This window comes from Pleurodeles waltl, chromosome 4_2 (assembly GCF_031143425.1).
Source record: "Pleurodeles waltl isolate 20211129_DDA chromosome 4_2, aPleWal1.hap1.20221129, whole genome shotgun sequence".
Taxonomy (NCBI): domain Eukaryota; kingdom Metazoa; phylum Chordata; class Amphibia; order Caudata; family Salamandridae; genus Pleurodeles; species Pleurodeles waltl.
The window spans coordinates 498,730,812-498,802,900 of NC_090443.1; the positions used below are offsets into that span (position 1 = coordinate 498,730,812).

A 72,089-nucleotide genomic window follows, 5' to 3' on the forward strand; every position below is an offset into this window, starting at 1 on the left:
ATGGCCCTGGAGGGCGAGACAATGCAGTCTGAAGCCACCAGTGGGACGGAGGGCGAGGGGAGCTCCACGGCAGGGACAGGAGGTGACATCAGCAACAGCAACTCCTCCTCTGATGGGAGCTCCCTTGCAGTGGCGGGCCCCTCAGTGCCCCCCGCATCAACAGGTACAGCCGCCACCCCCCCAACAGCACCGCCCTCCCAGCAGCCCCTCAGCGTGTGTCCCGTGGCCGCTCACCCAGTAGGGTGGGCATCTCCTTCGCCCCAGGCACCTCAGGCCCTGCCTCAGTCAGCCATGTTGCCCTCAGTGACGAGGCTATTGACCTCCAGATATCCCTCACTGTTGGGCAGTCTACCATTCTGAATGCCATCCAGGGTGTAGAGAGGCCGTTGCAACAAACAAATGCATACCTGGAGGGCATTTATTCTGGCCAGGCAGCCCAACAGTGAGCATTTCAGGCTCTGGCCTCTGCACTGATGGCAGCCATTGTCCCTGTGTCCAGCTTCCTCCCTCAAACTTCCTCCACCCAGACCCAATCCCCTGTACCTCAGCCTATCCCAAGCACACCATCAGACCAGCATGCACACACATCAACACACAAGGGTGGCTCAGGCAAACATAAGCACCACACATCCCACAGGCACTCACACAAGCATCATACCCATGCACACATACCAACATCCACTGCCTCCTCTGTGCCCCCCTCCTCCACGTCTCCCTCCCTGTCTCGTCTCCACTCACACCTGCATGCACTACATCTTCAGCCACTACCTCCATCACCAGCACGTCTATCACCACACACCACTCATGGGCACTCACCACCCCCACTACCATTCACACATCCGCAGTGTCCTCTACCAGTGTGTCTATGAGCCCTCCTCCCAAAGTACACAAACGCAGCCACACACCCACCCAACAGCCATCCAGCTCACAACAGCCTCCAGCCCATGCACCTTCACCCAAAGTCAGCAAACGTACACCTCCTACATCCACTACCTCTTCCTCCACTCCCAAACTCCCTCCATCTACCGGTCCCAGTGTGTCTAAAAAGCATTTCCTATCAAATGTTGACCTCTTCCCTACACCTCCCCCGTCCGTCCGTCCCCTAGGACCTGCCTTTCCAGGTCCCAACCCAGCACCTCAGCCACCATATCACTGGGCACAGTGGGATTTTGGAGTGCAACAGGGCTGCCAGTGTCCCACGGAGCGAGGGCAAGGACATTCCGCCACCTCCAAAAGTCAATAAGTTGCCCACATCCCGGAGGGAGAAGGCGAAAACACCTGCCACCAAGGAATCAGGCAAAACAAAAGTGGAAAGTGACATGACAACTGCGCCACCATCCAAGGTGGGGAAGGGCCAGAAAATCAAGGGCAGGTCCACATCGACACCAACCTGCACGGCAGACAAGACCGCCACCAGCACCGCCACCAGCACCGCCACCTGCACTGCCGCCAGCACCGCAGACACTGAGGCCGCCACCTGCACCACAGTCACTGAGCCCGCCACCAGCACTGCAGTCACTGAGCCCGCCACCAGCAACGCAGTCACTGAGCCTGCCACTAGTACCGCCGCCACAAAATCCACCACCAGCATCGCCGCCACAAAGACCGCCGCCAGCACTGATTCCACAGAGACCGCCGCCAGCACAGATTCCACAGAGGCCACCGCCAGCACCGATGCCACAGAGCCCGCCGCCAGCACCGATGCTACAGAGCCCGCCGCCAGCACCGATGCCACAGAGTCCGCCGCAAGAACCGCCGCTACTGACACCGCCGCCAGAACCGATGCCACTGAGCCGGTGGCACCACCGCAGACATGGCTGCCATCCCCAGTGGTCAGTCGTCCGAGACTGGTGGTCAGTTCCAGGAGCCTGGGCAGCTTGCATGTTACACCAGCATCAGTGGAGTGTCACGTCCACTACCTCAGTCCTTGGCAGGATGAAGCACTCTGGGCACAAAGCCCCCTCCAGAACCAGTGGAGAAAGGCATCCTCTACCTCAGTCCTTGGCAGGATGAAGCACTCTGGACACAAAGTCCCCTCCAGAACCAGTGGAGACTATTATCGACTTGAGAGACTGTGGCTTTGCACTCCCCAGGATAAAGCAGTGGGCAAACCACCCACTGGAGAGACTTGAGAGACTGTGGCTTTGCACTCCCCAGGATAAAGCAGTGGGCAAACCACGCACTGGAGAGACTTGAGAGACTGTGGCTTTGCACTCCCCAGGATGCAGCAGTGGGCAACCCACCCACTGGAGAGACTTGAGAGACTGTGGCTTTGCACTCCCCAGGATGCAGCAGTGGGCAAACCACCCACTGGAGAGACTTGAGAGACTGTGGCTTTGCACTCCCCAGGATACATCAAAGGGCATGGAGCCATGTCGTGGAGCTGGCGTCGTGCACTCATCCGGCTGAGGTGCCCCCTCCTTCCCTTCCCCCTGAGGTGCCTGTTTCATTTTGATCTGATGCCCCAGCAGTGTTCTCTCTGTTTGGAGTCTGGTATTGAGTGTGGGCCTCGCCCATGCATTTTGGGCCCAGTGGTCCACGGGCTATGAATGGTGCACTATCCGGACTTGTAGATTTGGTGTACATAATTGTTTATGCTGTATTTCAAGTTTTGACTAATGGATTTTTATTGATTACAATCGTTCAACTCATTTCCTTTTGTCATTGCGTTCTTCCAGGGGGGGTTGGGGAGTGTAAATGTAATGTTGCAGCATGTATTAGTGTGTATGTTGTTGTGGGTGAGGGTGGGGGTGGGGGTGTTGTGTGTTGCGTGTGTGTGTCACTCTCTTTTCCCTCCCCCCTCCCCTGTGTTGTAGGTGCAGTACTCACCGTGGTCGTCACCATCGTTCGTGCTCCTGGTAGAGGAGCAGGAATACTATCGCAGGGAGGATTTGGAGTTCTGGCTCCATGGCATCCTGGTTCCTCGTGGGTTGTGTAGAGGTGAGTGTTTTCCCTTCCAAGTCCTGTTTCCACCGTGTTTTTGTTCACGTTGGTTCCGCCCAGGAAAACGTGGCGGATTGGCCTCTCATATTAGTGTGGGAGGTACATTGTCTTCCGCCTGTCTGTTGGCGGTGACCGCCATGCTGTTTGTTTGTACCGCCATGGCGGTCGGAGTGTTAAAGTGACTGTCTATGTTGGCGGTTTCCGTCATGGTCGTGATTCCATTTTTTTTTTCGCTGGCCTGTTGGCGGTCTTACCGCCGCTTTAACACCGACCGCCAGGGTTGTAATGAGGGCCTTAATTTTATATTGTTGTTGTTAATTAGCATTTGGACATATTTTACCACTAATCTGTCACTGCAGAGGATTTTGATCATTTCTGAACCAACAACTCTAAATTCTATGAACCAGCAGCATCAACCATTTTAATGTTAATGTATGAGCAGATTGGGGAACTCTGTTGGAAGACGGTATCTTGCGAGATAAGTTGCTCTTGTGAAAGGTGGCAGCCTTTCCAGAAGAGTTACTGTGTTGTACAGTGGTGCACTGCATCCTGGATTGCCCTGTGAAAACAGGCCCACGTACGAAATTTGTCACAGTTGAGGAAGGTGATGTATCTGTGCATGGGCCATTGTGCAGGAATATGACCTCACAGCATGGGCTCCTGTGGTGGAAAGCATCATTTCTGCAACATGGTAGCTCTGGGTAAAGTGGCACCTACATAGAAATCTCTAGAAGTTGGTGTCCACTGTGGTGTGGCTGTTGAGGGTAGAAGGGTAACATGAGGCAGGAAGATCCACTTTTTTGCTGCCTTAGCAAAGGGGGTCTGTCTGCCATATTACAATTTCATTATAGCCTTTGTGACGTCTAATACGGCAGACGGGATAGCCATCATGTTTATGACTGAATAACCCCTCTGTCAAACTCTAAATTAGGTCCTTTGTCTCTCACTCTTGCATGTCCAGGGTGCCAGTCAGGCTCGGATCTTTCTGATCTGTGACTCAACTAGGGTTCGCCTGCTTAGAGGAGCTCGAGAGGGACTTGGGGCACAAACGTCAAATCAAAATTGTGTATTCCTTTCGTCTAGTTGGAGTAGGTGTAATCTGGGCCACTTAAATATTGTGTAGTTTATGCTCAGGATACCAGCTTTGATTGTTCTTTCACTGCCTTCTTCGTCCATTGGGTGTGGTTAGCAGTAAGCATTAACCTTGACTTTAAAAAAGTGGATGACTGCCGCTCAGGTCACCAATTCCAATTTGGCATCCTTTCATTCATTCTACATCAGCTCTGGCTTGTATATGTTGCACATAATGAGTAGCCTACTGCCTTTATGGCCTGGCTGGAGCTGTGTAGCTGCCTATATATTTTAGTCTTCATAAAAATTATAACTTGCTCTGTCACTCACATACCCTCCCCCATACCAGCACTACATGCTGCGCCCCATAATATGATAACCACACCTAAATGACCACTGCACACAAAATCACACCTCAAGGATCATAGCACACTACATGAAAATATTTCCCACGCAGGCCCAAACAAAACACCCTTCCAACTACACACTGCAAAATGCTGTTTGCTGTCTCTGTGTGTGTAAGCTCTTCACTGCCCCACATAGGGGTAGACAGAATTGTAGTCAAGCTGCAGTACAACAGAGTACTCCTAAAGGAATTGCTATCTCTGAGACCCACTCAGGTGACAGAAAGTTACAGCCTCCGAAGATGTGGTCAGCTGAGAAAAGATGGTGCACCCTGTACCTTAGATCATTTTAGTATTTGTTGGCTCCTGAGGGAAGGGGGCTCTCTTGTGTGTGGCAAAATTCAATTAAGCCCTCTTTTTACCATTTGTCTTGTAGAATGCTAATTTATTAACAATTACTCTTCCACCTCCCAAAGTCAAATATTGGCTCTCATTATAGTCTGGCGGCCTTAAGACCACCAAACTCGCAGTGGCAGTCTGACCGCCTCATTACGACCGTGGATTACGAGTCCCCTTTCCTTCAGACTTTGCATGGCGGTAGCCCCACCAGGCAAAGGCTGGCATAAAGATGGTGCTGGGGGCCCCATGTGGGCCCCTGCACTACCCATTCACTTGGCACGGGCCCCTATGGACAACTCTGTCGCGCTTTCCACTGACCGAATTACAGGCAGTGGAAATCGCAACGGGTGCTGCTGCACCCGCCGCACCGCCACACTGCCACCTGCTCAATTACAAGCTGGCATTAATGTTAAGGCCCTGTTCACAGCACCACAATGAGGGCCATTGTGTTAAATACATAGAAAGTGTTATTCATCAGAAAAGAAGCCAACATGACCACACAGCTTCTGATAAAAAAAGATGCACCTCAAATTTGGTGCATTTCAGGTATGTTTTACAATAAATCAAATCACTAATGAGTATATTTTGCCTTTGCAGAGATTTGCCTCACAAGACACCTTGCCAATATAGAAAAAAGGCAAAATTAGTTTTCTTTTGTTAGATCCTCACCCACTCCAGTAGTGGAATACTTCATCATTGGAGCTCAACCTAGTCCCTAAAAACCAAGATGGACTTGATCATAAATAAGGGAGCACTTTGAATATTTTTCATAGCCGGGGTATCTAAGAAGATAAATATACCTCAAACCAACCTTGGTATCCCTTTATTAACGGCTGTTTGGAAAGAATTACAAGAAAGTTACAACTTGGGTGTAAGGCTATTAAGGTTCTATTACCCTAACAACTGGTCGCCATATTTCTGTCCTTTATCTATGGCCACTAGGGTACAGGGCTTTCATCAGCATTTATACCATTCAAAACATGCACTCTCATGCATGCAAGGTGAAATATTAATCATCTATAAATAGCTGTAATAGGTCTTGATTCCTGTGGTAGAAACTTGCAATAGCAATGTTGTTCCTCTTGAACATTCTTCCATTTCTTTTTCCTACTTGTGCTCAAACTTGGACTTGATTGGCTGTTCTGCTACTTTGTTCTCAGATTTGAAAAAAAGGAAGGCACCTGACAACTCGCCTAAACAATTAATTTGCCTTGTTCTAAGTAATTTATTGGTCAAAATGGTCTATATATTGTAATTATCACAGATGTACCTTGATCCTCAAACTTCAGCAGATATCTAGTCAACCCGAATCTTGATTTCAACGTTCCACTTAGAGGTGGAGAACCACTTCCCTTCTCATGCAGAGCTTCAAGAAACTCCACTGTCAGAACCACTTCCCAGAACCAATCCTACTGCAGAGAATGACATAAGACGTGCCTATCCATTTAAGTCCGCCTTCAGAAGGCACCCTTGACAAATTCAATTTGAGAGCCCGCCATGTGCAACACAGCTTTCCAGGGAGTGAGAAAGACGCAATGTTTTTTCAAAGACAGCCCCCACTTCGAATATTTGGCGTTTTAAATTTAAAAATGCGGTCTGGTGCTCAATGCCATGGTGGGCCGACGATCATTCCCTTTTATTTAAAAAATATCCCCACCATTCTTGCTATAGCACTTTTTTGCAAAAATTGGCCATCAGTCAATCAGGGAAACCTAAATAAGATGGGCCGCTCGTGGCTGGGATAGCAGAGGCAGTGCTTCTGCTGCTTGGCACTCAGCCCACTAAGCACTTGAAGCATATGGTTAGTCTTTTAAAACCTGTGTAGTGCATATGTTATGTTTAATTTAGAGGTCACAGAACATGGGGTATTGCAGATCTTACCTTGCTTACATCGCTGTATGGTTCCATGTTCCAAGTTTGAAACTATTCTGCTCAATGCTCTGGCTAGCAACATGCTTTTCAGATGCTCATTACTACTTCAGCTGTATGGTTTTCTCCAGTTGTGGGCTTTAGACCTGGCAATAAATCCTTCTGAAATCAACTATGTTACTTCTGTTTCAGTTCACAACATTTCGAGCCCACTGACCCTCATGTCTTTTGGAGGGCAAGGGGCTGTGCGTTCTAAAGACAAGCGTTAACCTCAGTCAGTGGATTTCTTCATCACCAGTTAACGCAGCATAGGACTCAGGTACAGTCCATACCAAGAAAAAGACTGAAGCAAGCTGAATTGAATTATCTGTGGCAATTTGAGTCCTCAAACACTTCTTGTGCTGCCACTGCATCAGCTTGTGAGCAGTTTCAAGTGGGATTTAGTATGCGCACATCACATGCCAGATCAGCACAAGATTTGGTGCAACAGTATCTTCAAAAGAGTTTCTCCAACACTGTCTGTGCTTTTATCTTCACAAACTGGCACATGCAAATGCCCCCATGTTGGCTGCCCTTTAGCTCTCCTGTTACTATGGATATGTAATTACATTACGAACTGCGATCACATCTTTATGAAAAGGATAAAGTATTTCTTCAATTCAGTTGATTTTTTTGTTCTCTTCAGTCCAGAGGTGAGACGTTTTTCATCTCATTTGATTCACTCGAGGCACTAACATATTCTTCTTTTATTAAAATATATTTTCTATTTAAAACTTTAAGATTACAACAGTCAACAAATTATTCAGCCTCCTTGCAATATCCAAGTAAACCTTCCTTGAATTGGAAAAATTGGCCTCACTTTTTTCAAAATCTTCTAGTAGCTACTGATGCTATCAAACATAATACATGCAGAACTGTTGCCATTTTGTTCAATTACTTGGGGCATGTTGCATAACACGTTTTTTATAGCGCCCACAACGACAATTTGGTGAATGGAATGAATATGTTAAAGCAATTATCAGATTAAAATAAAAATCAGTGTTCCGAGAAACCAATCATTACGATAGAGAAACAATTGCTAAGAGGAAACAAAATCCTGAGGAGACTTTAGAAGAATACTTAGCAGCTTTGAAGATTCTTGCATTGGCATGTGACTTTGACAATTGTGTTGACATGTATATCAGAGATCAGTATGTTTTCAATTGTGCCTCCAAGAAAATACAACAGTGTTTGCTACGTTGAAGGAGCTCAACTCTTGTTGAAGTCATAGACATGCCAAAGAGTATCAAACACTCCATTCTGTCAAGTAAAGTAAGGGCCAATGGTATCCATCCAGTTAACCATATATATGATCCTGAGTCAGTTTGTGAGTTGTCTTATAGAGATAAATCTGTTAAAAATGTTGTCAGAAGAATTCATAATATTTGCTATACATGTGGATCAAAACTCACCTGGGTAATTATGTATTTTGTCCATCCCAAGGCAAAAAAATCAATATCTATAAAATAATTAGCCATTTTTGGTGTGAAGAATCAGCAAATCTCCAGTAAAAATGAGCACTCTTGATGTCACACGATTGTAGTATGAGTCTAACCAAGCTTGTTCTGACTGTTGAGACTGACTGGTTTGTAACAAAAGCCAAAGAACACTCATGCTATTTGTGTGTGGAGTATGTGAAGTTGCAAATGACAGCTAATTTAGGATCTCCTATTACAATAATTTCACACCTTACCTTTTATCAATTAGAGGATAAACAAGATTAATTGAGCATGACTGGTGTGCACACCAAGACCTATGTTGAACAGTAAATGGTATGTTATGTTTTTTCACAGATTCCTTGCCATGCCTGTGCAGAACTATAACAAAAAATATATGTTGTAGTAAAAGGTGGAAATATTATAGCCTTAGAACCAGCCATAGTGGGAGAGGGCCTTTAATAGCCGGTAGAGCCTGCTACGGCAGGTTCTAAGGCTATTAGAAAATGTTGCCATTAGAGGGCAGAATGTTCTCATAAATAAAAAAAAGGCTTCACGGAACCGGAGGGGATTAAAATCCCCTCAGGCTCTGTGAGGCAAGAAGATTGGATTGTTGGCGCTCTGGGCTTTTACCGGCCAGTTAAAGCCCAGAGCACTCCATTGTCTCCAATGGAGTGCAAACATTCCAATGTCCTAATATAAGATGGTGAGACAAGGCAAAAATAGGTCTGCTAATGAAGCTTGGATCAGACAATCCTGTCATTTTGTCTACTATCAGTGTTTGTACCTTAGACGATATGGATACATGCATGAATGAGACTGTGGACAAAAGTGTAAGTAAATTTCTGGACATTTTTCAGGAACAAGTAGAATTTATACGTCGATTTGAGCATCTCATTAGACTTAAACCTCAATTTAAGCCTCTTATTCATAAAGATCAGTTCCTGACAGTGTGAGGGGTAAACTTAAAATATTTTTATATTGCACGCACTCTGAAGGCATTATTGAAGCAAGTGACTAGTCAGAATGGGGTAGTTCAGAAGTGATAGTGCCAAAAAACAGACAAGATTTGCCTGTGTGCAGACCAACACCCCCTAAACACGAATATATTATACTCATTATGATCTTGGCGGTTAAAACCCGCGGACCATCAGCGCGACTAGCACCCCCCCCCCTATAATGTTTTGCCCACCGGCCCAATGGGGAAAGGGGCCATAACATTGACAGCGGCTCCAAATGGAGCCACTGCCAATGTTGGTGTGAGGCGGGTGCGTAAATCGGGCAGTGACCTGCACAATGGGGCACTGTGTAGGGGCCCCCATGGGGCCCCCAAATTGCCCCAAGATAACCATGCCGCCAGCCTTTCCCTTGCGGTGTGAACCGCTGGGAAAAGGCTGGCGAAATGGGTATAATTATCTGGAGGGCAGCACAGCGCTGCCCTGTCGGATTGGAATACACCGCCCCCGACAGCGTTTTCGCTGGCGGTGGCGGTGTATCCCGCCGTGGGGTTTAGGGCGGATCATAATATGGCAGTCTGGGCTGCCATGCCGGATGGCAATATTTACCGCCACTGCTGGCATGGCAGCCCAGACCACCAGGATCATAATGAGGGCCCATGTTTCTTTGAAGATCTTTAACCCACAAACATAAGTAACCATGTAAAGGCTGTAAAAAGACTTTAGCAGTTACTTCAAGCTCATTTTTTAAAAATATGCTCTTAAAGGTAACATAAAATCATTTTGGGGTTGAGAAAGCGGCACTCCCCCGTCTCAAGTGAGTTGTGGAATGGAGGGTACACCCTCAAATATTACCTACCCATCAAGAGGTTGAGACAGATGACGAGGGGTCTCTGAAAGCGAGATGTTCCAGCAAGATGCAGCAACTGCCTGCTCCATCATAAGGCTACGTTCCCAATACCGTATGGAAGTGTGGCTCCCTACGGTATTGAAAGAACTATTAACCATTACCCTTTGTCGGTAGGAATAAAACACCTTTCACGTGCAGATACTTAGTTTATTCTTCTGAAACTGCAAAAACATTTTCTATTTTTCATGTTTTTCACCTCTCTCAGTCCCTGAAATAGCTACACCTCCAAACTGGCCCAGTAGCGAGTACAGTTTTCCCTGCTCCATTCTCAATTTGTTTGCTCCCTAGTGTTGGCATAAAATAGAACCACTGTGGTGCGTCGATGGTACCCCCTCAAGATGGCTTTTTTAATCCCACTTCAAGACCCATATCACACACCCTCAGGTGCCGAACACTATCCGTTCTGCAGCACTCCCCACAAGCAGGAAAACAAAGAAGCTAACATTCGAGAGATGGAGTTTACAAATTAAATAGCGAACACCTCTGTGATATCCCTCACTGTTAGTTCGCCCACTTTAAGATGGCCGCTCTACCACTGCGGAACCTGTTCAGATGGGAACCGCCGTCCTTTTCCCACTGTAGCGTGGCGGTGCTGCTACTTCCGCCCTTTTCGATATGGCGGCGCTCACGTCCTTGAGCCGGTTCCTTCGCAATCTTCCAGCCGTCTTGCCGTCCTGTGTTGCCGGATACCACGCTCGGCCTCGGCGCCATGGTCTTGGTGGATTGCCTCCTGAGGATCCGGAATGCTCCTGGAGAACTGGTCCGCGCTTCAAAGCTCGGCTGTATGGGCATCACGGGGACGTATCGGGGGTGCGGCCTGAAGTACTGTGGCCCAGCCCGGTTCAGCTCCAGGAGCTGCAGGCAGAGGAACGCGAGTGGTTTCCTTCCTTGCAGGAGATGCAGGAACGCATCAGGGTCCGGGAGGAGCAGGAGGCCAGAGAGAGAAGGGAGAGGTATTTTGGGTTGAAGGGGGTATTTGGAGAAGGTTTGGGGGTTGCTCCAAGTTTGCTTGGACCGTACTGTCATTTAAAAGTTCTCTAGAGTTTCTCTTAGTCAGCTTAATGGATGTTCAGTTTATCGACTTCAGAAGGATGGAAGGTTGTTCTGGCTCACGTTCAAACGTGTGGCAAAGAGTTGTTAGAGACTGATGCATGGGAGAAACCACCGTTAGGCTCATATCTATACTTTTTTGCGCCGCATTTGTGTCATTTTTGACGCAAAAGCGGCGCAAACATACAAAATACAATTATATTTTGCAAGTTTGCGCCGCTTTTGCGTCCAAAAATGACACAAATGCGGCGCAAAAAAGTATAAGTACGGGCCTTAGTGGTATAGCGGGTGGCAGGTTAGGATTGGTCGTGGTGCTGAGATCACGCAGCAAAGGAGGGTGATAGAAGACGTTATTAGTGCAGGAGAAACTTATGCTAATAAAACTGAGGAGAACACTAAGGAGGTGGAGAGAAATGTTTAGAAACAACCACGAGGTTCCTTAGAAGGCCGAGAGTAGTATATAGGTGAGAAGGAAGGCGTAAAAATTGATGCTGGGGTTCGGGTCATCTAGCAAGAAGTACTAAGGAAGAAAATTGCTGAAGGGCTGGACGATGGATTGATGTTTTGGGATAAGAAAAGAGGTGTCAGAGAGGTACTGGTAACTGAACTGGAAGTCCTAATAGGGAAACGAGAAGTTCACATACTGGGACACAGAGATTGAGGAATAATTGAAAATGGGTCTAGAAAATTGCACTGGAGTTGGGTGGGTGTAGTTTTGATCTGGGAATGAGTAGTACAGAGAGGCCAATAAATGTGGACGAGGGGTCGGGATGAGCGGTGCTGAAAAGCCAAGCGATGGCAACTGAAGTCTGATGTAAGAGTCACGGGAGGTCAGGAAAGAGTGCTAAAGCTGGACCGGGGAAGTAGCCAGCCTCAAAGAGAGTACGCATAGGTGCTGATCGAGAAACGAGTCCTGGAACAAGTAGCAAGAGGTACTGCAAAGCCCCTGGAATTGGGTAGTATACATATTATGGGATCAAAGGATGGACTTTAGCTACAGTTTAGCGTCTTCTTTCCCTATGTGTCTTTCTGTACTTCACAACGGTGTTGGTGTAAGTGCACCTGTATATGTAAATGGTTAGTATAACCTTGGCGAGGGGGGCATGCTGGTGAGGTGGTTGCAGAGCAGGAACCTGTGCGTTAACTGGTGTGAAGGCTGATACTAGTACGAATGTCACCGCCCGTGATAGTGAGGTTTCGACGAAGGTTAAAATTGGATTATAACACATTCACCTTCATTTCTTCATGGCAGTTGAAAGCCCTCTGCTGCCGAACCACTTACAAACCATATTGCCCTATTTTCAGGTCTGGCTCAACTGAAAATTTGTACCAACGATTGCTTAGAATTATTTAGGATGTATATAGAGTGGGCTTTGAGCACAGTATTTCTCTCACCTAAGTATACTGGTTGTTTTGATGTATACGTCCCACCTCCTATGTAGTACTAGCATTCCAATGCATGATAAACGAATTCACTACTCAAGGACTCCTAATCATCAAACATTATTATTATTGTTATCATCATCTCAGATGCAATGTATACTTAAAGCAGTATTTTGTTTTTGAGGCAGCACGTCTATTTTTTAAAATTATTATTCTTGGTTGGGACGCATACTGGAAGCCATATTTAATAGATTTCCCAGTGCTTCTTTAAAGAGACTGACCTCATAAACCATGTGTGGTTAAGGAACCAGTTACCTCGTTTGAATATTGTTTGTTTCAACTATGTGCCGTATGTATAATATTTCCTCAAGTCAACGAAAATGGTGACAAAATTGGCAGCATCTAAACTAGCTGCATGAACACTTCAAGAAGTGACTTGGAATTAGCCCTGTCCTTTAGAGCACAGCGTGTCACCCGGCGTGGCCACAGTATGTAAGTGAGCATTTTAAGGCACTATGCATGCCTTTGGCTATGGCATGGCGTTTTTAGATTTGAAGTGCTTATGTACTTTTGTGGGGCAAAAGAGAATTTTGCCGATTTTCAAGGAGAAGGTAGACTCTACAGAGCCCTGCTAATAGATAATGGTTGTGTCTATTTGCAGTGTGTCTGGGCCACAAAGTTCAACCGGAGGAAGGGCGGGGGTGTTATTTACCCAATTCCAAAGGCTGTCTGGTTTACGGGCAGGAAGCGTTTTGGGAAGGTCCCTATTTGCCCAGCTGCCTTAACAGGTTGGTGCTGGGTTACAGGACTTAAAAAGCTTTTTACATCTTCCCCACCTAGACTAACAAGGCAGGGAGGCGGGAGCCAGTGTATGAGTTTGAATAATATCCCAGCTAGCACATGTTTCAGGTTTATAGGGCAAAAGACGAGTTCCCTTTGAACCTCTATAGCAAAAATGGTGAGTCAAAAGGGTGCCGGGAAACCTACAGATGTATATAACCTTTGACGGAGGGCCATAGAGGCCATTAGGAAACGAGGATAGCCACTAGTGGGATTACTGTCCCAGATTTGGTGCTCGGAAGGGAAAACGTGCATCAAGTGTTCCCGCAGGCTTGTGCACAGTTACCATCAAGTGAAAGACCATAGGTGTACCTCATTGGAATGCTTTTTCCACTTGACTGGGGGAGGCGTCGGTTTTGGACATTTTCTCTACTAAAAATAGCTTGGTTTCTTTATCCGACAGCCTTTGGTCTCGACTGGGGGCCAGGTGCCTGTTCAGTGAAGAAGAATAACAAGATGGTCATGATGGGGGTACATTGTCGGAGCTGTGTGCATACTTGTGCTAGAATATTAGGCAGTTCTCAGACCAAGATTTATACACACACACAGGCAGGTGTTAGACTGTCCTACTACTGAAATAGCAGGTAACGATGCTCTTCTGGGCTGAAATGTTTTAGAAGCCCACCTAAGTGGCCGTTTTAGTGTACAAAAGAGAGGTGTAGGATCCTCTGTTCAAGTGCAAAGGCAGTCTGTATTAGAAATAGTCATGGAACAGCAAGGGCTACTACTGCACGTCAAGCTAGAGGTGCGTGGTGAAGCTGTGTGGGCTGCCCGTTTCTCGAACGGCAGAGAATGCTCCTGGTTAGGATGGTGATGCAGTAGCACAGTTGTGTATGTCCATTTGGTGGAATAAGAGTTTCCGACAAACCTGTGCACTGGCGAAGCTGTGTAGGGAGTTCCCTTTGCAGGAATAATTCAGTCCTGCATTGCAGACCTGTATTTAGGTGCACTGGCAGACCCGTCTGTCGATTAGTGCACCGATAGAGCTGGGTGTTGACAGAAGTAATAACTAGGTACGATGGCTCGAGTAGAAATACTCTAGCAAAGTTGGGTGTTTGTTGTGCGGGGTGAAATAACTGGACACAATACCCAGGGCCACTGGAATAATGTGATTGTGCGGGAGCAGCGTTTTTCTCATAATTATAGATTGTCACATATCCTTGATCTGCTACATTAATCTGCATACCCGCCGCCGCCCCCCCCCCCCCCCCAAAAAAAAAATGACGTGTTGCAGCGCAGCGGAAGTCCTTTTGCAACCCATGACTTGTCACCTTTCTGTTCCTTATTGCTGTTTGCCTGTTGAATTGGTACTAAACTGGTGCAGCCAATGCACAGTGTTAAGTGTTAAAACAATAGTCCTTTTTTATCATAAAAGCTGCCGCATTACGGTGCATATTCTCTTTTTTTGCCGCATAATTTAATCCGCCCCTCCACATAATTTCCCCCCACAACCCCCGCATTGCCCTGCATAATCTCTTTTCTTGGCACATAATTTTCTCTGCCCTGCCACATAACCCCCTCCCCTCCGCATAATTTTTGTGGCCCTGACAATACCTCACGTCAGAAATTGAGTTACGAACAGGTTGCTGCGAGGTTCTAGATTTTCATTACATGTAGTCCTTTTCCTCTAAAATCCTACATAGTTTTCGTTGTTTAAGTAATAACGCGTGTCCGTGGATATGAGTGGAGTGAAAGGTGCATGCCTATGTACCCAGTGACTGTATGGTGCTGGATTCTCTTGTGCTTGGTTCTCAGAATTGCTGTCCACTGTTGGTGTATGGATGGTGACGAATTTTGCTGACATTAGTGTGCATAGGCTATTTCCCTCATCCTGGCAGAAGGCTGAAGCACATTGGTCCAGACTGGAAGAGAGCCCTCGGCAGATTCTCACCCACTGATTCCACAATACTATACTACAGAGCAGACTCTGTGCCAACCTTTCCTCTTGGTGGCACTGGCCAAACATTCGTGCCCATACTTTGGTGGAGGCATTCAGATTTACAGCATTCACACATGGTTTACCCACGAAGGCCGCCAAACCTATGGTGTCATTGGTGCAATATTGTAGCCAACGTTTCCCACCCCTAGTTAATTATTTGCCGGATCATTGAGTTACTCTACTTACGGTCACAGCACTATCTGAGAGTGCCACTATCGGCAGTGTTCGGTTATTTTTGAATGGCCCATCCTCCTGTCAACAGGTTCCCCAGCATCGCAAGGGTGTCCAGATGCTGAAATAGCTTTAGTACGAAGGGTTTCAAAGTGCTATATAAATGAATAAACCACCTCGAAATTTGCGTAGCTATACTTCTCATGGTAAACTGTCCTCCGTGAATGCTTTTCTGTCCTCGAACTGCTTAAGTAACTTGTTATTTTTTAGGGCACATCACTGAATCCCCCTTAAAAGAACCGAAAATAACTGGTGTTAAGTTGAGAAGAGGAGTCTGTTTTTTGTTGGCATTTACATTTCCGAAGTACATTCATATCTAGGGTATTTTCCTGACTTCCTCTTTGGAAAAACTTCCAGTGCATATCAACAGCTGAAAATAAATGATTTTAGAGTCAGTTTAAACAATGAGCACTCTTTATTGATTGACAGCATCACAAAAAACTTGGACTATGCCACAAAGTGGCTGGGTAGGATAAATTGAAGGACGAAGAAGCAAGAGTTGTTTTAGCATTGGTACCAGTTGAAGTAGGACCTCGTGACTGGAAGTTTGAGGAAGCAAATCTAAAATGACAAAAAAGAAAGACTCGAGTTCACCAGTTTCCACCCTGTATAGTTTGAGGAGAGTTTTCTGCGAGTAGCTAAAATCAAATACTGTCACTGATAATTAATTAAAGTTAGGTTAATAATATTGATCAGAAGAGCCCAGTAAAGGTTAGATCCACATCTGGTTTCCGTGATTCATTTTTTTCGAAAGCTGTGGTTAATTTGACCTGTACAAAATAGTGGAATCCCACCCAGAGCGCGTGCCTCGAGAATAGTCCACATCCCCTTCAGATAGCCAGTTTGGGTTTGCTATTATTTTGACCCTATCTGCTAGCCCTTTTGGATGGGGTCCTTAGAGAGGGAAGGGGGGTGGGGGGCTGTTTATGTGAACGAGGTCAGTTGAGATCAATTTGTGTAATTTATTAGGATACTACATAAAATAAATCTGCCATGGATTCAGCCTAAATGGCCCTATGTTGGGCGACAGTGACAAAAAGATATGAACATTTTTTTCCGCCCATTGCTCGCCTCATAGTAATTGTTGACTTTTAAGTAGTGTGTTGTATTTCATTTCCTGATTTTCTTCCTTTGATGCCAGGGAGGAACTAATTGCTGCCAACTTGGCCAAGATGCCCCAGATGGTGGAGGACTGGAAGCGAGAGAAGCGTGAGCGCCTGCAAAAGCAGATAGAGGAGAAAGCCCGACGCGAGAGGCTCATGGCAGAGGCCAAGGAACGCTTTGGCAGCACCATTGACCCGCGGAGCACCAAGTTCCAGGACATGGTGAAGGAAATGGAGAAGGAGGAGCGCAAACAAGAAAAGCTGCTGAAGAAGCGTCTCAGAGCTGAGAGCCGGGCTGCTACAGCCAACCCACCTACTGCTGCAAATCCTTAGTTGACTTTATGCGTGGGCTCGGATAGCCCAGCAGTGGAGCACTAGGAACATTGCTACTGGGAAAAATCAGTTGCCAAGAAATACTTAGGGGGAGTTTTTAACTCCACGCCTGCTCTTGATCGGTGCAGTTGTTCCTGTTTTGCATTAAAACTGGGGAGGAAGCCATGTAGGCTCCTGGTCTGTTTCCCTCCTGCCTGTAATGTCGGCATAAACAATATGGCCTTAAGATCCACAGATTGAACAAAAATGTGTATTTAAGGACGGGGGCGGGGCGGGGGAGTGGGATAGCGTGTGAAAAAGCTATTTGTTCTACTTATTGGAAAAGGTTTGAGTACATGGTGAGATGTTTTGATGCTATGGCAGAATCATAAAGCACATAACATGATTCCACAAAACACTTGTCCTCTGCTTCCTGGAAGGTAGTCTCTTGTCCCTGCTTGGAGACCATAGTGTTCTTTGTCATGTGGATGGATGTGCCCTTCTTTACCATTAGTTTGAGTCACAAGCAAGAAAATCTTGAGCATATATTCTCTTACCAGAAAAATACAAATCATGTGTTAGGGCTGTTCTTTTTTATTAAAAACGTAATTTTACATAGCATCCCCCCCAGTATCCAAAGTACTAAACTGTCACAATTGTTAAACTCAGTCGTACTAATGTTTTTCTGTTTTTTTAAAATCTTAGAATGATAAACGGCTGCAGTGCATGTACTTGGATTGGAAAAACTGAACTGTAGTATCACAAATTTTATTTTTAGCAGTTTACTTGGTAGGAGCACTGCATCTTCATAGGATAAGCTGCATTCATAAGACTATCCACGTTCAGTAGCAGTTGTGATTTACATGGATTAAGATGGCATAATTGTAATGATTCATGACATATCATATGTGGAACATTACTATTCAGGTAAAAAGCAGGGTGTCATGTTACTCGTGTTGAATAAAAGTGAATGACATGGTTTTCGGTCTTTCTTTTTTATAAATGTCTTTGTTTATGCATTTGCACATTAACATAAATTCATTGTGAACATAACTGTGGCTGTTATCTTTTCTTCCTGTCAGTATCCATGCATAATTATGGGGATCGTGACAATTCCTCACTGCTCTCCTCCCATTCCCCTCTTGCAGATTATCTCTTGCACCCCTTCATGATTCCCATTCAGACTGTCAGTCTCTGCTGCGTGTTTTGTTTCATGAGTTTTTAATGCCTCATGACTCCTTACAAGAAAGGTGGTGAACTGGGGTGTAGATGAAGAGCATGAAAATGCATGATAAGGCAGGTATGAATTGGAATTCTGTGCAGTTTGTTTTGCTGAGCACATTCATGTTGAAGAATGGGTGATTGGTTGTCAATTACCTTGAATACTAGTGTGGGAATCTTTAATTGTTGTGATTTGTGCTTGTTGAATATAGTAGGGAAATTGATTATGTAGAAGAGGGCACACATGGTGGTGTTGCTGACTTGTCAGAGAGTGGCTAAGTAGATTACAAGCTGTTACTGAAGTTCCATTTGGACTGATTCGGGAGGTTCATCATTGCATTTTGCTGCCTAGAAGGTGAGTGGCTCCTGTTTATGCTGAAGTGAAAGCAGACACCTGTCGCTCTGTAGGTGATGGATGGTAGGTCCATTCTGATGTTAAATGGGCTCACAGATCCACTGAGGGAGGAGAAACACAGCTGAGTGTATAAGAGGCAATAACTAGAATTTTGTTGCGATTAAAACAAGAAAATTGAGGGCCTTCCAGTGAGGTGCGTGGCTGGCTGTCAAGCAGCCTTTTTGTCTGAAGTTGAGGAAAATATCTGCAAATGTTTAGTAAAGTAATATAATATAAATGGTGGTGTGTGGAAGGGAGGTGCCAATAAGGAAGAAGGGCACCGAGGGTGCCAAAGACCTAACTTTGTTGGACGCTTCTCAGAAGAAGTGTAGGAGGTGGCCAAACACAATGTAACAAGGAGTGATTAAGGTTGTGGGTCAAGCCAGGTGTTGCTTTTCTTGAAACAGGAAAGGGTAGGGGAAAGTGTGCTTGTTTATCGAGTTGAATATTACATAAACTTAAGACAGACAACTGATACCTGTGAAGTTGTAGGACTGAATCTAACTATAGTCATCTGAGTGTGTCAGTGGAACACTAGACTTTAATGTTAGCCAATAGCAGAAGATGGGGTGGTAGTTTGTTGAATTAGCTTTGTCTGTAGTGGATGTTTTGGATATGCAGGATTACTACATGCTGAGAGTATGCAACCTTTTTAATAAAGTGGATGCATAATGATGGGACAGCGAGTGGAGTTTTAGAATGTGTGACATTGGTTGACTGTAAGGCAGTGCGAGTTTGGTAAGGACTGCTAGAACAGTGGGTGTGATGGGTAGTTTAAGGGGACTGGTAGGAGCTGCTGTATACAATGAATCAGTAATTTTGGACTGATAATTTGAGAAAAAATAATTGGCCTTAGGCTTGCACAGGGTCCTGGAATCTTTGTGGGCAGTGTAAGATTTTGAGTTGGTCAAGCACCATGATAAGGACAGAAAGTGATTGTGGATGGGCTTCCACTTTGAAGAGAAATCAGGTGTGCTTTGCGTTTGTCGCTCGAATTAGGTTTTACCTTTAAAAAACAAAAGACAAGCGGCTTTTGGCAAAACAGGATACAGTTTGTTCAATTAAACATTACAACCGGGAGAACGGTTACAGACCGGGTTCTGAGGACTTTCTCTCATAGTACATTGAATTAATGTGGGGTTTATACATGAGTGCAATAAAGTCATAAACACAAAAAAGTGAACAGTTGTCTGAGTCTTAAGTACAATTCCAGATAGTTAGCAGACCTGCCAACTCGCACAGTGCCACTGTGTGATACACAATATTGTCTCCCCTCATACCATCTCCCGGTGAGGAGGCAATATCACTCAGTGGCAGGGAAAACGAGCAGAAAACGACTGCAAACCAAGGTTTTCAACTCTTTTTCCGAGGCTTTTAACTGCTGTTGTCCTTTAATGGGTATCAGAACATCGGCAGCAATCTCAGCACGCTTTTTTTTTTTTGAGGAGGGGTTTGGGGCTGGGGTGGGGCCAAGAGTGCTTCTTAGGTGCTTCTCAGTATGAGGCCATGCCACCTCAGTGCTCCGCCCCCTCTTCACTCTGAGTTTTTGGTGACGTTGACTGGTCTGAGTTAATGCTGGTGGGCCTCAACCTGGTGTGGGCACACTATGGGCCGGTAGGTACATGTCCAGCCTGAGGGGTGCATGGTCACTGTATGTGCTGTGTTCTGATTGACTAAGTGTGCCGAAATACATGTGGCATCTAACGTTATGGACTCTTGGGAATGCACGCATTCCTCTGACCATGTGTGCTTTATTAGGGCCAGTCACCGGGGACCACTGTAGTATTTCGGCCTATCTGTGGAATCTGATATAAGTTCTCCTGTTTGTGCGTCTTGGCTGTCGCTAATTGTTATTCCACTGTACCTGACCTGTCAGTCATTAACCTTCAGGCCTGAATCGCAGATCGTCCTGACCATGTACCTACGTGCTGGGGTTGAAGGACAGTTCATGACTGGGTTATATAACAGTGGTGTTGTGACTTCTTTTATGTATGAAAATATATTGTTTGTATATAAAAATGTCTTGTTGCCAGCAATATCAACATTCCCCCCCCCCCCCCCAGTTAAATTTTCAACTACACCATCAAACAGTCACAGTGTCGGCACCTTGTTGTCCCACCTCCCTCGCCATTTGTACTCTACCCAATTTGGGAACTGCGTTTTTACAGAAAGAACCCCCCCAATTGTAGGAAACCACACCAAAACAGTAACACAATGAAAATGGACATCAATGACTTGCACAAACCGGTCAGCTTCCCAGCGATCCAGGAGAACCAGTAGGTGAACCACTCCACCTCCCTCTTCACGCATGTCCTTCTGTAGTTGGTGCACTGCTTGAATGGCAAGAGTCACAGTTCCATTGTCCATGTCATTGCTAGGCATAGAAAAGCAGCAGGATGCACCTATCTTTCCACACACACCACCCTCCATTGCGGTCAGCAAGTCCAAGATATACCGATGTTGCATTACCATGTGCGGATGGCTCTCATTTATTCCTTTATTGCATTGAGGCTAAGCTCAGTGCTGTTCATCTTTTTGAGCGTCTCCCACCAGGTTATTTGCAATCAGCAGGCATTTGCTTTTGTCTGAAAGGTGAAGAAGAGTATGGACCCTCTCGCTGATTCTTGGGCATCGGTGAAAAGTCTGAATGCCTCTGGAATGTCCTTGTACTGAGCCCAGACAAAATAATCAGCAGCTCTTCTTCAAGCCTGATGCAACAGTGTTGTTTTCTTCCTGAGCAGGTGTTGGTACAGTTCAGACAGATCTTCTCCGAGGATGACCAGGGTTAGGGTGTGTATGGTGAAGAAAGAGTAAAGGCCACGCCACCCAGGGACAAGCTTGGGTGTAAGCAAGCTCGCCGCACTGCCAGTAGGTGTCCATCAGCGTGGAGGTGCCCTATTGCATGTCCGGAATGTGGAGTATTGTGCCACAATTCTCCTTCTTGCCCAACTGAATGGTTCCTTTGCATCTGACACATAAGGAATACAACGTGAGTTTTTGTACAATTAGAGGTTGTCCCTTTCCTCCTATCCATGTGTACCTGTCTAACTCGGTGTCCCAGTTCTCCTGACAGGCGGCAACTATGCTGTTGTTTATCCCTCTCACACAAGACCCATTTCCCTTCATGTCTTCGAGGTAGATGGCCCTGCACTGAAACTCCATGTCTGGTATCTATTAGTTATTGACAAAGACAGCCCCAGACATGCTAAGGGTCACCCTGGGACTGCAAATGGAAGTGGGAGCAAATGTGTTTGTGCACTGGTTAGGTGGTTTAGCTACCTCCGAGAATCAATTATTTGGAACATTTTGGGGCCAAACAGGGTCCTCCCCTATAGTTCATCTCTGTATGTCGCCAATTAATCATTAAGAATTTCTGTGTTTTCCAGGAATTTGGTGAGGCACTAGACATTCACCCCTAATCGGGATACCTGATTTTGGAATTTTTATTTATTTTTATTAACATTTTTATTTTGAATTTTACTACAGTGAATTTTAAGATGTGCTTGAAATGTGTACTTTGTACTGGGGGTCCTGAGGCATAATGCAATGTTGGGCTCTGCGTCTGTGTGAAGGCATTGCTTTCCCGAACAGCTACCCCTTCCTGCCATGGCATAGGTCCTTGTTGGGCTGGGTTTCCAGGCTGCGGCTGCTTATGTCATGCACTGGTCCAACTACCTGCTCCCTGTTGCGGCAGTGGACTCACTTTCTTGCGTCTGAATATAAAGTGTGGTTAGGTTTGCCAGGGCTTCATTCTGTGGATGAGAGATCTGTGGGACCTGGCCTTGGCTCATTGACTTTGTTAGTTGGCACCTGTCAACATTGGAGCAAATTATATGTCAATAGCAGCACTGTATGGGGTTTGGCTACTGCCAGCCACCCTGGTTTCCATCACTGTAACCATTTTGGAACCCTTGGGGGGGAGGGGTTCCTGTGGTGGAGTGCCCTTTATAACTGGTGCCAATTGCACGCTTGCAGCCAACGTGCCCCCCTAGAGCATGGTCTTTCTCAGCTTCTGTTGGATCAACTTAGTATTGTCCCTGTGGCCTTTTCCTGCTTCTCCTTTTCCTTTTGTGTCCTCGAGTGTGAGTGCAGTATGTGCGCTTGTATTTCTCGCCAGGATTTAGTGTCTAGCCCTGCTACGCTGTCTAAACAGCTTTGTATATTAGTGGGCAACCCCTTATTGAGGATGTTGTAAAAGAAGAAAACTTGAGGGTCCGCATCTGTCCACAGCTGTATTGTCTCCTGTCCCCACTTTTCTCTCATCCTGTCAAGGAAGACTGTTATGGTCTCCCCAGGTTTAATGGCTTCCACCATCAACCCACCCACATCTGGGCAGTGGGTAATATTTCCCTCAGGGCTGTCCATATGTGCCTGTACTAATTAATGTGGCCCATCTTGCTCCGAGATGGTTAGTGTAACCGCTGGGATGTGGGCGAACATTGTGTTGGTCTGCCCACCAGTAGTGCTGCTTAGCAGACTCCTGACTGCCAATTGCTAAAGTGATCCATGCAGTATTATTCAAAATTATGAGATCCATTTCCCGAGCCTTCCAACAATGGCTGTAGGTTGGCTGTTAGCTCCTCTTTGTCCATCAGGGCGCATGGCACATAGATGGTCCCTGACGTGCCCTTCTGCAGTAGCGGGCATATCCTTGTTTTGGACCGCTCCACTGGCTTTCCTTCAACAAAGTGTTCCCATCTCCTCACACGTTCCTGCATGTAGGGTAAGTTCCACTTAGGATCTTCCCCCCTGTGCCGAATGCAGCCTTGTGCAATCTCTGTCCTCTGGTTAGAAGGATGGTATTAATCACTTCTCTTGGTCCAGCAGGCTTAACAGTGGCAAAGGGGTCGGGAAGATTTTGCCTTTGTCCTGAGCTACTATGTCCCTTGAGGTTGGTTTACATGTCCTGCATGTTCAGGGGCAGGGGGAGTAGCAAGTGTCCTCCTAGCTGCTTGCCTCGTGTGCACAAAGTGGTGCCATCTTGGTCCTTCTGTGTCTAAGCTGGGTCTGAACCAGGCTGCCTTGGTCCCTAATTTCCTGGTCAGCCCCTCTCCTTTGCTGGTGCTCGGGCGAGGCACGAACCCCAGCCAGCTCTAGTGCTGGACTGGGGTGGTGCAGGAAATGTCTGGGGATTTGGCCTGTGGGTCTGCCATGCCTAGACCTAACAGTCTATTGTTCGGGAGGGGCCCCTTGAGCTTCCTCGACTGGCAGTTTAGAGTATCCTAAGGTGGGGATAGCAAGTATCGGGGAGAGTACCTACATATGGTGGAGGTAGGTGCAGATGCCTTGCTTGCTGTTAGTGGGTCAATGCTATTGCCCTGCATTTCTTCAAAGATGGCCCATAGTTCTAGCAATGCTTCCCTTTTGCCTTCTGTATTTTGTTTGCATGTATATTCTTGTGGGTTCAATGATGTTGGTGTTGACGGTGCCCTCTTTTGGCCAGGTGAACATTATGTCTTGGTATGTGTATGTGTAACTCATGGCAGAATTTGCTAAGCTTTTTAGGCCGAGTAGGGAGTTTACTCTGCATGTGGTCTAATGGGGATTCCATGGTGAAATCTGGCTAGTCTTTTCAGAGGATATTTACTCTTCTAGGTTTACATATTTTAGGTGATTTTTAAGATGTAGACATTCTAACTTTCGATTTTTATAGGCTTTTCTTTTTTCTAAATTGTTATTTTTCCTTTTTGTTTTTATAGATTTCTAAGTTTTACTCTGGTGACAGGAAATATGTACAAGGATATTACTGGACCTACTCTGGAAGTGGGAAATATATATACACAAGGGATTACCAGATTTAATCTGGTGGGGGAGGATACACACACAGGGATTTCTAAATCTGATGAGCTCAATGTTATTCACAGATGCATCGAAATAAACATTTAACAAACAAATGTGTGGAGAATCACAATCCTAGGAAAAGTGCAATTGTTAGTTCACGATAACTTGAAATTTGGCAACAAAATAGCCAGCCTTACTTTGGCTCCAAACAACAATTTGTGTGAATTATCAATATCTTCTTTAAAACACTGATAAAACACAACATTTAAGACAGTCACATTGGTCTACCAGCATCATAATATCAAAACGACACCATTTCAGACACAGGGGAAATACTGACTAGGTCCCATAAAATAAGGGGAATGGCCTGCCTGCAATACCTTAGCCTTGCCCACTCCTATCGCTTGTTATCCTGTGATGAAGGGAAGCTCTGCGCTGGACTAGGGGAACCTGATAATCTTGTTGGTACCAGCTCAGGGGAAAAGATAGCAACAATTTACGCGGAGAAAAGGAAGGTCTTACTTTAACTACCATAGATCCTTCTTGGCAAAAACACAAGCTTTGCCTAATCTCCTGGGTCCCAATCATTCTAGTATCCCAACGTCTGAATTCCCCCTATATCACACAGATGGGTCCTGCACACCATCTGTGTCACTCCCAACAGTCCAAGCGACGCACACACCCTCACTTCTTTCAAATACCACCAGTGTTAAAAAGCAGTTGGCACTGAGTAAACCAGGATAGCCTAATAAGATTGAGATGTGGACCCTATATCAGTGGTTCCCAACCGTTTCAATTCTCTGGACCCCCTACGTTATCATTATTGAACCCAGGGACTCTCACTGAATCATAATGTGAATCCAGGGACCACCCCTCGAGTCAATACTGAAAGCTGGGGACTGATCTGTTAATATTATTTAATTTTCTAACCAGTTGTGGACCCCCTGAGGAGGCTTCATGGACCCCCAGGGATCCATGGACCTCAGTTTGGGAACTACTGCCCTATATCACATCTAGAGCCTATGCATACTGACTGCATCAAGCCCCCGGTCCAAGCAATGGCGCCCCTTAAAACTGCGAGCAGGCCCTATGTTGTACGCAGAGCCTTATGCGTACCATTTGTGTCACAACTAGCGGCCAACAACCCAAAAACACTGTATTACACCCAGGGGTCAAGCATACCAGCTGTGTTACGCCCAGCAGCCCAATCGATCACCCTTCCCAACACTGATGATCAAGAAAGTGACTTGTGCGGATTATGCTTTTTGCTAGTTTGCCACATGCCCAATACTAGGACTAAGACTCTGATGTAGTCTCTTACCCTTGTGACAGAGGCTTCAGAATGGACCTCTGCGCCACAGATTCAGCAGAACTTCCAGTCAATTGCAGCATCTTCTCACGTTTCTGTCCAGGTGATGTCCCCTTCCTTTGGTTGCAGTCAGTTCTGGAGAACCAATCGGTGCCTTGCTGGTTCGCCAAAATGTTGCTCAAATGAGATTTTACCTCAGAAAAACTAAAGACAAGAGTCATCTGGCAAACTAGGAAACTGTTTATCTAATTAAAAGTTACAGTTGGGAGAGCAGTTACAGAACTGGGGGTCTGAGGACTGCCTCTTGTACTACATTGAATAAAAGCAGGTTCATGCATTTCTCTGGTTGCAATAAAGTCCTAAATACACATAAAAATGCAAACAGTTTTCAAGGTGTTGTAAATACAATTACAGATATGGAATGCTGGTGGGCCTTGACCTGGTGTGGACACAATATGGGCAAGCAAGTATGTCTCCAGATATCTGGCCTTAGGGGCGCATGGTCAATGCACGTCCTGTGTGTGGTCTGTGCTGATTGGCTAAGTATACCTAACTACATGTGGCATCTAACTTTATGGTGTTTTGTGAACGCATGCATCCCTTTCGCCATGTGTATTTTATTGGGGCCAATCTCCGGGCACAATTGTAGTGTTCCTGCCTATCTGTGGGATCTGATCCAAGTTCTCCTGTTTGTGCATTTTGGCTGACGGCTAAATGATACCCCACCTGTGACCTGTCAGTCATTAACCTTCAGGCCTGGATGGCAGAGCCTGCCTGACCACGTACTTCCGTGCTGGGGTTTACTGAGACTTCATGACTGGGTATCTAATAGTGGTGATGTGACTTCGTGTATGAAAATGTATCATTTACGTATAGAAATGCCATTGATAATCCATTATCAACACATTCTATAGCACGCCTCGGAAAAGTCATAAAAATGTTAGTAGACCTACAGGTCCAGTGACAAATAATCAACTCGACCTAATTATAATGCTCTTGATCCCTAAACTGGTTTCAAATTATGTGATCTGGGCAAATATTTTAATTCACTGCTGCCTTTATCACATACGAGAGCAACTTCAGATACGGAAGTTTAACATGTCTCCTGTACAAAAAACTATTTTGTTTCATTTAATAGACGAAACCTTTGCTCCAAGTATAATAGAAATCTAGAACACACATGACCGCTGACTTGCCTCTTAGTTAATTAACCGAATTGCCATCAGGACGGGGGGAGGAATGTTTCTCAAATCATGTTTTAAAACTAGCGATTTATAAAAGAAGAAGGCTAAGGTACAAGAATACTGCACTCACCACATTAGTGAGTTATTGTTACTCTGAGCATTGAGGTGCTAGAGTCTTGAGGACCAGCCCTCTTAGTCTTCAGACCCAGGAAAAAAGAACCCATAAACTTAAACCAATGTCATGCAAATCTGAACATCAATGTGCACATACTTCAAAAATTTGATCAAACTGATTTTATTTTTTCTCATAATTGTTTCAAAATTGTTTCTTTTCTTCTTTGACTGCTGTAGCCTACACGTTTTGCCCAGTGGGACTTCTTCAGGGCTAAAAGACTCACACTTTTACCAAATTTTGAAATCATATACATAAAATGTTTTTCTTTTTATATACATCCAAATACAAATCATTCCAAAAAACATTGTGAAGGACAAACATATATGCTTAATAATTATATAATAAAAACCATTATGCCCTTCATTCTAAACAAGAAATAATTTCCAAAAAGACAGTGAATAACAATTTTTGCCGATGCATATACCTTCACTGCATACAATATTTGCTTATAAATAACTTAATCCAGCGTAGTTACCTGAAACTCTCATGATGAGGCTAAGAAACAAATAAACGACCTATGTGCATATGTTTAACCAAATTTTACTGTTGGTACAGGGAATATTCCCATTTCACTCAACCATATTCATATTAATTACTTGTTCATTACATCATAATATTATAACTTATGCACCTTATTTAGTCTGTATCCTTGGACCATAATGTCATATAATGGTATATCACCCCAAACTAAAGTGCATCATCATTTCTACAAGGTAATAAAACAATTTCAAAGAATACTGTAATACATCTGTAAGTCAGAGTTGAAAATAAAAGACAAAAACACTACCTTGAAATAACATGACCCAAAAGTTGTGATAGTCCAAAAATGACAATCACACAGGTTCCATGAAAATCTGACTCCTCTTGCAGAGGCCCTCCAGTGTTTATCTTTGGTTCTGTGATAACCAAGTTTATACTCTTTCAGAATGGGGCTAAACATCCTAATATCCCACTCGAAGGAAGTTACAAGCATACCAAAAACCTCAGTTAGTGTGAAAACTCAATTTTATAACCGCTGTGAAAGTCAGTATCAAGTCAGGCATTGCAACAACTGTTCCTCGTCGCTGTCCAAAACACTTGCAACCGTCGGGAAAGTTTGAACAACAATACACTCCCTTACCAATAGTGTCATCTAAAAATGTAACCTCAAAGCATTTCCTCCTTACTGAAATGCCATGAAGCATAATAACCCTGGCTTTTCACGCACAGGTTGAATTCGGTCGCAGTTCTTGTATTTACAACACTGCCATTTAAATACTCCCAGAGAATTCAAAAGATTCTCAATAAACTGAGTGTTACAAAAATAAATAAAAAATATATGATTTCAGAACAAGTTCCCTTATGGATTTAACGTTGTTCCTTCAACCATCTTAATACTCAAGTAATACAAGAATCATGATTAAAGCATGCCTAATAATTAACTTCCCCAGTAGTTTAAACTTAAGTACACCAATAGTGGCCATCTTAAGAAGGAGTTCACAGAATTGTAAGTCAACCAACACAACGTGCTGCAACATCCCCTATCATGCGTAGTGACTATGCTAGAGGAGAATGCACAGGATTCTCAACCAAGCTAGGGCTCAGATTTAGGCAAAAGTGGCACAGTGCAGTGCAGTGCAGCACCAAAAATAGCAGCGCCGCCCTGTGCCACTTTTGAAACACAGGGATGTGTCATATTTACAGGAATACAGTGCACACCTCTGTCTCCCCTCCCGCCCCCGTGCCAGTCTTGAATTAAGCTTCCTCTGCCAACTCTGGCATCCTCGCACCATAGTGCCACGGTGTCTGTAATGAGGGGATAGATTGTTTATGTACAAGAAGGTGTCTCTTCCTGCACATGAACAATCTATAATGACGATTTGGCACTTCTATGTGTGGTGCAAAATGCAGCACACATAGAAGTACCAAAGTGTCATTTCGGAATGATTGTTTATGTGCAGGAAGGGATACCTGCACAAAATCATCCATGGCATTTTGTTTCTTCTCTGTGTGCTGCAGGATGCAGCACACACAGAAAAAGCAAAAAACTAGGAGGAATAAAAGCATTTGTCCTTTTTTGGGTGGCGTTCGCTTTTGGTGCTGCCACAGATTTACGATTTCTCGTAAATATGGGGCAGCGCCAAAATCGATGGCTGTTGCGGGGGAACGTCCACAGCAACACCCTTTGCACACCCCTCTGATGCAGAAAACTGTGCCGGAGGGGCCCATAATTACAAGGAGGCATAATGCCATAAAAAGTGGCATTACACCTCCTTGTTAATATGGAGCACAGGCTACCGCCACCAGAGGGTCACGAAAAGTGACGCTTCATTGGCCCGGGTCTCTTAAATATGCCCCTAAATATTAGGGAGGCAAACCCTGCACAAGGAACCAAAACAACTTCAAAGAGAATTCCTGTGTGACATTGAATATCATTCCTTCAGTCATCTTAATGCAAGAGTAATTCAGGAAGCATGATTAAAATGTGCCTCACAATATCCCCATTCATTTAAACTTAAGTGCACCAATGGTAGCCATCTTGAAAGGGAATTCACAGAATTCCAAGTTAAACAACACGATGTACAGCAATACATCGAAAAACCAGGCTGATGGTATTCATACTCCAAAAAACAGAACCTATATTAATATTGGTATTCTCTCGATCATCTTGTTATAGGGATGTTTCAAGCTAAATACTTGAACATGCCTGGAAATTCATAACCCAGTAACCCTTTAGGCTGGAACCACCGACACAGTGCAACTGCAGTGTTCATCTAAAATGGAACTAAAAATTATTTCAGTTTAACACATTTTAAAAACATGGCTATGGTGAGCAACAATTAAGAGGAATAACATATATGATAGAGACTTCTAGCTGCAGATTCCTTACCTTAGAATTCCGTGGTGTCAGCATCGAATCCAGAATTTTTCTGCTGAGCAGTACCCTACATGCGCTGACGTACTTTTCTAATGTGTGCTCCTTTTGAGCCTTTTCATAACTGTCCTCTCCGGCTGCTCACTATCAAGACACCCTTCTTAGTGGCAATCATATCTGCCAGTAGAGTGAGTGAGATGTAGGCTTTATCACGGAAACCGCGATATATCCTGATAAGGTAGTCCTCAGAACTCATGCCTCTTTCCTCCTCAATGTGGTGACCCCTTTCCATCTGGGTCAAAATATCACCCTGCCCACCTTCTTTGCTCCACCGCATCCCTCTAAAGAAGAGGAGCATCTCCATCTTCTGGACCCAAAAAGAGCATTATCGTTCTTCCTTGACCGCACAAAAGAGTTCCGGGTTGATGACCAACTCTTTGTGGGGTGCGTTGGTGCAAAGAAGGGGCGGGCAGTCCAGAAACAAACCATTTCGCACTGGGTCATTCTCTGCATTAAAATCTGCTACACTTTGGCTTAGAAGCAGCCTCCTGAGGGCTCACTCTACAACAGGGAAAGGTGCTACCACAGCGTTAGGTCGAGGCATGCCGGTGCTAGACATCTGCCAGTCGGCAACTTGGGCTTCCTTGCACATGTTTGCAAGACACTACTGCCCTGGATAGCCAGGTGAGAAGAGAGGGGCATTTTGCTTGCTCGGTCCTGCAGGACTTCCTTTGTGAAGTATTTCTTCGCAACCCACCGCCAGGAGTTATAGCTTGGGTATCTATTTTAAGGTAAGGAATCAGCAGTTAGAAGTCTCTATCTGATTAATAAGTCACTTACCTTCGGTAATGAATTATCTGGTAGAGACTCTATCCAGATTCCTTACACCCACCCAAACCTCATCGCTCTGCGGACAAATATATATATGTATGTATATATTCTAACTTTTTTCAGATTTTTACCCTTTCTCCAATGCATTTCATTTTGCTCAGACAATGAGGAAAAAAAAATATTAGTTCTTCCATGACTCTGCGCGTCTGGCGTGGGAAGTTGTGGAAAAGTACTGAGGTATGCACGCCAGGGTGGTGCATATATAGGAAGCCGTGACGTCACAGATTACTCCAATGACGCTGACGGAGCCACGCGGAGCCGAACAACGCACAAGCAGGGTACTGCTCAGCAGAGAAATTCCAGATTCGATGCTGACGCCACGGAATTCTAAGGTAAGGAATCTGCAGCTAGATAGAGTCTCTACCAGATAATTTGTTACCGAAGGTAAGTAACTTGTTCTTCTGGCATACATCTGTATACCCTGATTAACTGTAATGAAAAGTCCCAATCGAGAAAAAAGTCAGTTCCCACCTTTAATCTATCATAAATCCTGTCCCTTCAGAACTTTCCTGAAACTTTGCAATGCAAACATTCCCGCCTGCAATTCTAAGCAATTTATGGGTTTCTCCTTCTCAAAAAATGACCACATTCCTCCAGTTTCTAAACCTACACAATGAGCTCCCCAACCGAACTGCTTGCATCTGTCTCTACTATGAAATCTGGTTTTGAACCAAAAATCGCACGACCATTCCACGCTTCCAGACTCTCCTTCCACCAAACCGATTCCCCCCAAGCTTCTTGAGATAGGGGCACCAAATCTCCGTACCATAAACCTTTCCTTAGCCCAAACATTTTAAAACTTTGTAAAACCATGTAATGTAAAGGACCTGGGAAAATAACCTGAATGGATGAAGACAGTAGCCCAATGTCATGTGCTAAATCTCTCAGTGTCCCCTGTTGCTTCTTCATCAAAGACTGAACTTCCTGTTTTATCTCCTTTCCTTTCCTTTCCTTTCTGGAAGCTGCAACTGACATAACTCTATATTCACTATAAATCCCAGAAATCCCATTTTCTTCATGGGAACCAACATAGATCTCTCCAGATGTATGATAAAACCTACATTTTCCAATAAATCCCTTACAAGGACTAAATGCTCCTTTAAATCCTCGATGTCCTGTTTCAAAATCAGTATATCGTCCGAATTAATTATCATCCTTTCATGTCTTTCTTTGAGCAAACCAACTACTGGCCTCATCACCTTCATGAAACACCACGGTGTAGAGGCAAGACCAAAAGGTAAACTCTGAAACTGAAATAACCGTTTTTTCCACCTGAACTTCAGATACCTCTGACTGCTTTTGGCTATTGGAATTGTGAAGTAGACATCCATGAGATCCAACTTCACCATCCAATCCTGCTCCTCTAATAGATCCCGTAAAAGATGAATTCCTTCCGTTTTGAAATGATGGTAAGACACAAACTGATTCAACTTCCTTAGATTTATCACTGGAAACAAAGTAGTTACAAATCCTTTGTCTTGTTCCCCCATTTTCACAATCACATTTTTCGACAGCACCTGAGTTATCTCTAATTGAAGTATTTGTTCTAACTCCCTTAATTCTCTTGGTTCTATTACTTGTACAGGTTCTCGATCGAGCTCTATTATGTATCGCCTGTAACACCCTTGCATCTTGAATGATCATTTCCCAGTTTTCCTTGAAATACCTTAATCTTCCTCCTATACCTGTAGGGATAGAATTAGGAATAATCTTCATACTCACCTTGATTCTATACATGTCCATGGTTAATACCCCTCATTCTTGCATTACAACCTCACCCTCTCCCTTGCTTGGGATAGAACTGAGAACTTCCTTGGTTTCCTCTGAGGAAACCTGTTCCTTGAATTCTGATTTTGGGCTCTAAAACTTGCTCGGCCATTAAGCCACCCCCTCCTACTGGCCCATCTGTATAAATTACTATTCGGAAAAACTCTCCTCATAGAGAAATGTGCTTTATCTAAACTTGTAAATGTACGCACATATTTTGTCAAAGCTTTGACCATCCCATATCCAAAAAGTAGGCCAGTAGCCTCTGCTCAGGACTCTTTGTTCACCATATCAGATCATTTTGGATTAATACACATCAGAACCATTTCCTTCTTTCTGCTAAAAGTCCTGCATTTGCGTTTAAAATAAAACAAATAGCTCTCTGACACCAACCATGTAACAGATGCACGTCTAAGTCCTTGCCTTTAAAAAAAGCATGTTCTACTGTACCAATGATCCTTGCCAGGGGCCCCAGCACATCAAGTAATTTATCCCGACACTGCTTCAAGGACTTTTCTAGTCCTTTCCTTGGATCTTTTACCAGCTTAAATAAATATGTAATCATTACTGGGTCTACATTTGGTGTTAAACACACCTTATCATCAATGATGGGTGTAAAACACTCCGCCCTCATCACATTCCTTTCATCTTTTTCCAATGGCTTACGTAATCTTGCTTTAATGTAATCGGCAACATGGTCCAAAGGCCACCATTCCTTCCCTCTTGGATGTCTTATATCCTTTGGGTCAAATAACTTTTCACCCAATGGGTCAGTTACACTCTCACTACTCTTAGTTCTGAGATTACCAACCAACTCCTCTTCAAGACCATCTTTATACTCCAGGTCTAGGACATATTCATCTAAATTACTGTCATCTATGACATTATCAAATTCTTTATTTATACACACTCTTTCAGCGTCAAGCTGACTTTCTTTTGTACCGCTATGGTACCTTGCCTTCTTGAACTGCATCAGACTCTAAATCTATCTGGCATCTCTTGTAAATATTTTCTTTTTGCTATACACTTTCCCCCTGGTCCCCTATGATGGTCTTCATCATCTAACAAAGAGAAAAATGTCTCCTCGTCATTTCCTTTCTTTTTCCTTAAAGCCTGTTTTACAGATTTCTGTACTACAGCTTTTAATTCCTCTGTTATGATTTGTCTAATAATATCCTTGATTCCCTTACTTATTTCAGTCATCTTCTCTTCTTTTCTCTTTCTTTTCCTTTTTTTTTTAATGCCTAATACATCTCTAAATAAACCTCAGTCTTGTCAAAATATCCCTTCCGTAACGAACCACCTCAACGGTGACTCGCTACCTAAGTAACAGACTTGTACAGTAACGCTCTGTAAATATAAAAGGAATAGCTCATAGTAAGCTCCAATTCCTCAAAATAATATGCCTAAATACTCTCCTGTTCATGTCAACGCGCTACGCCTGCCTAAACACGTCAAACTGTGCATGTCACGTCATCGAGCAATGCAACAAAGCATCCGGCCTCGCTCGCGGCACACGCGACCAAACTGCCTCTTCCTAAAGTAAGCAAGCTTTCCTGTTTTTTTTTTTTTTCTTTTTTTTTTTTTAAATGAACCAAAATTGATGGACCTATTGGCAAAACAGTCAATGTTGATGAAGAGCCCCGAATGTCCTACAAATCTGTCAAACTACACAAAAAGCAACTTCCACATCATAAACTGAACAAACAACACTCGTTAAAGAAAAAACGATCATACAATTCTTAAAAACAAAGGCGGTGATTCTAACCGCGGCGGTCGCCGCCCGCCATGCGGTTACCGCCAAATGACCGCACCGCGGTCACAAGACCGCGGCGGCCATTCTAGCTTTCCCGCTGTGCTGGCGGGCGACCGCCAAAAGGCCGCCCGCCAGCACAGCGGGAAAGACCCAGCAACGATGAAGCCGGCTCCGAATGGAGCCGGCGGAGTTGCTGGAGTGCGACGGGTGCAGTAGCACCCGTCGCAAATTTCAGTGTCTGCTAGGCAGACACTGAAATTCCTTTTGGGGCCCTCTTACGGGGGCCCCTGCAGTGCCCATGCCATTGGAATGGGCACTGCAGGGGCCCCCAGGGGCCCCGCGGCACCCCCTACCGCCATCCTGTTCCTGGCGGGAGACCCGCCAGGAACAGGATGGCGGTAGGGGGTGTCAGAATCCCCATGGCGGCGGAGCGCGCTCCGCCGCCATGGAGGATTCTCAAGGGCAGCGGAAAGTCTGCTGAACCGCCGCGGTCAGAATGCCCAGCGGTGCACCGCCAGCCTGTTGGCGGTGCTACCGCGGTCATTCGCCCTGGCGGTTTTTTCCGCCAGGGTTAGAATGACCCCCAAAGTCCCTAATAGCGCTACCCTTAAATTGGGTAATGCTTACACATTTCTAATACACATCTCCAATCCGTTAAATAATCCCAGCAATAAAAAACATATACTTATCTGTTCAGAAGCAGCAAACAAAGGAGGCAGAAAATGGAGGGGACACAGTTTATATGGAGCTGATTATTCTTTTTTTCTATTATGTTGTTAATGTTCTAATAATCACTTCTAATGAGCTTTCTGCTGAGTAAATACAAGTTAATGCATAATGCTAGTCTCCTGTCTTAACATAAAATCCTGTGCACTCTCTGCAAAGATGGTCACCCTCCATGGATGTTATACTACGTGGTTTGTGCAGGCACGACATAGGGGATATTGCAGCATGTTGTCTTGGTTGGCTTAGAATTCCATGAACTCCCTCTCAATATGGCCACCATTGGTGTACTTAAGTTTAAACAACTGGGGATGTTAATTGTCAGGCATGTTTTAATCATGCTTCTTGGATTACTCGAGTATTATGATGGTTGAGGGAATGACATTAAATCCATACCGGAACTTGTTCTGAAATTATATTTCTTTTTTTTTTTTTTTGAGTAACACTCAGTTCGATCGAAAATCTTTTGAATCCTACTCAAGGATGGCCACCACACGTGTATGTTGCGCTCTGCGGTTGAGCAGGAATTGACACAGGTGATGTCTATTATCTGGTAGTATTTAAATAGTAGTGTTGTAAGTGCAAGAACTGTGACCGAATTCAACCTGTGCGTGAAAAGCGTGGGTTATTATGCTCCATGGCTTATCGGTAAGGAGGAAATGCTTGGTGGATACATTTTTTAAATGACACTATTGGTGAGGGGGGTGTATTTTTGTTCACACTTTTCTGACAGGTGCACATGTTTTGGACAGCCACGGGAAACAGTTGTTGCATTTGTTTAATTTGCACTGCCTGGCTTGATATAGTGACTTTCACGGCAGTTATGAAAGTGGGTGTTTCACACTAATTGAGGTTTTAGGTACGATTGTAACTTCCTTTGCATGGGATATTAAGATGTGTAGCCCCAAGGGAAGGGGATGACGCTGTGTTTCACATACCTTTAGGCAGGACGTTATGATGTTTGGGTATGTTGGCACATGTGTACAGTAATTCTTAGTCTTGAGGCAGCGTCACGCACGGTCATTTTCACAACACAGGTATGTGCTGTATTAAATAGAATACGGCACACCCCTGTGTTGCCCCCTGCGGCGGCCCTGAATTTGCTGCTGTGCGCCAACGCAGCAACCCTTGCACCATTGTGCAAGGATGGCTACGTTGAGTGGGGAGATTTGTTTTTGCAGGAAGGAACAACTTCCTGAACAAAATAATCTTAAATAGTGATTTGCTTTTTCTATGTGTGCTGCAGAATGCAGATTTTGGCGCTCCCTCAGGTTTACGAAAACTCATAAATCTGGGGCAGCTCCAAAATGAAATAGGTTCTGCCATGGGACACCCAGAGCAACACCCATTGCACGTCCCTTCCACGCAAAGTGCTGCGTGTGAATGGGCTGTATTTACAAGGTAGTGTAAAGCCACAAAAAGTGGGTTAACGCCACCTTGTAAATACTGTGCAGTGCATAGTGCCACTGGAGCATCACTAAAAGTGATGCTTCAGTGGTGCTAAGAGTTCTTAAATATGCTGCTCGGTTTGTACATAATTACGATAACTTTGACTTTGTGTGAGTTTTTATGATGTCTGGGCCATATCCTTCCCTAGGGTTGTACTGTATTTGCTAGTGTGCCCTTTGATCTCATACAAATATTATTTGTAGGATTAATTGCATGGTCATCACTTCTACCTAGATAACTAGTAGCTGTCAGTGTGCTGCTGTTTTGTATTGCTCACAATTCTGATTTATTTAATCTTTTAGCAGCCTTGAGTGAGCTGCAATATGGTTTTGTGCATAATTTTGATTAATTTTTAATTCAGATTATAATAGCACTTACAGTGTGTTAACAATTTTCAAGGACGGTATATTGGGTTAGTAATCAAGTTTATGAAAAACTAGTTGAAACCTCCATCAGGTTTCTTCTTACACAAAAGTGACTTGAACTGTGTGCACAATGAAGTAAGCAATTGCCGGTAGCTCTGATAGTGGTTAGAATTATGTGAGATTGATTTGGAGTGGTTGATGTAACCATCTTTTCTCCTAGTATTAGGAAACTAATCGAAGTATTGGTGTTCATTAATACTTGATTGTATCATAGATTCTGAAAGAGTATAGAATTTGTGATAGCTGAACCGAAGATAAAAACTGGAGGACTTCTGTGAGAGAATGTCATAGTGCAAAAATGACAATGACAACTTTTGGATCATGTTATTTCAAGGTAGTGTTTTTGTCTTTCATTTTGAGCTCTTAACTTATAGATATATTATGGTATTATTTAATATTAATATTGTTTTATTACCTTGTAGAATTTACCGTGCACTTTAGTTTGGGGTGATGTACCAACATATGACATCATGGTCCAAGGATAGAGATTGAACAAGGTACATAAACCATAGATATAATATTATTATGTAATGAACAAGAAACTAATATGAGTGTCTGAGTGAAATGGGAAGTTCCCCTGTACCATCAGTAAAATCTGGTTACACGTATACACAAAGGTTGTTAATTTCTTTTTTGGCCTCATCATGAAAATTTCAGGTAACAATGCTGCATGAAGTTATTTATAAGCAAATCTTGTGTGCTGTGAATTGAAATTTAAAATAAATTTAATAGCAAAGGTTGTTATTCACAGCTTTTTTGGAAATTATTTTCTATTTAGAATGGAGGGCTTATTGGGTTTTATTGTGTAATTACTAAGCACATATCTTTGTCATAAATAATGTTTTTTGGAATAATGATTTGTATTTGGATGTATATAAAAAGAAAAACTGTTTTATGTATATGATTTTAAAATTTGGTAATATTATATGTCTTGTAGCCCTGAAGAAGTCTCTAAGAACGAAATGCGTAGGCTACAGCAAAGTCAAAGTAGAAAATAAACAATTTTGAAAGAATTATGAATAAAGAAATGATGTGATTGATTACATTTTGGGAGTCTGTGCACTATCAAGTTCAAATTTACTTGATTTTTGTGTACTAAGTGGAAATTATGTGGGTGCTGCGTCATACTGGTTTAAATATATCATGTTTTAAAGCTATCACTTTTAATAAATACATACCTGAAGCATGAAGTGATAGCACACTTATTTGCAATCAGCACATTTTCCTTTGAATTGGCCACAACATTTCCCACTGATGTGGTTTTACTGATAAAACCGTATAGTGTATAATGTTTGGAAATCGAGTTTCTGCAAATAATTGTCATTTGCACATCACCAAGTAAAGTGTAGTAGTAGATAATGCATGAAAGGCCCAATCACTATGTTTTCACAAATATTGGAATACAGAAGAATCAGTACCCATAAAGGGTTGTCAGGCAGGAGGAGCCTACCAGCTGGCCAAATAAATTAGTATAGTTAACAAATCTCCACAGGTATCACAATTGAGTGATAATCTTTAAAGGTATTTTTTATTCTCTAATGGTGTGACTAATGAGAATCCTGCCAACATGAAGCCTAAAAGAAAGTACATACCCTTTGTCTTGCTCATGGGATATTCACTCATTCCTTGATGGGTGATACTAAACTCTTAACATTCAAGCTTAAAACCGCAGGTAGGCTTATTCATACCCCGCCCCCAGTCATGTTTTACCATTTCAAGCCGTTTGGTGGATCACTAATAGACTGCATCTTATATGCTTGTCGGATATTTTCCTTTCTCTCCTGCGTGACTTTAATTTACAAGGTGTGCCCTCTATCTCACCTCTGTGTATTCTAACCGACTCCTTCTCTGTATCTCACAACTCTTCATACAGTCTTCCCAGTTATATCCTGGATCTCTGGATCTTGCATTATTTCACTTCTCACTTACCTCTTCCTTGGTCCTGCACTATTACCTCCTTCTGGTCGTATGTTCGTTTTTAGGGCCGAGCCTCCGAGTGCATGCACTAGGGCATGCATCTCGCTTGCAAGACTGTTGTGTACAGTAATGGGGTTGGAGCCCGCCTGGTGCTTACCATTTGTTGGCCTGTGTGTTGCTCTTTACAGCCTCATAATCCGTCAATCTAGGGCAAGCATCATTTCCATTCCTCTCTGTGGAGCAGGAATCAAGCATTAATTGATTAAACGTAATCAGTGTCCGTCCGCTGCTACCGACGTGATCAAAACATGCCTAGCAGGACAAATACAATTGTAAAGTTTTATTTTTTATCCCTAACTGTCTTTTTTTTTTTTTTTTGCCAAGTCATCTCTTCTCACTTTTCACTCATGTTTTCTTTTGTTTTTGCTCATGGGCGCTCTATTCAAAATAGGACTATTTTCTTGTTCTAAATATTGCAAAAACAACCTTGTACTCTTATGTGTAATTTCTAAAATGGTGCTTTAACACAGAATCGTGAGGTACACCCCGATCCACCCCACCCCACTCCAATGCGCCCCACTACAATCTAGCCCACTCCAATTCAATCCACTCCAACCCACCCTGTCTATTCTGCGCACTCCAATTTGCAACACTCTAATCCAACACAATTTGCACCACTCAAATACAATCTGCTCCACTCCGTTCCAAAACAAAATGCCCCATTCCCATCTACCTCTCTCCAATCTGCCCCACTCCAGACCAAAACAATCTGTCCCACTGCAATCTGCTGCACTCCAATCCAAAACAATCTGTCCCACTCCAATTTGCCCCACTCCAATCTCCCCTTCTCCGATCCAAAACAATACGCCCCACTCCACTCCAATACATCTCATCCCAATCCAATCCACTGTAATACAGTCTGTCCCACTCCAATACAAATCAAGCTGTGCCCCTCCAGCCTCCCCCACCCCAATCCTGAACAATCGGCCCCAATCCAGTCCGCCCCACTCCAGCCTGCCGAACTCCAATCCAAAGCAATCTGCCCCCTCCAATTTGCCCCATTTAAATTAAAAACAACCTGCCCCCCTCCACCCTGTCTCACTCCAATCCAAAATAGTGTTCCCCACTCCAATCCACCTCACCCAAATCCAATCCACCCCACTACAATTCAGTCCACCCCACACCAATCCAGCCCAGCCCAATCTACTACCCACTACAATCCCAATACACTTCACCCCCAATCCACTCCAGTCCGATCCCCTCCCGTCCGATCCACCCCACTCCAACCCACCCCAGTCCAACCCACTCCAATAAAGTTCACTGCTAATTAATCGACCTCACTCCAGTCCAATCCACCCACACCACCCCAGTCCATCCTTCTCTAAGACAATCAACATTACTCCACCCTACTCCAGCCCAATCCACCCCACTCCAAACCACCATAATCTACCCCACTCCAATCCACCCCAATCATCTCCACTCAATACACCCCACCGCAGTCCACCCTACCGCAATCCACCCCACCCCTAACTAATCCATCCCAATCCAATCTGCCACACTCAATCCACCCCAATCAACCCCACCCCAATCCCATCCACTCCACTCCACTCAATCTCATTCACTCCAGTACGATCCACCCTAATCTGATCTACTCCAGTCCGCCCCACGACAATCCTATTCACCCCATGCCACTCCAACTACCTCACCTTGGTGCAATCCATCTCACTCCAGTTCCTCACCTCAGTCCAATCCATCCCACCCCAACCCACTCCACCCCAATCTAATCCACCCCACCCCTAACTAATCCATCCCAGTCCAATCTGCCACACTCAATCCACCCCACTCCAATCAACCCCACCTCAATCCCATCCACCCCATTCAATCTTATTTACTCCAGTCCGATCCACCCCAATCCGATCCACCCTAATCCAATCTACTCCAGTCCGCCCCACGCCAATCCAATTCACCCCATGCCAATCCAATCCACCTCACCTTAGTGCAATTCTATCTCACTGCAGTTCCTCACCTCAGTCCAATCCATCCCACCCCGATCCATCCCACGCCACCCCAATCTAATCCACTGCACTCCAATCCTATCCACCCCAACCCATATCAGTCCATTCCAATCCACTCCATTCTAATCTACCCTACTCTATTTGAATCCACCCCACTCTATTCAAATCCACCCCACGCCAATCCACCACACTCTACTCCAATCCATCCCCTCTCCAATCCACCCTACTCTACCCCAATCAAATCAGCCCCACCCCATTTCAGTCCACAGCACTCCAAGCCGCCCTAATACAATTTGCCCCACTCCAATACAAAACAATCTGTGCCACTCCAATCTGCCCCACTATAATCTGCCTCATTCCAGTCCAAAAGGTTCTGCCCCACTCTAATCCAAAACAACCTGCCTCTCTCAATCCATTTCAATCTCACCCACTCAAATCCATTACAACTTGCCCTACCCTACCCACTCCAATCCCAAACTACTCACTCCAGTCCAAAACAATCTGCCCCCCTCCAATCCAATCCACCTCACCTCACCCCAATCTAATCCACCCCACTCAATCCCAATGCACCCCACTACCATGCAGCCCACCCTACAACAATCCAGTCCAACCCACTACAATCCAGTCCACCCCATCTCACTCTGGTCTAGCTCACCCTACTCCAATCCAATCCAGCCCACCCCACTACAATCCAATCCAACACACCACACTCCAGTCAAGCCCACCACTACCCAGTTCACCTCACTCCAGTCCAATCCACCCAGTCCATCCCATTCCAATGCAAAACACTTTAATCCACCCCCACTCCAGTCCACATTAATCCACCTTACTCCAGTCCAATCCACCCTACACCAAACCACCTTAATGTACCCCACTTCAATCCAGTCCACCTCTCTACAAACCCAGTCCACCCCACTCAGTATAATCCACCTCAATCTAATCTACCCTACTCCAGTCCAATCCATCCTACTCAATCCCACTCCACCCCACGCCAGTCCAGGTCACCCCACTCCAACCTACCCGAGCTCAGTCCATTCCACCCCACTCTAGTCCACCCCACCACACTTCGATCTACTCCAATCCACCCTGCTCTACCCCAATCAACCCTGCTCCAATTCACTCCACCCCACCCCAGTTTAGTCCACCACGCTCCAATCAAATCCACTCTACCCCACCATAATCCACCCCAATCCAGTTCAGACCCCCCAAGTTCAGTCCACCCCACTCCAATACAATCCATCCACCCCACCACACTCCAGTGCACCCCAGTCCAATCCACCACACCCCACCCCACTCCTGTCCACCCTCTTCAGTCCACAACACCCAATCCACCCCACCACATTTCAGTCTGCTCCACCCCACTTCAATCCACCCCACCCCATTTGAATTCAGCCCACCCCAATCCAGACCATCCAACTGCAGCCCACCAGACCCTAATCCAGTCTACCCCTCTCCAATCCACCCCACTCCAATACAGTCCACCCACTGTGTCCCAATCCAGTCCATCCCATCCCAGTCCACCCTACTCCAATCCATCTAGCCCACCCCCTCTAATGCACCCCTGTCTAATCTTCCTCCTAATCCTATCCACCCCACTCTAATCCTATCCACTCCACTCTAATCCAGCCCACTCTAATCCTATTAACTGTACTCCAGTCCTATCCAATGGACTCCATTCCAGTCCACTCCAGTCCCATTACTCCAATCCAAACGACCCACCGCAGTCCAATCAACCCCCTATCCCATCCAACTCTCTCCATTTCAATCCACTTCACTCTAATCCACCCCACTCTACCCCACGCCATACAACCCCATTCTGTTCCAATCCAGTCCACCTCACTACTTCAGTCCCCTCCAACCCACTCCACCCTATTCCACTCCACTCTGCGACAGTCTCTGCCACCGGAGCACTGAAATCTACTCAACCCTCTACTCCTCCTACTCGACTCTTTGACATTCCAGCAAATCCACGCTATGACACTCTTCTTCCCCACTCTTCTCTGACACCCCACGCAACTAACTTTAACCATGCTGAACAGCAGCCACACTGGTGTACAACATGGCAAAACATTGCCAAAGTCAGTAGCTCTTGTATAGGCGAGCTCTATTGGCTTTGCCAATGCTTGTTTCCATATCGTCTCTGCCCCTTCCTCCTCCCGATATAGCTTTCTGTTGGATTAATTAAGGATTAGTTCTCTTGCCTATCTCGCATCTTCAGACTTCACGTCCTTACCAGCTCTGGACTTCTTTTAATCATTGAATCCAGGGCAGTCTTCTCGTTGGTGGGGAAGAGAGAGTATTTAGGGCATAAACCCCAGCAGTTCAGTGGTACAGACTGTTGAGAGATTATTTTTTTATCACCAAGTAATCTGCTCCGAGCTGTCTATGCACCTTTTTATGTAATGGTTATGATGGTTAAAATATTTTGCATATTTATTAAATACTAATAACTATGCATTATTTTGGGTTTCGGGTTTAGTTGACACCTTAACAGGATATTCCGTTTGACTTTGGGTTAAGAGGAAAGAGCCTACCAGTTTTGTCGATGTGCATTCATTCGGCATCATCGCATTGCTTTTGTTATTCAGCTGTTAACACACGAGCGTCTTGAAAAGGAGTGAGTCACCTTTTACGACTCGTAATGGTGAACAGAACTCTGTCCAGTGTTCCTGCAGGGAAACTCCTTTAAACGATCGTTTAAAAAGTTCTGTCTTCAGCCGTTTTGATATGCATTTTTGGGGGGGTGCTCTAAAGTTTGAGTTCAGGGCACTCCATAGCTCGTGATACTGGACTGCAGAGCATCTGCCTATGTTTTTAAGGTGATTGAAGGCTCGTGGGTGATGAGGCACGCATTCGTGGAGTACAGGTTCCCGGGTGTTGAATAGTGGCACGGTTTTGGAATTCAGATTACTGACAGCTAGGCCATATTTGTGGTAAAGCACAAGATATTTTCGTTAATTTTTGGCTTCTGGACAAGTAGGCATAACTCTCCTCTCACAAAAACAAGTATGCAGTGCCACATGATAGTTAAGACAAATTGCAATGCTCAGCTTTGATGAAGCAGAAAAGAAGGTTTTACATTTATTAGCGCATAAACGTAGTGTTGAAATAATCATGTGTGACTCTAACCGAACTAATAAAGATTGTACGGGGACAAAATGTGCCCTTAGAGTAGTTTGCCAACATTTATAAGCGTGCTTTATATAACGTGATGTATTAGAATTGCACTAATCCGACATAATCGTAAACGTGTGCTATGATTTGCTTGCTTGAAATGCTTTAGCTTAGCATTACTTTAGTGGAGGCTTTGGCCTAGTTGCCTGGTCTCACGGTTTAGATGCTCGTATTTTTCCAATGTGCTATTAAACGTGTATTTCTGCTTGAAGCTGTACTTTTCCACTGAGATCGTTCACATGCTTATTTTAAGGTTTCGTGCCAGCCTGGCATATTTTTCTCTTTACTCCAAGGTCAATCTGCAGGTGCGGACAATGGAGGCTCTGAAAGTGAGCTAATTGGTATAAAATGTTGCAACTTGCGTACCCATCTCCAAGGATAATGTATGCTTAAGTAAAAGCTTGAGAACTGTCGTTTTGATTGGACAATTTGAAGCTAACCTATGAACCCTCCAATGGAAGACCCTACTGGATTTGAACTGTTGTCTATTTAAACCAGGTGCACGAGAAGAAAGCAGCCATTACCAGCTCGATACCCGCCATTTTGCAGACTTCGTAGCTATTATGGCCCACCTTGCTGCGACGCCATTTTGAAAGAAACTTTGATGCTTTCTCTAATCGAGAGAAAGAGACTTTTAAATGATTCTTGCCCTAGAGACTTTAACTTTGATTTGATCCCTTTGCATGAAGTAGTAGTTTTACCTTGCCGCCGTGAGGCAATTGCCCCGTCCACCCTGCCCCTTTGCCCCGTCCCATGCTGATCGAGAAACGGTACCTGTGAGACGAAGACTTCCTTGTATGCTGATCGTAATTGGTAAATATGAAAGGAAATTGTACAATTGCATTGTGTTTCTTTTAGGTAACCAACTGCTGATTTTTGACAAGATCCCTAGTTAGGAGTTTTCTAAATTAATGTTGCTAAATTGTTTTTGCATGAAGTCCCACATGCCGATGCTAACTTGAGGTTAGATGAGGATTCCTTCTGTTGCACGATGCAATTTGAGACCTTGTTATGCTGACTAAATGTATGCAATTAGCTCGTTACAGATCATAGTATTAGTGATTTGCATTGCTATTATCGAATGCCTTGTTATTCAAATGCTGCATAGATTGCACTTGTTTCGCCGTTATGGACAGCTATTAATGTTCATTTATGTTTATCAATTGGTGTTGAGACACATTTATATTGTGCTAGCTTTGTTAATATAGGGAAATAAATTCACTAACTTTGAATAAACTGGTGTGGTTATTCCTGACTGAAAGGTCAGGGTCCGCCGAAATGTATTCTGGATTAATTGTCAAGTGTTATGTTGATCAGGGTATTGCTTATGTTCGTTATTGATTATTGATTTGATGCAATTGATCAATATAGAGTACGGAGAGTTCCACTTAGTCAAAAGATTCATCGGCCTAAAGAGCGTCCAAATACAGGTAAAATTACTAGTACGGACCGCTCTACCAGTAGATGGTAGCAGAGGATGGTTTTGTCTTTTGGGACCCCATACTCTTAAAGTACATGGTGTTGAATTAACGGTTACGCCCTTTGAGACCCCACTCGAGAAGTTGAATTAGATTTTTCTTGGGTAAAATAGATTGACAGAATGATGATGGGCTAGGTCCACCGCGACTTTCCCGGGATCTCGGAGCTTGCGAATGAAGAGAATGGAGGTGTGGAATCAGCGTTGGCGGTACTAGTGATGGTATGAGTGAAGTTAGGGTTTTGCGCTTGCACAGCTTATTGCCGCAGATTGGGTGAAAAGGTTGCGAGAAATTTTTTCTTTATAGAGGATAGCGGAGGTGCGACTCCGAGTGTAGAAGTAGAGAAGTCGTCGAACTTCATAGAAATAGCGGAGGTGCGACTCCGAGTGTGAGAGTAGGGAAGTCGTCGAACTTCATGTGCGTGTGGCGCTTTGTGCATAAAAAGGTCCACGTGGTTGTTGTTGTTGAAACGGGCCCTGCGAGGTCAAGAGACTCCGGAGTATGTTGATCCATGTTGTGGTCTGGGCGGTTTAGTAGGTTGATCGGGCGTGGTCAACGAGTCGGTACGTGTGTCGAGGGAGTGAAAGGAACTTCGACTTCGGGCTTTGACAAGATTCTAAGTGCACTAGAATAGATCATTGACAAGTTGAGAGTAGGTCTGGGGGTCAGATTTGCTTGCGAAAGTGGGGACCGAGAAAGATGGAATAACTGCCGAGGCTAGTGAAAAATCCCTAAGGTCCTGAAGCGATTGTGTTACCCTTCCTGTAGTAAACCGACAGATCTGTTTTATTTTTTGGTAGCTCGCGATACATGCAAGAAGTTGTTACGAGAGGAGCTGAGTGAAGGAGGACTAGCCGCGAGGCTTTGTCAGCCGCAGTGTGTGTGAGTGTGACGTCACTAGGAGCCGCGCTGGGATAGGTTGGTTGGAGAGAAGGGTCGCGCACGGATTGGACGCAGTCCGTGGGGCTCGTTTGGAAGGGGAAAGGCAAGCGAAGAGTATTCCGGGAATTAAAGTCACCTATTGATTACAAATTTTGTGAAATAAAAGACGAGAAAATGAATTTTTTTAAAGCATTAAGGAGTGCGATGAAGGGGGAGTCTTACATTAAAGCGAGCGTAGGAGAGGAGACGCCGCCCGAAGGCACACCAGCTTACATTGTAATGGAGGAAAAAGGGGTAGCTCCGTGCCTTTGGCTAAAGCAATGGCACAAGCTGACAGAGAAGCATGGGAGCGTAGCATTCCCGATCCATGGGACATTCAATATAAGGATACTAGAGAATTTGAGATTCACGATGTACGACATGAAGGTACCTCCAAGGCCAGCACAGTTTGAGGCTCTAGCGATTTGGGAACTGATGGCTAGACAGCAACAGCAAAATAAGTTCGAGACCAGGATAAGGAAGGTAGAAAAGACACTAGCGGACGCTAGGTGGGATAATGCACAGAAGGTGTGGAGGTCAGATGTACTGCAGGGGATAAAATTGTTTCCCGCAATTACTAGGGAAGAAGAGGAGACAGGTAAGAAAGCTACCTGTAAGACAAACAGGAGGTGTTCCAAGGATAGAGAGGACGAGGAAAAGTTGAGAAGAGAAGAGGAGTTAGAGGATGAGGAGTTAATCATGCAATTGCTGAACGACCGTCCACCACCTTATGCAGAGAGTGGACAAGGTCCAAGTACCAGTTCTGCCCCTCCGGCATCGGTACAGAACGGTGAAAGTCAGAGTTCAGGAGCATCATCGGGATCTAAGGACCCGAGTCTACTGTTCACCCCGCAGATACCGCAGGTTAGGAGAATATATCCAGATGTGCCCATGCTGAAACCAGCATAAAATTATCAGCCGCAGATTCCAGGATACTATAGCAGTGACAACGGTGCAGGAATGATTCTAGACCCAACCGTAAGGGGAGTACAGAATGGTCACAACCCGACATTGGCACAAGCCGAATCAACTCAGTTTCTGATGCCTCAAAAGCAGATGCAGGGGGGAAATGCACATGCTCAGATGACGGGGAGTCAGATGGGCATGTCGGCAATGATGACCCGTAGTGTGGGAATGAACATGCCTCAGAACATGGGAAATGGACAAAACCCAGATGCGATATCGCTACCCATTACTGTAGGTCCACCGGTACCTCTGTACAGTCAGCCTAATTTAGGTATGAGCGGTCAGGGATCAATGCTGCAGAATGGGACAGAAAGGAGGTGCATAGAAAACACTCCAGGGATAACTCCGATAGCGGCTCAGCCAACTGGATCTGGGACCTTGATGGAGTTTAGTCCCATATGTGCTCAGTCAACACTGGTGAGGTCGAGTCCCCCACTGATGATACCGCTGTCATCGAATACTGAAAAGTTGCCGCAACCATCAATGGCAGTCGATGTGAACGCTACACTGATGGGGTTGAACGCGCAACAGCTGACACAGTGGTTCAACAGTCTAAATTCCACACAAAGTTCAGCCAGTGGGAAGGGAGAAGATTATCTGAATAGGGTCAGGTTGAACATGGAAGCACAAGAATTGGTGGAAGGGACTATGGGTGTGAATAGGTTAGAGTCCTACTCGGAAGAAGAGCTGAGGTATCTATGTCCCAGGATAACAAAAGAAGTGAACAGGGTACACAAAAGCTTGCAAGAAGTAGCTGACAAAAACGGGGTTGATATAGACAAGACGAAACACTTGAGCAGGAGCTATAGGTTGGATTTCGGGACCACAGACTTTGAACACATGAGGTCAGCAGGCATGAAGGCGCACCTTAGAGAACTGCTGCAGAGTGCACAAGTGTGGAGGTGCTTAGACAAGTGGGAAAGCAGATGGGTAAAGAGGAAGGAAAAGAGGAGGGACAGTGCTACAGAGCTCAACGAGAAAAGACCACAGAGTAGCGAGGCAGTAACCATGTTACCAATGAGGGAGACAGCAGGGGGAAAATTAATACATGTACCATGGCACAGAAGCGACATTCAGTCATTTACGGATGATTTTCCCAAACTGAGAGAGAAGCCGATTGAATGGTATCAACAGACTGACAGGTTTGTGAAGCTTGCAAAATGTCTTTGGGAAGACCTGAACACTCTCTTTGAGATTGTGGTTCCAGCAGATTTGTGGGAGGATTGCAAAAGAGCTGTAGGTTGGCCGACAAGTGAACCAGAAAGAGACAGGGATACGGGTGTACCATCGCCTATGGTGATGAGCTTGTACTATAAGGTGATTGAGCATTTGAAGACGAAGGTTGCCGCGAAAAATGTGGATTGGCAGAAGATCGATCGAACGGCCCAAGAGGCTAAAGAGTCGATTCATAGTTACTATGAGAGGTTGTTGAAGGCGTTTAAGAACTACAGTGGCACAGAGACAATAGAGGCGAAGGACATGCTTCATTTTGTGTTCAGATTTGTGGAAGGGCTGAGACCAGAGATAAGCCAGATGATAAAGTCGCATTTGATTTGTTGGCAGTCGAAACCGATCGATGAGGTGTTGAATTATGCGAAATACTGTAGTGACGAAATTGAAGTGAAACAGAAAAGGCTGAAAGAGAAGGTGATGATGATGCAACTTAAAGCAGCTCAGACAGGTCTGCAAGGTTTGCAAGGGATGCAAGGGTTCCAACAGCAGGTACCGCAACCGCAGCCGCAGTTGCAGGGAAATATGATGTTTCAGCCACAGGCCAGGGGCAGAGGCAGAGGAGGTTTTGTGAATAATGGTCCGGATTTGAACACTGTTGTGACTGGTGTGCAGGCAATGAAGAAGGTGATGCCGTGTCACGTGTGCGGAATTGTCGGTCATTGGAAACGCGAGTGCCCGATGGTGGTGCAGGAAGGTGCAGGTGCAGGTGCTGGTCAGCAAAACAATGATGTCAATGCATTTCAGACAATGAGGGGACCGAAAATGAGAGGTCCAAACCCAAATTTTCAGACCGTAAATCAGTTGCAGGGATTACAACCTATGCAGCCGCAGCAGATGCAGATGCCCCGTATGCAGATGACGCAAATGCAGCCAATGCAACAGCAGTTACCCATGGTACCTAATCAGCAAATGCAAATACCTTTGGCACCAATGAGTCAGCAGCAAGTGATGGTTCCTCCACAGGTCTCGGGTCAGGTAATGAGTACAAATGGCACAGTACAACAGTTCCCACTACACAGTGAGAGTGGAATGAACAATGTATGGGAGAGTGAAAGTTCAGAAGAAGAAGGAGATTGTGTGCTTGCAGCATCCTTGGAAGTTGATCAAAAGGGTCCGTACGTAGAGGGAAGAGTAATGGGTCATCGTGTTTCATTCTTGGTTGACACAGGAGCCACACGTTCGACTGTTAAGAGCAGTGAAGTACCAAATTTGCCACTCTCAGGGAGGACAGTTCAAGTGGTGGGAGTAGCAAACAGGCACCTGACGAACCCAATAACAGATCCGGTACCAGTCAGCATCGGTAACTATCAAGGGGTGCATCAGTTTGTGGTATGTGACTCAAGCCCGATAGCACTGTTAGGGAGAGACCTATTGTGCAAATTGGGATGTTCGATTATGTGTTCGAACGAGGGAATTAAAATTCAGACGAGCAGTGATGGGGAAGAAGAGGACAGTGTAGAGGGGGATGAGATGGAAACTGTTGATGAAGAGTATCCTCTGATTTGTCTTTTCCCGATGATAACTGAAGAAGATATTCCAGCTGAATTACGGGAAACAGTCGGAAAGGAAGTGTGGGATATGACAGGGAAAGAGGTGGGATTGATGAAAGGAGTGGAACCAGTGAAAGTGACTGTAAAGCCCAATGCAATCTTTCCCCAGACCCCACAATACCACATGGCACAGGACACCCTCATGAAAGTCGCCCAACTCATTGACGAATTTGTAAAACAGGGGGTACTGAAAGAAGTGTTAAGCAGTCCATGTAATTCACCAATAATGGGACTAATAAAGCCAAGTGGAAAGGTCCGACTAGTGCAGGACTTGAGGAAAATAAATGACATCGTAATTAAATGTTGCCCTGTCGTACCAAATCCAGCTGTGATAATGTTTCAAGTCCCTTGCGATGCCGAGTGGTTCTCAGTCATCGACTTGTCACAAGCATTCTTTTCTGTGCCTCTTCATGAGGACAGCCAATTCCTCTTTTGTTTCAAATTCCTAGACAGAGTGTACAGTTGGTGTCGAATTCCTCAAGGGTTTTCTGAGTCACCGTCAATCTTCAATCAGATTCTAAAGAAAGATTTGGAAGCATTAGAATTGCCATTCGAGTCAACCCTAGTACAGTACATTGATGACTTACTGGTTGCATCAAAGACAGAAAGTGGCTGCACAGCCGATACCATTGCTCTGTTGAACCATTTGGGAAGGAATGGACACAAGGTGTCTCCTTCCAAATTGCAGTTTTGTCAGAAGAAAGTGAAATACTTGGGTCACCAGATAGAGAAGGGGTCACGGAGAATAATGAAGGAAAGAATAACAAGTGTACTTCAAATGAGTCCACCAAAGACAAGGAAGGAGGTGAGGAAGTTTTTGGGAATGGTGGGCTATTGTCGCCAGTGGATTCCCAACTTCTCAACTCTAGCAAAGCCTTTACTGAAACTGACCCAGAAGGATGCCTTGGATCAAATTGAACTGAAAGGAGATGAGATGGATGCTTTTGTTGAATTGAAAGAGTGCATGTGCAGGGCTCCAGCTTTAGGTATGCCTGATTACACAAAGCCTTTCACATTGTTTTGCCATGAACGTGATGCATGTTCTTTGTCTGTCTTGACCCAAGCCCATGGTGGCGTAAACAGACCAGTAGCGTATTTTTCAGCTACTTTGGATCCGGTCGCAGCAGCACTTCCAGGGTGTTTGCGCGCCGTAGCAGCAGTTGGTATCAGCCTCACTCAGAGTGAAGGAATAGTGATGGGACACCCAGTAACAGTCATGGTCCCTCACTCAGTTGAGATACTTTTGACCCGCTCCCGAACGCAACACATGACCGGAGCAAGACTCACAAGGTATGAAACGATAATTCTGGGTTCACCGAACGTGCAGCTGAAAAGGTGCACTACGTTGAATCCAGCAACCTTGCTTCCTGGTGAAAATGCTGAAATTGAGAACGCTGAAGACGTCGAGCATGACTGCCTTCAGGTGACTGAATTTTGCACAAAACCTCGACCTGACATTAAGGATACTAAGCTTGATGAAAATGACCAAATTGTTTTTGTTGATGGTTCATGTCTAAGAGATGGGATGGGAATTTTGAAAGCAGGATATGCTGTATGTACTGTAACAGGTGTCTTGGAAGCGGGCTGGCTTCAAGGAGTCTATTCTGCACAAGTAGCAGAACTTGTAGCCCTTACAAGAGCATGTCAACTGTCTGCATTGATGAAAGTCACCATTTACACTGATAGTCAGTACGGGTTCGGAATTGTGCATGACTTTGGACAACTATGGTCACAGAGAGGTTTCCTGACTTCTTCAGGATCCCCAGTGAAAAACGGGGAGAGAATAAGGGAATTGTTACACGCCATTCAAATGCCAGCTGAAGTTGCAGTGGTAAAGTGCAGTGCTCATACAAAAGGACAGGACTATGTTTCTCTGGGAAATGCATATGCGGATCAAGTCGCAAGATTTTGTGCCTTGAACTGTATATTACTCAGGGATGAATGGAATTCGATAAGTGAGCCAGAACTCGAACCAGCTGAAGCATTTGCCTTAAAGGTCGTAGATACAATAGATGAACTAAAAGCATTGCAGAATAACGTCAGGGAGGATGAGAGGGATTCCTGGATTAAATCACAATGTATAAAGAGACCAGACGAGTTATGGGTTTCAAATGAGGGAAAATTTGTTTTGCCAAACAGTCTCTTATCACAGCTTGCGCGGTTCTATCATGGGCAAGCTCACCTAGGGAGAGATGCCATGATAAGATTGTTCAAAACTGATTGGTTTAACCCCAGATTTCGTCAAGCTGCAGAAGCAGTTTGCCATCGATGTGTCACTTGCCAGCAGATGAACCCGGGGAAGGGAACGGTTGTGAACGCGAGCCACATTGGTAGAGCAAGTGGCCCGTTTAGTCGTATGCAGATAGATTTCATTGAGATGCCTGTGCATGGAGGTCTAAAGTATGTGTTGGTGATTGTGTGCATTTTTAGTCACTGGATTGAGGCATACCCCACACGTAGAAATGACAGCCTTACAGTTGCAAAACTATTGTTGAGAGAGTTGATACCACGTTTCGGATTCCCGATCTCTTTAGAATCAGATAGGGGAAGTCACTTCAATAACGAGGTGATAAAGTTACTTTGCGAAGCGCTGAACATTGAGCAAAAACTGCATTGTAGCTATCGCCCTGAAGCATCAGGACTGGTGGAGCAGATGAATGGTACACTGAAATCGAGAATGGCGAAAATATGTGCATCGACAAATTTGAAATGGCCTGACGCATTGCCCTTGGTGCTAATGTCAATGAGAAGCACCCCTGATAGAAAGACTGGATTGTCTCCGCACGAAATTCTCATGGGCAGGGCTATGAGACTTCCTGCAGTTCCCGCAAACGCGCTTTTGAATATTACAGATGATATGGTGTTAGACTACTGCAAGGGTCTGGCTGACGTGGTTCGCTCTTTCTCTCACCAGGTGGAAGCAACCACCTTGCCACCGATCCAAGGTCCAGGACACGCACTGAAAGCAGGTGACTGGGTCGTGGTAAAGAAGCACGTGAGGAAGTCGTGTCTGGAACCCCGTTGGAAAGGCCCTTTCCAAGTGATCCTGACAACAACTACCGCTGTGAAGTGTGCGGGGGTTCCCAACTGGATTCACGCCAGTCACACAAAGAAAGTGTTGTGTCCCACAGATGAGGAAGTTGAAGCGCTGGAACTGCCAGTGCCTGATAAAACAGTGCTGAGTGCTGAGACAGAACAAAACCGAACTGAAAGCGAACAGGCAGAAGCAGGAGAGAGAGAGATATTATTGGAGGACGAAGAGACTAACTCACTGGGGGAAGACCAAGGAGAAAGTTCAGACAGCGACGAAGCAGCTGAAGGTGACAAAGAACCTGAAGCAGCTGAGGGTAGCAAAGAGCCTGAAGCAGCTGAAGGTGACAAAGAGCCTGAAGCAGCTGAAAGTGATACAGAGCCTGACGAAAGTAAAGGTGACGAAGGGCTCGAAAAAGGTGAAAAAGCAGGAGAGCCTGATCAGAGGAGGGCTTTGCCAGAAGCAGACGATACAGAAAAAGAAAAGGAGAACGTGATTGATTCCCCAGGAGGAGGGGACAAGGCAGAACAGGACGAAAAGGTTCAAGCGTCTACAGAAAAGGTCGCAGGTCCGTCAAATGGACACGGTGCAAAGAGGAGACTAAGTATATCACCAGTAAAACAAAGGACTGAAGAAAGTTGGAACGACGGAGGAAGGCCAAAAGTGAAAGAGAAAAGAAAGGAAGTGTCTGTCGTGGTACCAACCTCAAGTGAAGGGAAAGACTTGGCCAAAGAGGAAAGTACCAGCGAGGCAGAATCGAAAAGAGAAGCAAAATTGAAAAGGAAAAGGATACCGAACAGAAGATATTCCGGTCCTGAATGGGCATATGTAGTTCATGACGATTGGACTGACGAATTTGTATCTCTAAGCATCGAGAACGAAGAAGAAGAGATACCAATAGAAAAGAAAAGTTTTATGGACAGTGTTGATTGAAAGGGTGATAAGTGACATCGCTTGCTACAATATAAAGTGAAACAAACAACCAGCTGAGACATTGCTAAACCGGATGAGACATTTGCTAAACCGATAAAGACTGAGTTATTGCCGAATTGAGACAAATGCTGCTAACTGATAAGTGACTGGCCTCTTGAAGAAAACTGTGTGAAAATTGCGCTCGTTCAGCTTTGTAACTGAATTGCTAAATAGTTTCTTTATAGGTGCTTCTAGCTTTCTGATTCTATACAGATCATGACGCAAAACAATAGAAAGAAATATTGTAAATATGTGTGTATAGGCTTGATAATTGCATGTGTACTAATAATAATGGCAATAGTGCTTGCAATGCATGGAAAGGGTGAGAATGAGAAAATTGATGCTTCTACTCTTGCTCCTGTTACTGTCACTGAACTAACCGCATTGAAAAGACTAGAATTAGATGAGAGGCTCTTGCATGATAAGAAAGAACTTTCATATAATGTTTTCTATCGCTTGCTAACAGAATATGTTGAGACTATGGATGCGAAAGATTGTTATGTGTGTACACAGATACCGACATCAGTAAAGGAAGGGGTGACTTATCACCACATGCCTCTTACATACGGGATTACATGTAGTATAGTAATGTCTAGATTTTATGGTCAAACTAACATACAGTATTTTTACTCAAATTATGATGTTACCTTTGCATATGTTCCTATAATAGCGCAGCTAAGCCAGATTGCTAAAGATTGGGATGCTAAAATAATGAGGGAATTTTTCGAGCCAATGCTACCTTTTGAAACGGCTCACGCTCATAGGGAAAACCTTACCTGCTCGCTCTCTGCAGTAGAAATAAGCTTTTTAGATCGCACAGATGATAGAAGGGCACAAATGAATGCAAAATTAGAAAAGGAACTACATAAGAGGACTTCAGTAGATAATTATGATTTTGCCGCAATAAAGACACAAGGGAGAATAGCTTTAGATGGTTGGCATGTAGGGAAATTTTGTATATATCGAGGTGAATCCTATTATGACAATATTTTCGTAGGAGCGAGTGAGTGTAAACATACGTTTATCTTTAAGGCCAAATGGACATTCATGATGAACGGACTTGACCCTGTCATACCAGGTGTATATTACATTTGTGGGTATAATGCCTATTATCGTCTTCCAAAGGGATGGTGGGGGAGATGTTATTTGGGTATAGTGTTCCCAAAGGTTTATCAACTGGATGACCTATCGATGATTCAAAAGACATCTGGATCCCATCGTATCCAGAAAAGAGAGACCGCAGCTGCTGTGGTAGGAGATATATTTGGAGCCATGATTCCTTCATTGGGAGTTGTGCTGAATTCCATCAAAATAAGAAAGTTGTCTACTATAGTGGATAACATGTTGACAAAGTTTTCAGGTGCTATAATCCTGATAGATGCTGAGCTTGCAGCGGAAAGAGCTATGACTCTTCAAAATAGGCTTGCTTTAGACATTCTTTTAGCAAAGGATGGCGGCGTTTGCAAAATGCTTGGTGCGCGCCACTGTTGTACGTATATTCCCGACAATAGTGTGAAAATTAAAACTATGCTTGCTAATCTAACAAAAGAAAGTGCAGATTTGAAGGAATTGAAAGAACCAGGAGTGTGGGAGAAGGTTGGAAAAGGACTTGCTTCAGTGGGAAGTTGGCTTGGTGGAATTTGGAATGGAATATTGCTAAAAATAATACAGGGAATTCTAATAGTTCTAATTTGCATTTTTGGAATTTGGGGAATAAAAAGGGGAATAATAATGATAATGGAAAGAATTAAAAGACGGAAGGAAGAGAAAATAATGAAAAGAATGGCAGAAGAATACAAAGCGAAAACTAGGGGAATTAAAAGGAAAAGAGAACTGACAGAATTTTAATGGAATAAAATTTGTGGGCATGGTTTGGTGTGATGACAAGTAGTCATCAGAGGAGGGATTGATGAAGCAGAAATGAAGGTTTTACATTTATTAGCGCATAAACGTAGTGTTGAAATAATCATGTGTGACTCTAACCGAACTAATAAAGATTGTACGGGGACAAAATGTGCCCTTAGAGTAGTTTGCCAACATTTATAAGCGTGCTTTATATAACGTGATGTATTAGAATTGCACTAATCCGACATAATCGTAAACGTGTGCTATGATTTGCTTGCTTGAAATGCTTTAGCTTAGCATTACTTTAGTGGAGGCTTTGGCCTAGTTGCCTGGTCTCACGGTTTAGATGCTCGTATTTTTCCAATGTGCTATTAAACGAGTATTTCTGCTTGAAGCTGTACTTTTCCACTGAGATCGTTCACATGCTTATCTTAAGGTTTCGTGCCAGCCTGGCATATTTTTCTCTTTACTTCAAGGTCAATCTGCAGGTGCGGACAATGGAGGCTCTGAAAGTGAGCTAATTGGTATAAAATGTTGCAACTTGCGTACCCATCTCCAAGGATAATGTATGCTTAAGTAAAAGCTTGAGAACTGTCGTTTTGATTGGACAATTTGAAGCTAACCTATGAACCCTCCAATGGAAGACCCTACTGGATTTGAACTGTTGTCTATTTAAACCAGGTGCACGAGAAGAAAGCAGCCATTACCAGCTCGATACCCGCCATTTTGCAGACTTCGTAGCTATTATGGCCCACCTTGCTGCGACGCCATTTTGAAAGAAACTTTGATGCTTTCTCTAATCGAGAGAAAGAGACTTTTAAATGATTCTTGCCCTAGAGACTTTAACTTTGATTTGATCCCTTTGCATGAAGTAGTAGTTTTACCTTGCCGCCGTGAGGCAATTGCCCCGTCCACCCTGCCCCTTTGCCCCGTCCCATGCTGATCGAGAAACGGTACCTGTGAGACGAAGACTTCCTTGTATGCTGATCGTAATTGGTAAATATGAAAGGAAATTGTACAATTGCATTGTGTTTCTTTTAGGTAACCAACTGCTGATTTTTGACAAGATCCCTAGTTAGGAGTTTTCTAAATTAATGTTGCTAAATTGTTTTTGCATGAAGTCCCACATGCCGATGCTAACTTGAGGTTAGATGAGGATTCCTTCTGTTGCACGATGCAATTTGAGACCTTGTTATGCTGACTAAATGTATGCAATTAGCTCGTTACAGATCATAGTATTAGTGATTTGCATTGCTATTATCGAATGCCTTGTTATTCAAATGCTGCATAGATTGCACTTGTTTCGCCGTTATGGACAGCTATTAATGTTCATTTATGTTTATCAATTGGTGTTGAGACACATTTATATTGTGCTAGCTTTGTTAATATAGGGAAATAAATTCACTAACTTTGAATAAACTGGTGTGGTTATTCCTGACTGAAAGGTCAGGGTCCGCCGAAATGTATTCTGGATTAATTGTCAAGTGTTATGTTGATCAGGGTATTGCTTATGTTCGTTATTGATTATTGATTTGATGCAATTGATCAATATAGAGTACGGAGAGTTCCACTTAGTCAAAAGATTCATCGGCCTAAAGAGCGTCCAAATACAGGTAAAATTACTAGTACGGACCGCTCTACCAGCTTCTAGGGCAAAAGATGCATTCAGGCATATAATGGGTGTTAAACTTTGCATATATGATTGTAATGCGCAGCTTGTACTATTCGGTCAACTGCAGTAAGGGAACAACTGGGCATATTTATGATGCCCTAGCGCCACCTTGCGCCACATCAACGTAATTATTTTTGACGTTAATGTGGCCCAACAAGACCGAAATCACCGCGCCATATTTACAGAGTGGCGCATTGCGCCACTCTGAAACCCTTTGTGCTACATTATGCCTGCGCCAGCCATAATGTATGCAGAGGGTCGTTCCCCCGTTAGTGGAGCCAGATAAATGGTGTAAGAAATTGTGCCATTTTTACAGCACTTTTAACGCCTGCGAAAGAGCTGGCGCTAAAAGGGGGCTTCCATTCTTTAGAATGGGGCCCTTTGTACTCTGCAGGAGTTGCGCCAGTTTTTTGGCACAACTCCTGCAGAGTACATCAATAGCGTAATGAGAAATTACACTATTGCCCCCTGCCCTGCGCCATGGTGTGGCGTATATTAAATACAGCGCACACATAGTGGTGGGTAGTGGGATGCTAAGGGGCACACGGTGCAGCACCACTTTCCATAAATCTGCCCCATAGTAAGTTAAGCTTGCATTGCAACCATGATTCCAAAAATAAAAACAAACATATTCGTAGAATCTCACAATCTATGGGTATGACTAGTTAATACCGGCTGGGCAGAGATTTTCCTCATTAGTACCGGTTGAGCACCTGAATAGGTAAGTCGGAATGTAGCATGGCTAGTTAACCTTTGCAAAGGGTCTTTCTGCACTGCCCCATGTGTGGCAGTTTTTCATTTTAATTTGTTTGAGCTAGAAAAGTGTTTTCTTAACCTACAAATTATGCAGCATATGGTAGGGGTAGGGTTTGAGACAAATGCTATAAATCTGCAATTACTTTGAAGATGCCGCTGCAGACTCTCCTAATTCCAGTGGTTTTGATAATTTACGGATACATCTAGTGCTTGTGGGGATAAAGATATAGTGGTACAATTGTTATCTCCATGTGGAAAACACTTTCCTGAAAAGAAACCCCTTTCTGTAGCCCAACAAAGTTGGAGATGTTTCATTACCCTTCACACTTTGAATAATTTACTTCAGCCTTTCTGTGTTGGGATTCTCTGTCCAAGGTGGGGTGGGTTCTGAGAGGTTTGCGAACGGGTACAAACTGATGAGTATGTGGGCGTTCCCAAACTGTCAAGGCTTACCATGCCTCTAACCAATTATTTCCTAGCCTACGCAAGCTGTTTAATCACTGCATTATATTGCATTGCAGGGGTGGGGGGAGTATTATGTGTGAGTAAATTAATGTATGATGGCTGGTTTACCCCTTGTTAATGTCTAGCAGTCAAATATCCAGCTTTTTGCACTCAAAAAGTTTCATGCACAAATAGTGTTATGAAACTGGTCCACGTTGTGCTTGTGTCTTCACCTGTTATCAGTTCTTTAAAATATACATAGTGGGCTTTGGCACCAAGCAGAAAAGTATTACTCGCCAAACCCCATGCAATTGGCTCTTTGGAGTATGTTTCCACCTTCTTTGGTGTGCTTGCACTGCAGTGCACAAGGGACTATTTTAAATCTGAAAAATATACTTCAGTATTACACATTTAGGGCCAGATTTACTAAAATGTGGCACAGCACAGTGCTGCGCCACTTTAGAAATGCATGGATGTGCCCTATTTACTGAAATACGGCACACCCCTGCATTTCCCCCTCTGCTAAATTTAGCTGCCAGCCTCAAAGCAGGCATCCTTGCACCATAGTGTAAGGGTGTCTCTGTTGAGGGGATTGATTGTTCATGTGCAGGAAGGTGTCCATTCCTGCACATAATCTACACTGGCGATTAGACAGTTCTGTGTGTTCTGCAGAATGCAGCACACATAGAAGTACCAAATCGTCACATGGAAAGAGTAAAAATTGAGAAAAATAAAGAAATTTCTCCCCATTGCGCCATTCTTTCGCCACCCCTGAGGTGGCATAAGAATCTGATGCATTCCCATACTTGTGAATCTAGGAATGCATCAGATTCCGTTGGGTTCCATGGGTGTTGCATGGGAACACCCATGGAACACCCCTTTGACACAGTGTTACGCGTGAAAGAGGTCCATATTTACAAGGCCATGAAAAGCCACACAAAGTGGCATTGTGTAGCCTTGTAAATATGGGCTGGAACAGTGTGCCACCAGGGCATTAAAAAAAAAAATGATGCTCAGGTGGCGCAGTGTGCCGCTAGAGCTTTGTAGATGAGGCCCTTAATAATATCACTACATCATTGTCCAGTAACATACTTCCTTTTATGTGAAAAAGAAGTTTTTGATTTAAAACTTTACACATTCAGAGAATAACAACATCCGTAAGCAACAACACAAGCCCCTTGATGTTGGGTCTGTAGTGCTTACTGGGCAAATCCTGCACCACCCTCTTCCTTGCAGTGTGTCCGCATCAAGGGAATGATCACTAGTAGACCTTACTGAAGAGTCCTTTTTGACTGTTAGGAAATAGTCAAAAGTGTCTATGGTGCTTCAGCAGCAAGTCACCTGGGGCCCGGCAGGCCTGTTTCAAGTCTTACCCACTCCAGCAGCACAGAAGTGTTCATCACGTACACAACCGCAGGCACTTACAAGCCCTGCTCCTGTTCGGAGGAGTCTGGGTGTTTGCAGTACATGCAGCGGCACTGGACAGACATAGGCTTTTTTCTCAGCATCACTGCTAGCCTCTACAGTGATTGGAGGAGACCCCACCTCCTGTCTGCATGTTAAGTTCAGTTTTACCCACAAAGGGTAAGGGGGTTGATCTTTGTGCTCCTGACCGGATCCGAGTGATGGGACAAACTACTTTTGGAGTCCTTGGGGTCGGTCAGGGGGCAAGTTTCGATCCACAATTTTGTCCCGCAGGTCACAGCTTCTTTTTTCCTTGGTGACAGTCCAACCCTGGCAAAACTCAGTACCAGCAGCCCCTCCTGGACCACGGATTGCCACAGTACCTGCTGACAAAATGTAGACTTCTGCTGTGAAATCTCCGCTACCATGGCTGCCCCTACTGGCATATGTGGTCACCGCCAAGGCTCACACAAGTCTCTCTAGCATATGGAGTCACCACAGCAAGGCAGTACGGGCTTGGTACTTCCCACATGGTGGCCCTTTCCGGTCATATGGGGCGTGGCTGAATCACTCTTGCACCCGGGCAATGACCTAGTCATTGCACAGCTGTTTCCTTACAGCTTGCACTGGGAATCCTCTTGGTAGGTCTCCCCATTGTACTTAACTCCCTCCAACATTTTTCTCCATCACAAGGTACACTGGTCTTAGCAAGCAGGTGGTCTTGGTCTCACTAGATAATTTCCCCTCATCCAGCAGGGAGCCTAGGAGGCCTTGCCGAAGTCCTCGCCACAGGCAGATGTCTTGCAGAGCTTCCCCTTCTCACACAGGCCATCTAGTTGCTTGGCAGATGACACATTTTGAGATCTCTACCTCCTCTTCTTATAGTCCATTTCCAGACACCAAACGTGATTTGGGGACTTGGTCTTCAGAGTTTTATTTTGGGGTTCTGCTTCCTTTGAAGTATACACTTTTCTCTCCTTTCTTCCTCTTGTAAGGCTGCTTGTAAAAGCAGGAGAGACTCCAAAGATGATAGTCCTGCACCCAGGTCATGGGAGTGACAATAGTTCCCACCTAGATGTCATCCACATCAAAAGGTTAATCCTGGGCTTTCAGCTCTACTCTTTATGATTCCCTTATCAGCCCCATCTCCTTTCTGAGGTGTGCTCCGGCCCCTCCCTCCCGATCTATCACTGAATCAAAGAGCACCCTTTTGAAGTGTACAGGGGAGTGAATCTCTCTCCCTCTCCCCCTCCCCCTGTCATTCTTTCTTTCTCTCTCTCTCTCTCTCCCCCCTCCCTCCCCCTCTCTATCTGCTTCTCTCTTTCCTTCCTCTCTTCCTCCAATATGTCCCACACAGCTCACAGGAATGCGGCAACACACATATCGTGGGGGTGGAGGTGTATGTTCCTCTACTCATATCTCCACCAAACAGGCCTGGTCTTCCCAAAATGGAACTGTGTCCTGCATGTAATGTACTGCTGCATTCTGCAGCACACATAGAAAGAGAAGGACACCACCCAGGATTCTTTTTTGCAGGAAGGTTCCCCTTCCTGCACAAAACAATACTGTTGACACCCGTCCACCATGGTACAAGGGTGCATGTGTTGGTGCTAGGCAGCCAGGATAGCACCAGGGCAGTTGGAAGGGACAGGAATGCCCAGTATTGCATAAATATGGCACATTCCTGCCCTTTTCTTTTGACGCAGGGCAGCACAGCTGAGCAAGATGATGTGCTGTGCTCCCCTGTACCTAATTCTTGTAAATTTGGCCCAAAAAGTGCAGAGAAACCTGTAACCATTGCATGTCCAAGATGTAATCCTAGCACCCATTTGTGCAATCAGTTTTTGCATGAGCAGAAATACATACTTACATTTGATGATATAAGAATCTAGCAAGTAATTGCACTGCTAACTTTGTCTTTTCTGTTTTTCCTCCACAGGGAAAACCATGTTCCCTCATGAAGAGCCGCGTATCATTCCAGCCCTACCCTTGGCAGGCTTGTTATCTCCACACCCTGGGAAAGGTTTAGGCCCATATTTATACTTTTTTAGCGCAGCATTTGCGCCGCTTTTTGATGCAATAGCGGCGCAAACTTACAAAATACAATTGGATTTTGTAAATTTGTGCCGCTTTTGCGTCAAAAAGCGGCGCAAAAAAAAAATATAAATATGGGCCTTAATAACTGCTTTGTCAGGAGGGACATTTATGATTGCGATTATCCATAAACAAGCAAAAGTGGAGATGTTAAAACTCAAACTGCTTTTCAGCGCTAGAACACCTATTTTCTGCAGAAAATATACTCACATGAAAATGTTTATTAGAGTAAATCATTTTAACAGTGCAAAATCACTTCTTACCTGTGTAAGCCTAACGTAAAAGTAAAGAAATTTGGGGACATAATATGTGGCTCTGACAGGATTGTGCAGAGTCCAGCTATTTATAAAATATAATTTTCCCACCTTTTATGTATTAGTTTGATTTAATACTAACGATTTTAGCAGTCAGGGGAATTGATTTGGCCATGATTATGTTCTGTGGTCAAGTGGAAAGTCCAACTGTGAGTGGTTTCACTAACAACCATTTGGTAGCTTAGGCAGTGGCTCACCATTATTCTTTAGGTTTATTTACAGTAATATTTGATTAGCTCTACTAATTGTTTAATATTAAATGACAGAACAGTACACAAGACATCTTGTGAGAAACTATGGTAAGAAAGAGCAAAGACATAATGAAAACACGGATATATGCAGAACTTTACTACAGTGAGCTCTCTTGCATAATGGAATGGCTAGCATATTCAGAGCCCTTCAATGATCAGAAAGCTCAACTAACCCTCACAAACGTAAGTGGGATCTGCATACGCAGAGAATGTAAATATTCACATTTTTCACTTAACTATAGCTCTGGTATATCAGAGTCCGATAAAATCAGAGCGGTGGCCTTGCTGGAATCCAAACCATGACATGGGCTGTTTATTTACAGAGTTCTAATATAATAACAAGCATACATTCCCAACTCACTGTGTGGCATCAAATGGAACTAGTTTATTTTATTTTTTTATACACACAAAAAAACCACAAAGCTTACAAGAAAGTTATAGTTAGGTTCTGAATTTACTTGTACAAAACCATAGACATTCAGCAGTTAGACTTATTGCAAGTAAATATAACTCGTGCCCTAAGGTAACTATAACTCATGCCCTCGCCATGCACAGGTTTTTCTTCATTAATTTGACTGCTAACACTTCATTTATATTTTTAAAAACCTTATTGAGGTTGTCATGAGTACTGTAATATCTGGGGTAATTAGCAGTGGATGGATTAAAAGAAATCACCACTCATTATAAAGTGTTCTAACTGGTGGTTAATATTTATTATTTTTTCTGCTTCCACCTACTTGCAATAAACAATACAAACCTAGCTCAATGACGTTAATCGGGATAGCATTAAACAAACTATTACTGAATACCAAGTCACTTGGATTCACCCTGGACACCAATCTCACCCTCAGTTAACATAATACCGAAAAAAAAGGCAGCCTGATATCAGCTCTCTCTTCTACAGAAAGTGACTTCTGCACAGCTGTTCAAGCCCTCATACTCTTGTATTTGGTAGCGGTGACGTCCTGCTCTATGGCCTCCACAAGACTCAACACTGGCACCTTTTAAGGGCATTCTACATTTTAGTGCATGCCTCACCCATATCCTGAAGAAATATGATCATGTCACCCCATCCTGATAAAACTCCACTGGCTCCCCTTGATGGCCAGCACCATTTTCAGACACCAACTGCAATATTTACTAAGTAATCATGATCATCGTCCTACTCCTCTCTCCTGCCCGCTTGACTTGCAGACAAGATCACAATCTATGGTGGTTCTTGGCACACCCACAGCCAGCACACCTACTGTGAAGTCCATTAAGAGTGTGCTGGGCCAGTACGTTTGCAGTGCAAGTGTGGTAGTTGACTGCTCTGCCCCCCCCCCCTCCCAACCCAATCAAGACAGGATGGCCCATCCTGCTAACACCCAGACCCTCTATTGTGATACTGTCTGGGAGAAATGTTCAAAGGCCAACTGTGAAATACACCTAGTCATGTGACCCAGGATAAGGCATCAAATGATTAGGACAAGACAACGTTCTAAACGTTTCATTTTCAGTATTAAGACTCAAAGTCTGACTTTACCCTTAAAGAAGGTTTCTCATTACAATTCCCAAGACACCAAACATAATATTCCTACCAGATCCCACACAAACAAATCACTTATTAATTGTGATAAGGTAACCCAATGTTATCCAATAAGGAAGGTAGGCCTTGAAATAGTAAACAAGCATTTGCAATACAATAGGTCTCACATTTGCAAGAGTTAAAACTATCGGCTTTGTAAAAGCATAACTGGACCTTCCTTGCCACATAAATTGGTCAACCCTGCCTCATAATTTGGACCTTTCCTGCCACATAATTCCAGTGGCCCTGCATATAAACTAAAGCACTTCCATTTACCTTCCTCATCTATCTGCAGCAAAAAATTAAAACGTTGACATTTAGCATACTAATTTAAATCTGCCATGCTAATTCCAGTACATGCCACTTTCATCACCCCACCATCAGAGTTGCTGGATGGCTAACACAATTCCCAAAAAAAGACACAAGACAGCCATTGAGGAGTAACAAGAGAAATAAACTAGGACCAAAATATATCAAGAGTGTTCAAACCGTCATAGTGTTACGTTGGCCTGAATCATGGCCATAATTGCAAGAAGGAGAGATTAATAAACTATATACAATCATCATGTAAATCCAATGATACCAACATTCCGGTTGAAGTCACTACTTCCACTAGATTAATTTGTTTCATAATGTTGCACTAACTTTGCTTTCTGCACTGTGTTGTGCCATTTGTTAGTAAATCTGGCAAAATATTTCCATCAGAAGATATTATGAATATAATATTCTAGTACCATACCAATTTGACTTAAGTCACAGTGAAATATAAAACAATCATTCTGCACCTATGTATCTGTTTATTGACACAAAACATAATATTTATATGACACTGGCTGCCAAGGTTTTGTAGGTTTGCACTGCTGTAAATAAATGGTATTGTGCAATGGACTTTTATTAAGGAAAGTGATCCCTGACCTGCCACTTGCTATCCATGATACTGCCCCCACTACCTGTGGCTGCAAGGTTTCCTTGATTTATTCCAGGCACCACACATCTCAGGACCTTCAGCAGTGAAGATTTAACTCACTGAGCTATCTTAAAATGTTCACTAAGTGGATCTGTGCTTGACGATCAGTGCATGCCAAATATGTAACGTGTTGTCGTTTGTTGTTCACAACTACCATGTAAACAATAAAGCGGTCATGTTCCGTTGAGGCAGAGTATCAGTGTATAAGTAGGTGCTGGCGAGTGAGTGATGATGTGATGGTGACTACAGTATCAAATCATAAGACATAGGTCTTCAAATCAGAGGAGTACATGATTGCTCGAGGAAAGGGCTGACCACAGAATGATTTGCCATCTTTATTGCTGACCAGTCATTCTGCGTTGTCTTATTTTGAGAATATGCTTTAAGGACAGTTTTACAAAAGCACGCACAGGTGTAGAAAGAGTCCAGAAGGGGATGCTGCCATCTGGGCTTATGCCTAAAATCAAATTATTAAAGCGTATATTGAAACAAAGGACTTGGAGAACCATACAAATATGAATGTCAAAAGGAATTCATGGCTGACGTGGCTTAGAATGTACTTTGTTATATCTTTCTTTGGTTTTATATAAACACATACAAGTAAGATTGTAAACAATTAAAACTGTTAAAAATGATGAAACAAAAATACCAAACTTTTAAACATTTTACAAGAGCTTTGAGCATAAACCAGCCACCATCACTTCCTTTACTTTTCTGTTTATTACTCTGCCCTCGCCTATGCTTTTCCATATTTTTAGGTAGAGTTTGTTATCAACTTTAGTTGCCACGAGGCTCAAATTAGTTTTCGTTCAGAGGCACATAAGCATAATGAGGAATCAATTACGCCGACTTACCAAAGAGTTCTTCTTGTGCCTTGTGTTTCTATAAGTGTTTCTTTTACCTTTTGCTTTTTTTTTTTAATTTAATTTTCTTGTTTTGTGGTTTTTAGGTCGTGGCACCTTAGTCCATCCCTCACGTTTTGATTGCTGGTTCCAGAAGTTAACGAACAACGGCACACTTGCTTACATCAGGTCTGCATTACGCTACGATGTTTAACAGGAAATTGAAAGTTTTGTCCTAGTATTTTTATGCCTACAGAAATCATTGCAGAAACTGATACATTGAAAATGCCTCATAAAGGAGAGTACAAACAAAATTATTTTGTGAATATATGTTTCGAAAACAAACAAGCAGATAAAAAAGAACTACCTATGCTTTACCAATGTAAACAAGAAGATGAGAAACAGGACGGAAAGCTGGTGAAAGAATTTATTATTGGTAGTGTCAGCACATCAAAGACCATAAAAGCAGAAAAAAAACACACATTCAAACATGAAGCATGGTGGCGAGTCGTGAGGAGAAAGAATCATGGATGGGATGAAAGGCAAAACTGTAACCAGATGGGAGGAAGGAAGAGGGGCTATCATACGCTGTAACAGGAGGAATCGTGATATAGTATGATGGCCAACAGAAATGTTCTCTTAGTGAAATCCCCTGGGTGGGAACTTAGCACATAAAAGGAGGGTCATTTAGCAAAATGCTCCAAAAAATAAAGGGAGCATTGAAGACCAGCACAAAAAAGAACAAATGACAAGAGTTGGTGTGGTTAAAAGTCCATATTCAATACAACATGCCTTTCAGACAGAGCTGCCCGCTGCCAAGCTCAACCTAAAAATTAATTTGAGAGTTTTTCACTACCAGGACATGTAAAACTTAAAAGTACATGCCCACTTTGTTTTGTTTTTTTAATACAAGGCACCCAGCCCTATGGGCTGTTTAGGCCCTACCATCAGGGTGACATATGTATTGAAAATGAAGTTTTAGGCCTGGCAAAAGGTTTATTTTGCCAGGGTGAAATGGTGGTTAAATGCATACAGGCTGCAGTAGCAGACCTGAGACATATTTGAAAAGGCTACTTAAGTGGGTAGCACTATAAATGCTGCAGGCCCACTAGTAGCATTTCATTTTCATGTCGTGGGTGCATGTAGTACCACCTTACTAGGGACTTGCAAGTAAATTAAATGTGCCAATTGGGTGTGAGCCAATTTTACCAAGTTTAAAGGAGTGAGCACAAGCACTTGAGCACTGGTAAAGTGCACAGATTCCTAAAACCCAACAAATATGGGTTCAGGAAACAGGAGGGGTGAACGCAAAAAGTTTGTGGGTGACCCTACAGAGAGGGATAAGTCCAACATCTAGAACAGGAAAGACCCAAAATGTGACCTTGTAACAAGCATCAAAGTTGCTGAGCAAAAGGTAATTTTGTGGGCAATGCGGATATCTGCTATGATAAAGCCCTGGATCAGCTGTTGCCAATTGAAACTAAGGGCCTCATTTACAAGCCCTAGCAGCACACTGCACCACCGGAGCATAATGAGTTTTGTACTCTAGTGGCGCAGTGTGATGGCCCATATTTACAAGGCCATGAAAAGCCTGGCTTTTCATGGCATTTTAAATGTGGCCCCCTTTCTTGCATAACCGAGTGAAAGGGGCATTCCATGGGTGTTGCTGTGGGTGCTTCCACACAACACCTATGGAACCTGACAGTATCTGATGCATTCCCAGTTTTACAAGGCTCGGAATGTGTCAGTTTCTTACGCCACCTCAAGGGTGACGTTAAAGTGGCACAACAGGGAGAAATAACATTATTTTTATATGTTTTTTCCTCTTTCTATGTGGGCTGCAGAATGCAGCCCACATAGAAAGAGGAAAATACTTGTAATGATTGTTTATTTGCAGGAAGGTGTCATTTCCTGTGCATAAACAATCATCCCTGCAACCTTGCACCATGGCACAAGGGTGCCTGGGTTGGCGCTAGGCAGCATTTTGTGCGCCAGCGCTGAGGAAAGTACAGGGATGCATTGTATTTCTGTAAATACAACTCATCCCTGCAATTTCAAAATGACACAGCACTGCACAGCAAGCTGTCTTGCAGTGCCAAGCTGTGTCATTTCTTTGTACATGAGGCCCTAAGAACTCACAGCATTGCTGAAAACTAGAGACCGGAGGGGGGTGTCACCTGTGTGGATCTCAGGACTCTTCCTTAGCCGGACTGTTGTGGAAACATCAAAACATTTTGTAAAAATCAATTACAAAGTAAGATGGCTGCAGTAATTGGACCTGGGCTCAGCTGACCCCGAGGGTATCCTTCAAACATAGCTCTAAAGAAAAGAGGGATCCGCTGTGTGGCCGACACCTCTTGGACAGGGCTTGGAGTATGTTGCATGTGTGCTGACACTACTCACCTGTGGGTAGATAGCCCATGCCTACAAAGATAGGATTGTTTAAGGAAGTCAGTACATCACATACAAGAAATTATAGAGTATGTGATTACATATGAAAATAAAGAGTATGTGAAAGACAACTTCGACCTATTTTCTTTTCTTGTCTAAATGTATGTTCCTATTCCGATACACAGTGTAACCAAAAGAGCTGTCAACGGGTGTTTTGCCCCTTATGGCTCGCTAGCCATGGGCTTTTTCTAGCTTAAAATGGATACTTTGTAGGGCTATTATATCGACGTGCATTAACTCGCCTTAAAAAAGCAGTGAAAATGTTTTTAACATAAATCGTAGAAATATCAGTGCAGTCTGGGACCTTCTGGAAAAAATGTACTGTGACCAGACCTTGGAGAAGTAATAGAGATCTGTAATAGGGATTTTTTTTAAAACGGGTCTGCAGTGACAAGAACAGCAAGCGTGAGCCTTCTGGAAAAGGTGTTGTTAAACAAAAGTTTGGAGAGGTGACGGAAACCATAATAGTGTGGTTTTCGATCGTCACTGCAGTGCAAGAAATGGGGCTTCGGCTAATCGTCCAAAAGAACTCAAGGCTGTAGGGTGGTGTGGATCTCACCGTTTTTTCTCAACCAGACTACTGTCAAAACATCAAACCATTTTGTAAAACTCAGACTGCCTCATAATTCCCCCCCAAAAAAGATGACTGCAGGAATTGAGCTTGGCTGACCCTTAGTGTACACTGCAAACAAGTAACTTTGAAAACGAATTCCCAGAATAATCCACGGGAATGTAGGTTGAGTGGGTGAGTTTCTTAAACATAATTCCCTGCAAACATCAGAGTTAATTGTAGACAATGTAGTTTCAGCACTATACTCATAGGTGATGGCATTTTTTTTTGTTTTTTTGCCAAGGGCAGGATGGCCTCCAGGTGGTACCCTGTCCTTAACATCCATTTCTGAAACATAGACACCTGTGAGAACATGGTGAGCAACCATGAATGTTCTGTCTTACGCTTCCACTGTTCTCCCTATAAAATGGTTCTTCACATATGTGGCTCTGTCTACTGAATGGAGAAGAAAGACCTGAAACTGTGACCCGACCATTTCTAATAAATAGGGCCACCGTCAGTGTGGTCTTCACAAGCTGACTGCGGGCCCCAACAGTGCAGCCAGCCTCCATGTGGAATCAGGTATTAGGCACCTGCTGGTCCAGAGCAAACCAACCTGTCAAGGCACTCTTTCGGTCCAATGTGAATAGTGTTGCATCAAAATTCGGCGTTCTTGTGATGCAAGGGCAGTGCTTAATTTGTGCTTGTTGTTTCCGGTGCTGAGCACCGGCACTTATTTTTGAGGGCCAGCGCTTATTCTTCTGCCTGAAGCATTTGCTGCGAACAAAAGACACATATGGGAAAGACGGGGGAAGAGAAAAACGAAAGTCTCACAAAGGGATAAAACAGAAAGCTGCAAGAGTGAGCTGAAGGGGCAGGGAGTGGCTGTAAATGAATGAAAGAGGCCCCAGATGGCTTCAGGAGCACGCTGCCTCAGTATTCTGTGCTTACACATTTAATTGCTGCAGCCGTGTTTTTAAGAGGAGGGTTCTGGGCACCCACACGTTTATGTTTACAAATTAAGCACTGTGCAAGGGTATACAGATAGCTTAGGAGACTAGGAAAGTAGTGGAAAAATAACAACTTATGGAAATAATTCATTGGAAGCCACATGTTCTCTTTGGCCTAAATGCCTATAATTGAAAAGTAACTAGGGGTAAATATATCCAAGGAGCAAAGACGTTGAAAATCTCTTGCAATTCTTCCCTTCTGTTGTTGGATAATGAATGGCTCTACCTGCTGGTCACACAAAGAACAGTACAAATCCAGTTGAGTTTTGTTCAAGTCTAAATATGCCCTTCAAAACAAGCCGGTGGAGTGGTGGGGATACCCCTCCTCAGCCATGTAATACCTATTTCCAAGAGAGAGGGTGTTGCCTCCCTCTCCCACAGGAAATCTTTTTTCTGCCTTCCCCTGGTTGAGCTGGTCAAGCAGCAGGAGGGCAGAAATCTGTCTGAGAGGCTGCAGCAGCGTGGGCTGCCCGCAAACGTTGAAGGAATGGTAGGGGGCAATGCTGGGGGTCCTCCAATGAGCACCTAGAGTGCATGGAATCATGCCACTGAAACTAGCATTAGTATTGGGGTATGATTCTGACATGTTTGATACCAAACATGCCTAGGTTCGAAGTTACGATTATGTAGCTGGACCACAGGTAATGAGTAACCTGTGGCCAGTACACTGGCAAAATGGCTTCCCCACACTTATGAAGTCCAGTGCATTGAAACTGGAGTTCATAGGGGCACCTCTGCTCATGCAGGGGTGCCCTCACACACAGGAGCCTACACCCCACCCTCTGGGCTAGAAGGGCCTATCATAGGGGTGAGTTCCAGTGACCTGGTGCAGTGACAACAGTGAAAGGGTGCATGCACCTTTTCATGAAGGCTGCAATGACAGGCCTGCAGCCATAGTTTGCATGGGCTCCCATGGGTGGCATGATACATGCTGCAGCCCAGGAGGTATCCTTGGTGTACTAAAGCCCTGGTTATTTAATTACCAATTACTACGGACTTACAGGGGTACACCAGTGTGCCAATTGTGGGGTTTAAAGGGTACCAAAGCAAACAAATTTAGAGGAGGTAGCACAATCACTAGAGGTCCTGGTTAGCAGAGTCCCAATAAAAACAGTCTAAACACACTGTTAACAGGTCAAAAGTGGGGGTAAAAATGCCAAAAGAATGACTTTCCTACAGGGGGCCCAGAGCTGATGTAGACAGAAAAAGCAGTTTGTGGTGAATGAAGGCAGTCTCATTGTCCTAGGACCACCACAGGCTGAGTTAGGAGCAAAAATGTTTTGTAAAAGAATGCCCTGCAAAGCATTATAGGACAAAAAAGTGCAGCAAATATTGTAGTATGTTTACTGTAAGGCTCAGAACATACCTTTTAGGACACCACATAAAAAGTATTTTTAACCCCTTCGCTGCCAGGCCTTTTCCCCCTCCTGTGCCGAGCCTTTTTTTGGCTATTTGGAGCAGTTCGCGCTTAGGCCCTCATAACTTTTTGTTCACGTAAGCTACCCACGCCAAATTTGCGTCCTTTTTTTCCAACATCCTAGGGATTCTAGAGGTACCCAGACTTTGTGGGTTCCCCAGAAGGAGGCCAAGAAATTAGCCAAAAAACAGTGAAAATTTCATTTTTTTAAAAAAAATTTGGAAAAATGGGCTGCAGAAGAAGGCTTGTGGTTTTTCCCCTGAAAAGGGCATCAACAAAGGGTTTGCGGTGATAAAATCACCAGCTTCCCAGCTTTCAGGAACAGGCAGACTTGAATCAGAAAACCCAATTTTTCAACCCAATTTTGGCATTTTACTGGGACATACCCCATTTTTACGATTTTTTGTGCTTTCAGCCTCCTTCCAGTCAGTGACAGAAATGGGCATGAAACCAACGCTGGATCCCATAAACCGCAACATTTCTGAAAAGTAGAC

The 72,089-nt window shown here is 44.2% G+C and overlaps 1 protein-coding gene across 1 annotated transcript; it reads left to right on the forward strand.

Annotated features, from left to right (window-relative positions):
- Window positions 1–10,527: 10,527 nt before the first annotated feature.
- Window positions 10,528–17,805, forward strand: GADD45GIP1 (GADD45G interacting protein 1). The gene is made up of 2 exons (XM_069231961.1): window positions 10,528–10,920; window positions 16,552–17,805. Exons 1-2 carry the CDS (start codon window positions 10,583–10,585, stop codon window positions 16,844–16,846), a joined length of 633 nt encoding a protein of 210 aa, XP_069088062.1. The 5' UTR covers window positions 10,528–10,582; the 3' UTR covers window positions 16,847–17,805.
- Window positions 17,806–72,089: the final 54,284 nt, after the last annotated feature.

Coding starts and splice junctions, on each gene's coding strand:
- GADD45GIP1 (XM_069231961.1), top strand. CDS start 10,583: ATGGCGGCGCTCACGTCCTTGAGCCGGTTCCTTCGCAATCTTCCAGCC. Junction 10,921..16,551: donor GCCAGAGAGAGAAGGGAGAG/GTATTTTGGGTT, acceptor CTTTGATGCCAG/GGAGGAACTAATTGCTGCCA.